The following is a 72,089-nucleotide window of genomic DNA, read 5'->3' as shown; positions in this document are numbered from 1 at the left end:
CCTCGCTCGAGCGAGACCTGTTTTGGAGAAGTGTTGCAGGCGCTCAAACTATATTTTTCGTTCAGAATTCTGAAACGTGGTAAACATAAAAGTTGTAGCCCCTGATCTTGGATTTCCAATAGCGATGACTTCACCTCAATTGGAGTTTTCAGTAAAATGTTATGCTCATTCTCCCAAGATGTGTCACTGATAAGTGCATTTTGTGCACTTAATTTGTATATGGTTTTACTTGACTTTTGGAATTTATTGGTAGATATTGCGTGAAATTGTTGTTGTTTTTGTGTTTGTAGGAAGTTATGGATTTTGATGTGTTCAAGTGGAAATAAGCTTACAAGATGGAATTCTACAAGGAAAAAAAGAGTTGGAAAAGTGAAGAAAAAAGGCTGAGTTCGAGCACGAGGCGCGCCCGCCCTATCCTTAGGCGCGCCCGCGCTGTTAATGAAGAGTTTAAGATATAGAGTCGAGCTAGAGGCGCGCCCGCGCTGACCCTAGGCGCGCCCGCGCCGTCGGGGAAATTTTTAAAGAATGTTTTTCGAGCTCAAGGCGCGCCCGCCCTGTTCAAGGCGCGCCGTCGTCTGATTGGAATTTTAGAGTCCGATTGTTTATGGAAACTTGGGGGATATCTTTGGTATTTTTTTGGACGATTGCTAGGTCATATTTAAGGGATTTTTCGGAGTCATAGTAGGGATCGATCAGCCACCAATACACACGATATTCGGGAGAGCACTTCTGTGAGTTTTTTGGAGTTGAAGAACTGAAGATTGCTTGGAACGAAGACGAAGACTTTTCGACCGGACACGGAAGAAAGACTACGGCTTTGTTTCTTATTTTTAGTTTCTTTTGATTGTTGAATTATGTTTGAGATATTAAACATGATTTGGTTTTTATTGAATTCGAGCATGAACTAAACTTTTTTAGTCTAGAGGTTGACGTAGCTTGGTTGAGACCTATTCATGAATCTTTGATTTTAATGAATTGAATTTCTATAGATTAATTGTGTTTCTAGAATTGAATGTCTTCTTAATTTATTGGCCATAAATTGAGTTGTTATATTTACTTAGAATCATTGCTCGGGAGAGGGGATTTTGAGTAGGATCAATAGGAACTACACTGTTAATTGTTTATATAGCTCGGGAGAGTATATAGCTTTAATAGAACCTTTAAGGAACATCATTTTACACATATCACTACATTTAGATTTTAAATAGGGATATTGAAATCGAATTGTAAGTTGATACACTCTATTTATTGCTCGGGAGAGGGAAATAGAATACTCTAAGTGTTTTTGGTTATTAATCGAAGGAAATTCATAAAATAGATTAATTAGGATTGAATATTGTCGAGACCAAGTGAAATCAAAACCTCTGGACTATTTTTCTCTGATTGATAATTCCTAAAAATTTGTGTGTGTGTGAGCTGAATAATTTCTATTTATTTATTTTAGTTATTCTGCAAAACTCTTGAAGTTTGATTTTCTAGATAAAATTAAGACTATTTTAATTACAAGTATTGAATCTTTTCATTTTACTCCCTGTGGGATCGACACTCTTTCTTTCACTATACTAAAACTTAACACTCGTACGCTTGCGAGGAAAATTCACAACAAGTTTTTGGCGCCGTTGCCGGGGAGTAATTTTGATTATTTTTAATCTTGTTACCAATTAGTCGAAGTTTTAATTTAGAGTTTTTCTTATTTTAGTTTAAGTACTAATAAATTGCTATTGTTCGTAATTGCAGTTTATGCGAAGATCTCAAAGTGCGAATTATTTGCTCTTTGATCCAGAGATTGAACGAACTGCAAGAGCTTTGAGAAAAGCTAGGAGAGAAGAACAATTAAACATGGCTGAAGAAGATGTCAATGAATTGCCTTTGGTGCCAATTAGAGATCATTTCAGGCCAACGATCCAGGCTCACTATTCTGGAATCGCTAGAGGGACAATAAATGCCAACAACTTCGAGTTGAAGCCGGCCTTAATCAACATGGTTCAGCAGAACCAATTTAATGGAACTGCCACAGCTGATCCTCATTTACACTTGCGCACTTTTCTAGAGATTACTGATACTGTTAAAATAAATGGTGTTTCTGAGGATACAATACGCTTACGTTTGTTTCCTTTTTCTCTTAGGGACAAAGCACGGAGTTGGCTGCAGGCATTGCCACTAGGACGCATAACAACTTGGGAGGGCATGGCTGTGAAATTCTTAGAGAAATTCTTTCCACCATCCAAGGCAACCCAGCTAAAGATTGAGATCAGTACCTTCCAACAGCATGATTCTGAACAGCTATATGAGGCATGGGAAAGGTACAAAGATTTGTTAAGGCGTTGTCCTAATCATAATATTGCAGATTGGGAAGAAATAGAGTTTTTCTACAATGGATTAAATACGCATACAAGAATGTCGGTGGACTCTGCTGCTGGAGGTACTATATTTGCCAAGGACCTAGTTCAAGCTTATGATATGCTGGAACAGATGACTATCAATAGTTATCAATGGCCATCTGAACGTACGGGAGTCAAGAGGGGAGTGTACAGTGTGGATCCTCTTACATCCATTACTGCACAGTTATCTGCGTTGAGTACACAAGTGGCTTCTCTGAACAAGGAAAATATCGCAGAACCTGCAGGTGTGTCGGTTTCCATAGATGAATCTCATCCACCTGAGGAAGCTCAATATATAAATCCCAGAGGCTATGGAAACTATCGAGGTAACCCTCCTCCTAATACTTATCATCCTGGTTTACGTAACCATGAAAACTTTTCTTATGCCAACAACAAGAATGTGTTGAACTCCCCTCCGGGATTCAATACAAATCAAGGGGAAGGTAAAGCATTGTTGGAGGATGTGGTGTCTACATTTGTTACTGAATCTAACAAGCGGATGTCAAGAACTGAAACTCGAATGGATAGCATGGAGACACACATGTGTAGTTTGGGAGCTATGATGAAATCCATGGAGACACAGATTGGACAGCTTGCAAATGCTTTGAAGGATCAAAACAGAGGACAGTTTCCCAGCAATACTGAAGTAAATCCAAAAGAGCAGTGCAAAGCAGTTGAGTTGAGAAGTGGGAAGAAGTTAGAAGAGAAAGAGCAGAGCAAAGCAAAAGAAAGTGAAGAACCAGTGACTGAAGAAATTGTGGTTGAAGAACCCAAGAAGGAAGCTGAATATAAACCGATGTACAAGCCACAACTTCCTTATCCACAGCGGTTTAAGAAGAAGGCACTTGATGAGCAATTTTCCAAGTTTCTAGATATCTTCAAGAAGATACACATCAATATTCCATTTGCAGATGCCTTGGAACAAATGCCTAATTATGCAAAATTCATCAAAGATGTAATGTCTAAGAAGAGGAGATTGCAGGACAACGAAGTGGTGAATTTGACAGAAGAATGTAGCGCAATCCTGCAGAAAAAATTGCCACAAAAGTTGAAGGATCCAGGGAGTTTTACTATCCCTTGTTTTATTGGTGGTTCTAAGGTAAATAGAGCTTTATGTGATTTAGGAGCAAGTATAAATTTAATGCCTTTTTCTGTTTACAGGACTTTGGAGCTTGGAGAAGTCAGGGCGACCACCATCACATTACAGCTGGCGGATCGGAGTATCACATACCCACGGGGTATTGTGGAGGATGTATTGGTAAAGGTCGATAAGTTCATATTTCCAGCAGATTTCGTGATTTTGGACATGGATGAAGATGAAGAAACTCCCTTAATTTTTGGGAGACCTTTTCTAGCTACTGCACGCGCATTGATCGATGTACACAAGGGAGAACTCACACTTCGATTTGGTGGTGAAGCGGTGATTTTTAATATTTATCACACCATGAGGGGCCCAAATGAGGTAAGTACATGTAAGAGCATTGAAATTATTGATTCTTATAACTCTTTTTCATGTGTAGAAAGTACGGATCCGCTCGAACGATGTTTGGTGGCAGACGAGATGGTTGAGAAGGAAGAGGATTGGGAGTTACATGAACAAAAAGTATTCCTAGACAGCGCTCTGAAAGAAAAAATGGTAAGGTCTAAGGAATCTGAAACTTTGGAAAATAGTGCACCAGAGGTATCTCCTGCAACTCATGATCTGAAAGCATTGCCTGCGCACTTATGTTATGAATTTCTTGGTGAAAATTCTACTTGTCCTGTTATTATATCTGCACATTTGTCTGCTGTAGAAAAAGATAAGCTGTTGAGAGTTCTGAGAAATTTTAAAACCGCTCTAGGATGGTCAATTTCTGACATTAAGGGTATTAGTCCAACAATTTGAATGCATAAAATTTTGATGGAAGAGTCGTATACTCCTTATGTTGATCATCAGAGAAGGTTGAATCCCACCATGAAAGAGGTAGTTAAGAAAGAGGTTTTAAAGCTGTTGAATGCAGGAGTGATTTATGTTATTTTTGACAGTAGTTGGGTATCTCCTGTTCAAGTGGTGCCTAAGAAGGGTGGGATTACTGTGGTTAAGAACGAGAATAATGAGTTAATCTCCACACGTACAGTAACTGGCTGGCGAGTTTGTATAGATTATAGGAAGTTGAATAAAGCTACTCGTAAAGATCATTTTCCACTTCCTTTTATTGATCAAATGCTTGATAGACTTGCTGGTTATTGCTATTACTGTTTCTTAGATGGTTATTCAGGCTATAATCAAATTGCTATAGCACCGGAAGATCAGGAGAAGACTACCTTTACGTGTCCCTATGGCACGTTTGCTTTCAGGAGGATGCCGTTTGGACTGTGTAATGCACCTGCAACTTTTCAGAGGTGTATGATGGCAATTTTTGCAGATATGGTGGAGGACGTGATGGAAGTGTTTATGGATGACTTTTCAGTATTTGGTTCCTCTTTTGATCATTGTTTTCATAATCTGTCTCTTGTTTTGCAGAGGTGCCAAGAAAAGAATTTAGTTTTTAACTGGGAAAAATGTCACTTCATGGTTCAAGAGGGCATTGTCCTTGGACATAAAGTGTCATCCAATGGATTAGAGGTGGATCGAGCCAAAGTGGTTGCAATAGAGAAGCTTCCACCTCCGAAGAATATCAAGGGCATCAGAAGTTTTTTAGGCCATGCAGGGTTTTATCGGCGTTTCATCAAGGATTTTTCTAAAATCACAAAACCTCTGTGTAATTTACTTGAAAAAGATTCTACATTCATTTTTGATGATGATTGTTTGCAGGCATTTGAAAAGATCAAGACGGCATTGACCACAGCACCCATCATGATTGTGCCAGAGTGGAAGGAGCCCTTTGAGCTTATGTGTGATGCTAGTGACTATGCAGTGGGTGCGGTATTAGGCCAAAGGAGAGATAAGATTTTCAGAGCTATATATTACGCCAGTGGCACCATGGATGCCGCACAGCAAAACTACACTACCACTGAAAAAGAGATGCTTGCAGTAGTCTTTGCTTTTGATAAATTTCGTCCATATTTAATTGGTACTAAAGTAGTTGTTTTTACTGACCATGCAGCAATTCGCTACTTGTTTGCAAAAAAGGATGCCAAGCCACGCTTGGTAAGGTGGATTCTACTTTTACAAGAGTTTGATTTTGAGATCAAGGACAAGAAGGGTAGTGAAAATCAAGTTGCTGATCACTTGTCAAGATTGGAGCTAGAAGACGTGAAGGAGGAGGAGAGCATAAAGGAATTGTTTTCGGATGAACAAATCTTTGAGGTAAGTTCCTTTATTCCATGGTTTGCTGATATTGCAAATTTCTTGTCTTGTGGTGCTATGCCTCCAGAGTTGAATAGACATCAAAAGAAGAAGTTTTTCCATGACATTAAGTTCTACTTGTGGGATGATCCCTATGTTTTCAAACGTTGTGCCGATCAAGTGATTCGGAGATGTGTGGCGGGACAAGAGGCAAATGAAATCTTGGAGCAATGCCATTCCTCCCCCTATGGAGGACATTTTGGACCCACCCGCACTGCTGCTAAGGTATTACAATCTGGTTTTTATTGGCCTACGTTGTTTAAAGATAGTTATACCTTGGTGAAATCATGTGATAAGTGTCAAAGAACGGAAAATATTTCAAGAAGGCATGAATTACCCCTCACAAATATTTTAGAAGTAGAATTATTTGATGTGTGGGGTATTGATTTTATGGGTCCCTTTCCCCCTTCTTTTGGGTACACTTATATTTTGTTAGCAGTTGATTACGTTTCGAAATGGGTGGAAGCCATTGCCACCTCGACTAATGACGCTCGTGTTGTAGTTAAATTTTTGCAAAAGAATATCTTCACGCGGTTTGGAACTCCACGAGCAATAATCAGTGATGAAGGTACGCATTTCTGCAATAAGATTTTTAATACCTTGCTCACGAAGTATGGTGTCAGGCATAAGGTGGCGTGCGCATACCATCCTCAAACCAATGGCCAGGCGGAGATCTCTAACCGGGAAATTAAGCAAATCTTGGAGAAAACGGTTAAGACAAATCGAAAAGATTGGGCAATCAAGCTAGATGACGCCATTTGGGCCTACCGCACTGCATTCAAAACCCCCATTGGGATGTCTCCCTTCAGGCTGGTTTTTGGTAAGGCATGTCATTTACCGTTGGAGTTAGAGCACAAGGCGTTTTGGGCTATCAAGAAGCTAAACATGGATCTCGAAGCATCCGGAGAGTTGCGGAAAATACAGTTGAATGAATTGGATGAATTCCGGAGTGAAGCATATGAGAATGCCAAGATCTACAAAGAGAAAACAAAGAAGTGGCATGATAAAGTTATTGTGCATAGGGAATTCGAAAAGGGTCAGAGAGTTTTGCTATTTAACTCTCGGTTGAAATTATTTCCAGGAAAGTTGAAATCGCGATGGTCAGGGACGTTTCTCGTTGAGACTGTGTATCCACATGGTGCCATTGAATTGCGATGTACAGATGGAAGAGTTTTCAAGGTCAATGGGCAGAGAGTCAAGCACTACTTTGGCAATGAAGTACCACCCGCATCCAGCGCATTGCTTAATGATCCCAACTAAAGAATGGTGCACGTCGGGCTGATGACTTTAAAACAAGCGCTTTTTGGGAGGCAACCCAAATTTTTTTTAGTTTTTTGTCTTTGCTTTCTCGTTTTAATTTTTGTTCTTTAGTTTTTACTGTTAATTTTTTTGTTTTGGAATTAATTTGTTTTTTTTTCTTTGATTTTTTCAAAATTTTGGATGCAAATCTCGAGGTGAAGGCGCGCCCGCGCCTCTCCTGCAATGATATTGTGATTTTTTCGAGCTCAAGGCGCGCCCGCCCCGTCTTCAGCGCGCCCGCGCCGTCTCTATACCCTATTTTAAAAAAAATTTCGAGACGTAGGCGCGCCCGCCCCGTCTTCAGCGCGCCCGCCCCGGCCCTGCTATTTCACGAACGAGCAAGAGGCGCGCCTGCCCGTACCTCTTGCGCGCCCGCCCCGTCACCGATCTCTTCTATCTAACCTACTATTTTCTTTCCTTTCTCCCAAATCTTTTCCCTAATTTCTTGTCCACTTTCCTCCTCACGAATTCTTCCCCTCTTTTCTTGTTATATCGGCTAGTGTCTCTCATCCTCTCCAAATTCCCCCCAATCTAATTTCTTTCTTCCTATCTTTGACGCAGGACGGTCGAACCACTTTTATCCGGGGAACGCCTATTTTAATGTTTGGAGGATTGGAGATTGGGGAAGCTTTTGATTATCTACTCTTCTTGAACTCATATGGAGTAAGTCATTCTTTTGGTACTTCTACAATTGTTTTGGGTGGTGAGTATTTCGCAAAATTCTACTCGTGCGATACGTGGGTCTTGAACTATTAATTGATTAATCGATCTTTGAAGTGTGAATTCTATTGGATTGTTGCGGAAGCGGTTGTTGTTGTGTGTGGATTGTGGAGTGGATTTAAGTTTGGGGAAGTTGTGATTGTGGTAATTTGGTTATTTGTGCGTGACGTGTGGTGCCTACTAAGTGTTTGATTCATGGCCCCAAAGAAGAAGCAAAAATCTGTTGCATCCTCTTCTCATGCTAATCCAGAGCATGAGCCGCAGCGTTTCTGGAATGAGAGTGCCGAACAGCATTATCAAAATTGTCTAGGCAAAACGATATTACCGGAGCGTGGGTTCGACACGACATTGGGGTTTGGGAACGATGAGTTTTTGCATACAATTGGTAGGGCTGTGAATGGGCGTCAATGATTAAATTTTGTTAAGCCACCGCAGGTTGCTGTCGTCCCAATCGTTTGTGAATTTTATGCAAACTTGAAAGTAAAGCACATGCAGTTGAAAGTGCTTGTCCGAGGCCAGCTGGTGCCTTTTGATGCTCACACTATTAACACCTTGTACAATCTTCCACCAGTATTTCACGATGAGTATGCGGAGTACCGAGCGAATGAAGTGGATTACACGGCGATTCTGAGCCGTATTTGTGTTCCGGGTGCGGAATGGCGCATGGGTCGTGATCATCAGCCTTCTAAGTTGAAGAAGACCGAGCTACTTCCTGATGATAAGCTATGGTACAACTTTGTGTGTGCTCGTCTTAAACCGACTGACCACGAGCATGAGGTGACACGAGAATGAGCGATTCTTGTTTATTGTATTTTGGAGGGCAAAGCAATCGACTTGGGACAGATTTGTCAAGCAACTATTCAGGGTGTGGCGGCAGGTAAGATAACTGGCGGGTTTGCTTTGCCCGCACTTATCACTGATCTTTGTGAAGCGGCTGGAGTTGAGTGGGGTCAAAATGAAGAATTGTTGAAAGCTACTGCTCCTATTGCTTGTCATACTCCTTTTCGCATGATACCAGCTTCTGAGCACCGAACTCGCGCTGAGAGGCGAGATTTTAATGAGCGAGCAGCTGCACGAAGCGGCCCTGCACCCCGACCTCAAGCACCCCCTGTTGCGCCCGATCGTGTTGCTATTCTGGAGGATGAATTGAGAGCACACCGTCAAGAGTTTCGGACATTTCAGCAGACTACTGGTGTCTTTATGGACTACATGATGGATTTTACAGATGCTTTGAGACATCAGTTTCCACAGGCTGCTAGTTCGGCTCATCCATTTCCTCTGTATCCACAGTGGCCACCCACTTTTGGCCCTTCTGATCCGTCCCCTGATGATGCTGCTGATGATGGCGACAACCATTGACGGTCGTCGTTTGTGGTACATGTCCTTTATGCTTTCTTGTTTTAATTCCTTGAGGACAACGAATGTACTAAGTTTGGGGGAGTTGTGTCAATTCTGACTTTTATTGTTTTTATTTAGTTGCTTTTGGTTTTGTTTTTTTTATTTTAGTTGTTTGGTTCTTAGGAGTTGTGTTGTGTTGGTGTGTGGCTGCATTTGAAAATTTTTTGAGAAATTTATGTAGTTGTGTTGATATGGATTGATGACCAATGATGTTAATTTTGTTTGTTTTGTAACTGAAGTCCATGACTACCTGCCTAGCTGACAAAATTTTGAAATAAATGGAACCAAGTGAACAATTGAACTCCTATATATTCTGTGATTTTGCTTGAATCTGAATCTTGAGACAGACAAACATAAAAAGGATTGAGGCATTGTTTGGATGTTTTTTTTTTTGGGCCTTGAATTTGATTGAATCAGTGCATCCTTAGTTGCCCATTTGAGCTTACACGCATATTTGTACTTAGAGGTACGATAATTCTGAAACTACTTGTGAAAATCATCGTTTACTGCTGATGATTATCCCTTTCTGCACTGATTGAGATTTGTATGATTTAATTGTGGATTGAGACTTGTCTAGAACTAGTTTGGACACCCCTTGAGGCGAAATACGGGCAAAACTGTGATTAGGAATGATTTAGGCGATTTTTCTGAATTCGTTTGAGCCTTTCAAGCTACCTATTATATATATGTTATCCCTAGTACCTTGTTTGAGTTTGATTGAAAATCGAATGGCATGCGTGTAAACGTGTGATTAAACCCACATTCGTCATTATTTCAAGGTCCTACATTGACTACCTGAATAGCCTAAACACTAATTCCTACCTTTAAGGGAGTAATTTGAATGCTAAAATGTTGTATGCTCCTAGCTTTATTTGTGAAAAAAAGGATTGGTGTGGTGGATGAATTGAAAAGATGAAAAGAGGTAGTAGAAAAAGAGTTGAAAAATGTGGTTGAAAAAGTTGTGAAAAAGAAGAGAACGTGAAAAAGTTGAAATTTTAATGAAGTGAATTGAAATAGAAGTGAATTGTGAAAGAAAAGGAGTTGAAATTAGAATTGAGTTTGAGCATAAATGTGAATTACTCCTTATTTGAATTCTTTTCCTTCATTTGTAGCCATGAGCCAGGCCTTGCATTATAAGCTTATTAAGTCCTATTGACCGAGTCACAGTTGCCCAATATACTAGTGGAGAGGGGTTGCGAGAATTTAGCTTATGGACTGTTGATTGAAACTTAAATGATTATGAATTCTTAATCGAAACACACACACACTATGTTCTTTGAATTAAACCAATTGAGTGTGGTTGTGATGGTATATCCTTGAATTTGATCCTGTTTTACCATGAAAGTCCTCATGATTTGTGAATGTTTGAATTGAGTTAAGAGAAGAGTATTTTGAAACGTGAGTTGCGGAGTTTATGAGTTTATGAGGTTGAATTACTTTTCTGAACATCTTACTTTTCAAGTGATAGTAGGGCAGAGATGATTGGATTTAAATTTTTTTGAAATTCCATACTGAGGTCATTAATCCATAGTCATTCTTGATGGTTATTGTTCTTGCAATTGAGTGGAGTTTGAGTTAGTTTTGCTCGAGACGAACAAAAGTTCAAGTTTGGGGGAATTTGATAAGTGCATTTTGTGCACTTAATTTGTATATGGTTTTACTTGACTTTTGGAATTTATTGGTAGATATTGCGTGAAATTGTTGTTGTTTTTGTGTTTGTAGGAAGTTATGGATTTTGATGTGTTCAAGTGGAAATAAGCTTACAAGATGGAATTCTACAAGGAAAAAAAGAGTTGGAAAAGTGAAGAAAAAAAGGCTGAGTTCGAGCACGAGGCGCGCCCGCCCTATCCTTAGGCGCGCCCGCGCTGTTAATGAAGAGTTTGAGATATAGAGTCGAGCTAGAGGCGCGCCCGCGCTGACCCTAGGCGCGCCCGCGTCGTCGAGGAAATTTTTAAAGAATGTTTTTCGAGCTAAAGGCGCGCCCGCGCCGTCGTCTGATTGGAATTTTAGAGTCCGATTGTTTATGGAAACTTGGGGGATATCTTTGGTATTTTTTTGGACGATTTCTAGGTCATATTTAAGGGATTTTTCGGAGTCATAGTAGGGATCGATCAGCCACCAATACACACAATATTCGGGAGAGCACTTCTGTGAGTTTTTTGGAGTTGAAGAACTGAAGATTGCTTGGAACGAAGACGAAGACTTTTTGACCGGACACGGAAGAAAGACTACGGCTTTGTTTCTTCTTTTTAGTTTCTTTTGATTGTTGAATTATGTTTGAGATATTAAACATGATTTGGTTTTTATTGAATTCGAGCATGAACTAAACTTTTTTAGTCTAGAGGTTGACGTAGCTTGGTTGAGACCTATTCATGAATCTTTGATTTTAATGAATTGAATTTCTATAGATTAATTGTGTTTCTAGAATTGAATGTCTTCTTAATTTATTGGCCATAAATTGAGTTGTTATATTTACTTAGAATCATTGCTCGGGAGAGGGGATTTTGAGTAGGATCAATAGGAACTACACTGTTAATTGTTTATATAGCTCGGGAGAGTATATAGCTTTAATAGAACCTTTAAGGAACATCATTTTACACATATCACTACATTTAGATTTTAAATAGGGATATTGAAATCGAATTGTAAGTTGATACACTCTATTTATTGCTCGGGAGAGGGAAATAGAATACTCTAAGTGTTTTTGGTTATTAATCGAAGGAAATTCATAAAATAGATTAATTAGGATTGAATATTGTCGAGACCAAGTGAAATCAAAACCTCTGGACTATTTTTCTCTGATTGATAATTCCTAAAAATTTGTGTGTGTGTGAGCTGAATAATTTCTATTTATTTATTTTAGTTATTCTGCAAAACTCTTGAAGTTTGATTTTCTAGATAAAATTAAGACTATTTTAATTACAAGTATTGAATCTTTTCATTTTACTCCCTGTGGGATCGACACTCTTTCTTTCACTATACTAAAACTTAACACTCGTACGCTTGCGAGGAAAATTCACAACAGTCACTACCAAAAATTCAAACCACTCGACACACTTCGGGGAGACTTTGGCCAATCCTCTAAAATGATTTTGACAAAACTCAAAACATGAAAGTTGTATATAAATAAGCTAGATTTACCATAAAATTGGCCTCATATCATTTGAATCAGTACACTAATTTTGATCTTCAAAATCGTAATGAGTATCGCTAATCTAGGACAATCCAGCACATGCAACATTTCAAAGCTTTAACTTAAACTAACTCAATACTTCAAAATATGATATTTCTACTACTCTAGCTATATAATTTAATTAAAACATATCTTATAACCTCATGAACTCATCAAAACTTTATAATAAACATGTATCTCTTGAATCAAACTTAATAACTTGACAAGAACGACTTATGCTTCACGATTTCATACCATCACATAACATTTTCTTCAAACCCTTAAAATCAAATTTTCATGATCTTGAAATTATTGAAAATCATGCATACATATCTCAACATACATCTTTTCATATCAAAATAATTATATTTTGAATGGTGGTTTCAAAACCTTTAAAATTATACTTGTCTTCGTTATTTGAAGAACGGAACTATCTTGGACTTTGGTAGAGATATAACCTTACTCAAATGGAATCAAGACATGCTCATCTCTATAGGAGTAGTATTATATATTGATTTCATTTTAATTGGATTTTTTTTACCGGTTGTATTCTTTCGGTCCAATATTTATTTGGTTTTCGTAGCTTATCTCTAATTATCGTTTATTGCATGCTTGTTTAAGATTAAATCTCTGATTAGTAGTGAATCCGGGTTAGGGTCACTACATCATCTAATACACAAATCGTCGAAGAAGGAGATGATGAGCAAAAAGTGAGCAAAATCACTAGGCCGGTGGAAAGGAAGGCCTTCAAAAAGGCAATGAGAGGAAAATGATCGAAAGATGCAAACATGGTGAAAATGTTGAAAATAATACATGAAGTAGAGAAAAAAAATAATGATGAGAGGAGTGCTTTGACAAAAGAGCATTATGCAACAATGACTCAAAATATTGAAAATAAGTTTCAAATGAGGACGATGGAGCACGAGATGAGGGTGAGGGAACAAGAAAGAATATGGATGGAGCAAGAAAGAATCATGGAAAAAGATGTTAACGATTCAAAGCTTACTGACATTCAACGTCAGTATTACATGAAGATGTAAGAACAAATTCTTTGAAAAAAATTCAATTAGTAATTTATTTCAGTGGTATTTCATTATATTTTATTCGGTTGTAATCTTTTAAATTTTGTGTGTTTTTTATTTTATTTCTTGTCTTTTTTTATTACATGTAATTTTTATTTTGTGTGTTTTTATATTTCAATTATGTTTTAAATTTTAATTATGTCTATTTTAAATTTATTATAGTTATGTGCAATTTTATTATCTTAAAAAAAATTAAATATAATAATAAAAATAATATTTCAACATCATCACTGCAATGTCACCACACACCATTGTAGAAACTTACAATTGTATACCATTGTATTATTATTACTAGCTACTATGGCACACGCTTTTGCGAGTGTAACGAAATGTGTGTGTGTGTGTGTGTGTGTATATATATATATATATATATGTATGTATATATATATATCACGTGCTGCATACTTATGTTTAATTTTTATTTTAAAATATTTAATTTTTTAAAATAAAATATATAAAATGAATGAGACATAAAATTTTAAAAATTATGAAACATGTGTATATAATAAAATTTTGAAAAGTGCAATACAAATTACCATTACTCAAAAGCATGTAGTGGTGGAGAAAGTGTGTCCAGTGGATACGTGAGTTTTCAAAAGTGAGGTAAATGAATTTCCATCCGGAAAGGCATACATAATTTATATTGTTAGAGGGGATAATTAAGTTCTAACACATAAAATACCAAATCAGTTATTCTAAGGGATGAAGATTTGTTGGGTCCATTGAAAAATAAAGTAAGATCCACATATATTGATAGATCTCAACCCTTGAATCTACATTGAGGCCTGTATAGGTAAAATGTCATTTACCAAAATATATAGAAAGATTTTTTTTTTTGATTGTCATAATATATAGAAAGATAGAAAGAAGAAAGATGATTATTATTATTGTATAAATATATTATTACTGTAGATGATTATCTTATTAAAGATATGTGATCAAGATAAATATGTCAAGATAATATTTGTAAAGATTTGTATCTAGTCATCTTTCCCTATAATAGGGGTGATTGAGTTCAATGAAAATTGCACCTGAGTATTGACTCATATGAATTTTCTCTTCTCTCATGAATTCTCTCTACTCATCTCTCTATTTATATTATGATTTATAACACGTTATCAGCACGATGCTGTAACCAACTAAGAATGAAAATAATTTTTATTTTATTGATGTTATTGGAATAGCACAACGTGTTGTCAATACTCAAATTTATGTGAGATATTCATTGGTTCTCTAGAAGTAGCACAATCAAAATAATTGATATATTGGTTCCCATGAAATATCATGAATATGTTGATGGCTATATAGCACAACATGATTTTACATTCGAAATTTAAAGAAATTCATGATCATTGTATAACATATTGAGAATTTTGAGAGGTTCATGATTACGATTTTGATATATGAAAAGAGATTCATGATTATGATATAATGTATAGAGAATCTTAGAGATTCATGATAAAATATATGATATATGATTTCATATATTGCGAAACTGAAGAAATCATGATTGATATCTGATATGATATCAAATATCTATAAATATCATTGAAGAAATAGATCTCATGTCAAAATATTTCAATATTGAAATATTGATAAAAAAAAAAAAAAGATGCAAGATTTGATAATATTCATGAAGAATATTAATATAAGATCCAAGATGCAGCAATATTCTTGAAAAATATTAATTTAAAGTGTCTTTGGTTGAATGATTTTTTGAGGATCTTATAAATAAAGAAATTCATCAAAATTTCTTAAAGAATATCGATGTGTGATTTAAAATTGTCAATATTCATAAGAAAAGTTTATTAAAGATATATGTGAGATATATATCAAAAGATATTGAATTGATATTGATTTAAATCATATATTCGTTCTTAATGCTCTAGAATAAGCATGATCTATTATTTGTCACTATTTTTATGAATAGCAACGTGATGTTTAATGATGATGTCAATGGGTTGATTTATGACTAATTTCAAGTCATTTTATTTTATTTATTGAACTAATTTATTTTTGGTAAATTTAGTTTGTATTTGTTTAAACTAAATTTTGAAAAACTCTAGCATGTGTTTTGTTTTGATTCACATAAATTATTTTGATGATATAACATAATATCTACAAAATTTGTAATTTTTTTCTATTGGTCAATATATTGCATGCGATATTTATTATGCAATTTGGTTATAATTTTTCTGATTTGAAAATTTTATATTTTAAGGATATATTGAGTTGTTAAATCTTTATTCCATAAAATTTGATTATGGATTTTAAATTCCACAATTTTGATTGTGGATATAAATTTTGAATTTTTCAAAGTCATTTGATTAAGCTATCACTTTTAAATGAATGATAAAATATTTTTATCACATGTTATCGTCTTACATGTAGGAACATAAATTTAATGTGAGATGACATTTGTGATAGATTGAATGTCATTGTTGAAAGTAAAATATCTACTTGGTGCATAAAAGAATTTAAATAGGTACGTCCGATTTCTCAATTTCAATTCTTTTAATATAATATCTTATTTATAGTATTTTGTTCAAGAAAAGACAATTATGAAAGTTGTCTAATTAATGTGGTCCATTCTAAGTGAATGTGACAGTGTCAATGGACACAGTTGATACATTGTTGTTGATTATTTCTTGAAAGAATAATATCTTATCTCATATGAAAAGAGATATGAATCATGAATGACACAAAATATTGATATATACGTCATATTCAAGTATTGTAAACGTACATCGGTATCTCGTATCACAATCGTACCTGGAGTACGTAAAAGATTTATTGATATATATCAAGTAAGATATAAAAATTTGTGGAGACTGTTGATGTCTACCTAAATCATATATTTCATCATATGTTGATTGAATGTCTAAAAGATCTTGAAGATCGTTTGATTGACGATGGAAAAAAATGATGTACTTGATATTATAGAATAGTGATACACAATATTGACGTATATGTATTTTTGAATCTAGTAGATATTGATTTTGTTTAAATAGTATATTACAAATCAATATTTTTAGAAGAGCTAAAGAGATCCAAAAGTATCATTGATACAAATACTTTCAGAGTTTGACATAATGGATTGAATTGAGCATTCAAATTATTTAAATAGTTGAAAAACTATTGATAGTGCACAAAGATATTAACGAATAAGCCAAAAGTTCTTGGATCGATAAATATGGATGTTTTTGATTAATTAATCAAAGATCCAGAAGATTTTATGAATTTTTATTGGCTTATCAAATTTGATATCACTATCATTAGCTCAAATTGGTAGAGAATCCCCATATTATCTAGAATGAATAAATAACGTGGGCCCACAAAACGCAACATAATGTTTGCAAAAATACGTATTGAGAAAAACTTCCAGAATATATAATCAAGATAAGCTTGATCAAAAAAGAGGATATGCATTTATGATTATAAATATTTTGGTTTAGTTGATTTCTTTTGTCCCCAATCAACTATTAAACCATGAGAATAAATGCGTCATATTTGGGGATATCTGAAATATATATTATAAATATTATGTCAAATGATTATGTACTGAAGGTTAATGTTTGTGCGAGAAATGTACTACATAAATTTCTCGAAAAGATTGTAAATATGTTGAAAATAAATTGGATCTTATGATCAATTATTTTGAACAATGAGATTTTATGACGCAAAATTCTCATTCGTTATTCGTGTGAAACAATGTTTCCAACAATGAGGAAAGAAAATAGAAGCTACAAGAATAATTTTTGAGATCGATCCCAATGAAATATAAAGTGAACATGGCGTTGAAAGTTTAAATATCAAAATTTATTATTTGATCTTGTATATGAGATCGTTTAGCTTCATTTATGTTCAAGTTGAAAAATTTATATAAATAATTTTTAGTGATGAAGAACCCATTTAAAGAAAATGAGTGAATATCTAAATGTGAAAAGAATAATGGAGGCTGGTCGTTGTGAAAAAAAATTAATGTCCTGCATGAACATATCTTATATTACTTGCAAGTAAATGAAAAAGACGCTAGAAGCGTGAACGACAAATTATTTCAATAAATCCAGTTTGGATTATGTTATTCCTGAAGAATAACAAATATATTAAAAGATTAGATTTCACAAATTATTTGGGATTGAAGTGATATAATCATTCGTGTGTTTTGCTATTATGAAAAATGATGATTATTTTGAATTACAGTTTGTTGAAATTTTCAATAACAATGATATGTGGTAATATGAGCAAATTTTAGCAAAGTTTGTCAAAATATTGCAAGCGGATTATGAGAAAATATTTGCACTTGACATGGATGTACTGATTTGATGGTGATACATATAGAACCATCCTCGAAGGATTCGATGCTCAAAATATTTTTTTGCCAACTTGAAGAAGAAGAAAAGATATTTGGTCTTGAAGTACCATATATATGGCAAAATCAGCATCTGGATCAATTTTTGGCAAATATGTGCACAAGATTGGAATAAGACGAGTTAATAATTTCAAGTGATGCTTGCAAGAGGGGGAGCAATCAAAGTTGTAATCTTTTTCCCTTGTCTATGATTTTTCCCACGTGGTTTTTCACAACAAGGTTTTTAATGAGGCAATTAACAAGTATCGCGAGATGTCGTACTCTCAACCACTGCACCATGGTAGTAAGGCGCTGCGTATTTTTGTTATGAATATTTTGATAACATCGAGTCCTGATGCTCGGTGTTGGGAGGTACGCGTCCCTTGTTCTTTTTCTTGTTTTTAATCATTAGGAACAATGATCGTACTAAGTTTGGGGGGATGTATCATTTGGTCAATGATTTAGTTAGTTGCTTGGTTGATGATTTGAATTGTTGAAAGTTGATTAGTTGAGTTTTATTGTGTGCTTCATAGTTAAAATTTTTGTTTGACTTTATTTGTTGTTTAAGTGAGTAGTTTTGAACTGAGTCAAGAAATAATTGGAATGCATGGCCAATGATGAAAAATTGAAATTTTTTTATTTTTGTGTTATAACTGAAATCCATGACTGTCTACCTATTTAACCAAATTCTGAATTTTGAAAAATGGAACCAATTGGATGAATAATTTCCTATATACTCTGCGATTAATGCTTGAATCTGATTTTTTAAACATACAGACATAGATATGATTGAGGCATTGTTTGAATTTTTGGGCCTAATTTTTATTGAATAATTTTATCCTTAGTTTCTCATTTGACTCTACACGTATATCAGTACATTGAGGTACAAAAATCTGAATTTGTTGTGAAAATCATCGTTTACTGCTGATGATTGTTCTTTCTGCACTGATTGAAATTCGTATGATTTAATTGTGGATTGAGATTTGTCTAGAACTAGTTCGGACACTCTTTGAGGCGAAATAAGGGCATAACTATGATTAGGAATGATTTAGGCAAATTTTTCTGATATTCGTTTGAGCCTTTTAAGCTACCCATTAATATATGTTATCCCTAGTACCTTGTTTGAGCTTTATTGAAAATCGAATGACATGCGTGTAAACGTGTGATAAACCCCATTCGTCATTGTTTCAAGGTCCTATATTAACTACCTATGAATAACTTAAACACTATTTCCTACCTTTAAGGGAGTAATTTGAATGTTAAAATGTTATATGCTCCTAGTTTTTATTTGTGACTATGGAATGGTGTGGTGGATGAATTGAAAAGAAAAAGATAGTAGTGAAAAAGGAAAAAAAAATGGGGTTTGAAAAAAAAAGTTGTGAAAAAGTTGAAAAATCAATGGGAAGAAAAAGTGTGAAGTGTAAATGAAAAGGAGTGGAAATTAGAGTTTAAGCATAAATTACTCCTTCTTTTTGAATTTTTATTCCTTCGTTTGTAGCCATGAGCCATGCCTTACATTATAAGCTGATTAAGTCCTATTGACCGAGTCTCAGTTGCCCAATATACTAGTGGAGAAGAGTTGCGAGAATTTAGCCTATGGACTGTTGATTGATACTTTTAATGATTATGAATTTTTGATCAAAACACGCACACACTATTATTCTTTGCATTTACCTGAATGTGAGTGTTTTTTATATCCCTATATTTGATCCCTTGTTACCTTGAAAAGTCCTCATGATCTATGAATGTGTGAATTGAACTTGGATAAGAGTGTTTTGAAATGTGAGGTGCGGAGATTGTATGTTTATGCAGTTATTTAGTTATGATTGAAATTTTCAAGTGTTAGAAGGTAGGATGAGATTGGATTTGAATTTTTAAAATTATTGCGGAGGTCATTGCTCCATAATATTTCTTGACTATCATTGTTGATGTTTGGTTGTTAGTTTGGTGATTTGAGTGAGTTTTTGCTCGAGACTAGCAAAAGTCTAAGTTTGGGGATATTTGATAAGTGTATTTTATACACTTAATTTATATATGATTTTAATTATTAACTATTGGTTTCGAGCAGATTTATGTGTGGGTTTTGTTGTTTTTGTGATTGAAAGAAATTAGTAAGTATTGTGGAAAAGAGAAGAAAAATAAGAATTTGAGAAGAGAAAAGAATAAAATGGAGAAAAGAAAATTGAAGCAGTAAAGAAGAGAAAAAGAAAAGAAAAGAACAGAGTAACAGGAAAATGAGAAGAGGATATTTGGGCTTTCATATTGGGCTTAAGAAGGAAAATTGTTAGCGCTTCTCTTTAGCGCATCATGAGGAGCAAACACGCATATACTTTTGTGAAGTGAGAAATCAAGACCGAGACATGTGCGCGCCCGCCTAGGATTTCTGGAGCGCCCGCTCCATCGCGCGATCTCAAATTTTAATTATTTCGGCAAATATTTTGTTGGCTTTTTGTTGGGATTTTGGATGACGGTATATAAAAGGATTTGAAGTCAGACAATTGAGAGGGGGGGGTGCTACAACTTAAATTGTAATTCACCCAAGTGTAGGTTGTCTGCAAGTAATATACTCGTGAGTACGAGATCGATCCACGGAGAGGATGTTGTAAGTTTAATTTTAGCAATAATATATTATAGATGAAAATATTATTATAAAACTTCAAATACACAAATTATAAAATTGTCAAGGTTTCAAAGGTTCATTGTTGGTTTATTTAAGATTGTTTAATAAAAATAAATAAAAGAAACTAAAATAAAAATAAACATAAAAGAACAATGAAATATTTAAACAAGTATATCATATAATATAGTTCCCACTATATTAATATCAGATTAACCGATATTTAATACATGGTACCCATAATATATATATAGATGAATAAATATAAACATAAAAAGAACAATTAAATATTTAAACAAGTATATCATATAATATAGTTCCCACTATATTAATATCAACCGATATTTAATACATGGTACCCATAATATATATATAAATGCATAAATATAAATTGACATAAAAATAAATGTTAGATCAAATCACAATATTTTATTTAGAACAACCGGCAGAGCCACGCTATCGTCTAAATAAAATATATGACTTTATGTTAGATGCGATAAAGTAAATGTTAGTTGCGGAAAAGTAAAAGTTAGATGCGAGAAAGTAAATGTTAGTTGCGGAAAAATAAATGTTAGTTGCGATAAAGTAAAAGTTAGATGCGAAAAAGTAAATGTTAGTTCAAATCACAATATATTATTTAGAACAACCGACAGTGTCACGCTATCGTCTAAATAATATATATGATTTTATTATAAATAGATACATATATTTATAGTATATAATTATTGTAGTATTTATTGTATCATATTTGACAACAAATCAAGGTAACCACATTCAAGGTACCAAGCATTTGATGTAAATAGATAACAACAAATCATCCAAAATTATACCTACAAATAAAGATCAATTAGTAAAAATAAAAATAGAAAAGAAAAGAATATACAAAATATAGACAATCTTACTTGACCAACAATGAAACCTTTTCACCTTGACATAAAAAGATTTAGCTTTCCATGAACATGAAACTCAAGAATAAAGATAAAAGAAATTTCATACTTGAACTTGAGAAACTTGCACACTCAAACTTTTATTCTCACACACACAATATTTATTTTACAAATGAAGAATTCTCTACACTTTTGCACACTACAAAGCTTATACAACACATCTATTTATAGGCCAAATGAGAGCAAGAGTCCAAGGCTCATTAAATGTGAAATAGTAAAGTTGGTGGGTGCTTGTCTCCTTGAATGTCAATACCATGACCCAACTTTAATTGGCATGTTTGATACCTTAGACCACCGATTCAGCCTTTTTTTTCAACATAGAACACGTAGGATATTTTGTGTAGATGTGTTTGGACAACTCATTCACCCCTTTTGGATAAAATATGAAATACTTATGATATTTTTACTCCAAGCTGGTCATAGTAAAAGTAAATCTATCTCCATTTTGATGTTTGATTATTTTGATCATCTTAATGAAGTTTTTGGAATTTCTTGTCTTCTACAAAGTTGAAGATGCCTCTTTTGTGATTCTACAGGTTTTGAGGTTACTCCATTATGACCTCTGTAGCTTGAGTAATTTTATTTTTACCAAACCTGCGCAAACCGTAAAATACAACATTTTAGTAAAACATTTAAATATAAACACATAACACTAAAATAATACAACTTCATAATTTTAATTAAACTTAAAATTTAAAACACACTTTTTAACATATAAATAATTACAAATTTTAAGTTTCATCACACCCCAAACCGGCTAATTACTAGTCCCTTAGTAATAAAATATCATAAAATATCATAAAATCACAAGTTAGATTTTTATTCCTTAATATATATATTCAAATTTGCAAACTTTGAAATTTTAAAAACACACTTGTGAGGAGATCATATGTTTATTTATAAATCTCATTATCAACCAATACATCAATATGTAATTGGATGGGCTATACATATATATTTCACACAATATCAAAATATTAAATATATAATTTTTTTTTTTTTTTTACATAAATATTTTCTAAAAACTTTGAGAATAATATAATTAAAAGGATAATAGAAATCATTTTCATAACATGTATATCATCAAGAATATTAATGTAAAAGTCTCAACTCCATATTCTCTCGGGTTAAAGTATTTCATATATAGCTGTTTTTCACTCATGGAGTTGGAAGAAATTATACACTCTTTGAAAATGGCTAGTAAAGCAGACAATCAAATAACCTAATATTGAAAATAAGATAGGATGATTTACAAAGAATAAACCCATTTTTTTTTTTTGTTTTTTTTTTTTTTTTGTTTTTTTGTTTTTTTGTTTTTTTGTTTTTTTTTTTGTTTTTTTTGTTTTTTTGCTTGGCTGCAAAATTGTTTTTACATAATCAAATACCTCCAATAAACTTTGAAAATGTAACATTTTTTTTTCAAAGTTTATTTATTTTTTTTATTTTTTATGAGGTAAATCTATTACATTAATAATTATAGTAGAGATATTAATACTCTACAACTTTACAATCAGACTTCAAACAACTTTGCAGCCAATTTTCATTTTTCTTTTTTTTTCTTTTTTTTTTTCAAAATGGGTTTAATCTAGTAATCAACCATTTCTTAATAATCAATAAAAGCTTATAAGTTGTTTTCTCAATTCTTACCCCTCACTCACAAAATTTATGTGAGTAACTATTGAACTTTTACAAATTAATTCCCTCAATTATACATGTTATTATTTATTCAATCAATATCACTTTAATTATATACTCATAAAAGTTTTAGAAAATATGTATTTGAAAACACACAATTATATATTATTTATAACTTATATCCCATCAATTATATATTTTCTATTAAATTGATAAAAAGAAGAATAAATAAACATCTATACAAAAAGACTTCATTTTCTTAGTAGTTTGCAATTTAAATATATACGGAATATTAAAATCTAATCTATTGTGATAAGATGATAAATAAAAACTAATGCGTGTCAGGAGTTTTTGACTCCTTACTCTGCCATTGAAAAAAAAAATAAATATTATTATAGAAATATATTTTTTTAAAAATTTTAAATTTTTTTTTTTTTTTTTAAGAAAAATAAAGAGTACATGATGAAAGAGATATCACCTGGAATTATTGAAGATGAGGAACAAACACAAACCATTTCATGACATGTTGAATCAATGATCCAGTTTTCTTTTCTTACTGGTTGGTTGAGACCAATTGATCTTTGTTATAGCTGAATCAGGTTGATGAACAAAAGCTTGGAGATCATCAATTAATTGGTCTTCATTCGAAGCAGAGATGAGCATCCTTCGTGAATTTTCTGAAATAAAATTTTGTTCCACGGCTACATCGAGAAAAGTCAACAAACCATCATAATATTTATTGATATTCAACAAGCCAACAGGTTTATTATGGATATTAAGTTGTGCCCAAGAAACAACATGAAAAATTTCTTCTAAAGTACCAAAACCACCAGGCAAGGCAATAAAAGCATCAGAATTTTCTATCATTTTAGTTATTCTCTCGTACATTGATGAAACTTTCAACTCTTCCCCAACCGTAACACCTGTAATATTTCCTTCAGCTAAAGCTGTAGGAATAATACCCAAAACCTGACTACCTCCAAGATGAGCTGCTGTTGAAATAGATCCCATTAACCCAATATTGCCTCCTCCGTAAACCAAGTGAATTTTTCTCTCTGCTAAATTTTTTCCAAGATTAATTGCTGCATCAACAAATATTTCATTCTTTCCAGTATTAGAACCACAAAAGACACAAATATTTTTCAATTTTTGTGAAGAAGATCCTGTCATGTTTTTTTCTTTTCTTTTAAAAAATATAGAGAGAGTTGAGTGATTTTATAAGGAAAACAAGGAATAAGACAGAAATAGGAATACAGATGTGAACAAAATGATGAAAATAGTAAAAAAAAATAATATATAATAATAACATGCATGCGTATAAACAGTGATGTGATTGTGGCTCACAGTGTTCCTTCAATATTTATGAGTCGAGGGTTGGCTTACCATCCAATTTTCTTATAAATTGGCAAATAGGGTCTTTTTTAGTCAGATTCCCAAGACCATCACCATGACGCTGCGCTTGGAATAGTTTCCATAAATGGAGAAGTTGACCTTGTACATCTCCACTAGAATGCGTCTCAAGAGTCAATGAGATATCATCCAATGACTCTTTACTCAGCCCATTCTTAATGAAATCAATTTTATCTCTTCTCTATTTGTGGAAACATATCCCAAAGATCTGCATTGTCTATTACAAGTCCATCTGGCACAATTATGACAAACATCTAACCTTTTAGCCCTTCTTTTCTTCGCATAGGTACTTTTTCCTAGTCCAGACATATTTCGAACAAGTAAGAATTTTGGAACTTCACCACCTAATCGAACCTTGGCTTCAATTATAAGACGAATATCCTCCGGGATTCCTTTTTGCATAAGCATTCTCAATCTTTCACATCTGCCTTCATAAATCATTCTCAGAACTTTTTTAGAAACAGATGGAAAATATTTACCAAGTTTTTTGATATCTTCATCCATAATATATATTTATATATATATATATTCAATTATTTTGGGAAATTGAAATAAAACCGACTGAAAGTAGTCACGGAGTACCGTTATCCGCCACTTAACCGGGAAGTGAACTCAATTCTGCAAAAATAAAATAAAAATATAAGTAACAATTAAGTTGGATCATATAAAGGCATAAACTCTTCATTAAGAACTTCATTTTCTATAAACGGTTTAAGTCTTTGCCCATTAACTTTAAATACATTATTATTTTTAGGATTTTCAACATCAACAGCACCATGAGGATAGACAAATTTAACAATAAATGGTCCAGACCATCGCGATCTAAGTTTTCCTGGAAACAAATGCAAGCGAGAATTATAAAGTAAAACTTTTTTTCCGATTTCAAAAGATTTTCTCATAATATTTTTATCATGAAATGCTTTTGTTTTATCTTTATAAATCTTTGCATTTTCATATGCATCATTTCTTAATTCTTCTAGTTCATTTAATTGCAATTTTCTTGATTTAGATGCATCATCTAAATTAGTATTAAATGCTTTAATTGCCCAATAAGCTTTATGTTCAATTTCAACAGGTAAATGACAATGCTTTCCAAAAACTAATCTATATGGTGACATCCCCAATGATGTTTTAAATGCAGTTCTATATGCCCATAATGCATCACTTAATCTTAAAGACCAATCTTTTCGATTTGGATTGACTGTTTTTTCCAAAATTTGTTTTATTTCTTTATTTGCAAGTTCAACCTGACCATTCGTTTGAGGGTGATATGGAGTAGAAACTTTATGTGTAATACCATATTTTCTTAACAACGAAGAAAATGATTTATTTATAAAATGACTTCCCCCATCACTTATTATAGCTCTAGGTATTCCAAATCGACTAAAAATATTTTCTTTCAAAAATTTTATCACAACTTTATGATCATTAGTTCTACATGCAATTGCTTCAATCCATTTTGAAACATAATCGACAGCTACTAAAATATAAGTGAATCCAAAAGATAATGGAAATGGACCCATAAAATCTATTCCCCAACTGTCAAATATTTCAATAATCATGATTGGATTTAAAGGCATCATGTTTCGTTTTGAAATTGAACCCATTTTCTGACAATTTTCACAAGATTTGCAAAATGAATGTGTATCTTTGAATAAAGAAGGCCAATAAAATCCACATTGAAAGATTTTTGCAGCTGTTTTCTTTGACGAAAAATGACCTCCACATGCCTCAGAATGACAAAATTTAATGACACTACTTACCTCATTGTCGGGTATGCATCGTCGAAAAATTTGATCAGGACAATACTTAAACAAATAAGGATCATCCCAATAAAATTTTTTGACCTCTTTCAAGAATTTATTTTTATCTTGTGAACTCCAATGAGAAGGCATTTTATTTGTCACAAGAAAATTTACAATATTAGCAAACCAAGGCATAGTAGTAGCATAAAATAGTTGATCATCCGGAAAATTTTCATTTATTGGTATTTCATTTTGAGATGATTCAGAAATTATTCTTGATAAATGATCGGCTACTACATTTTCTTTTCCTTTTTTATCTTTTATTACAAGATCAAATTCTTGTAACAACAAAATCCATCTTATTAATCTCGGCTTAGCATCTTGTTTATTTGATAAATATTTTATGGCAGAATGATCAGTGTAAACAATAGTAGTAGAACCAATTAAATAGGATCGAAATTTATCTAATGCAAACACTACTGAAAGTAATTCTTTTTCAGTTGTTGAATAATTGATTTGAGCACTATTTAAGGTTCTACTTGCATAATAGATCACATAAGGTTTACCTTCTTTTCTTTGTCCTAACACGGCTCCTACAGCATAATCACTTGCATCACACATTAATTCAAATGGTAAAGACCAATCAGGAGGTTGTAAAATAGGTGATGTAGTTAAAAGATTAATTATTTTTTAAAAGCAGTTTCACATTCTTGAGTCCATTCAAATTGTGCATCTTTTGTTAAAAGATTTGAAATTGGTTTCGATATTATGCTAAAATTTTTTATAAATCTTCTATAAAATCCCGCATGACCCAAAAATGATCGAATTTCTTTGATCGTGTTTGGTGATGGTAGATTAGCAATAACATCAACCTTAGCTTTATCAACTTCAATTCCTTTTTCAGATATGACATGCCCTAACACAATTCCGGATTTAACCATGTAGTGACATTTTTCCCAATTTAAAACAAGATTTTTTTCTTCACATCTTTTTAAAACTTCTTCCAAATTTTTAAGACAGTTTTCAAATGAGTTTCCAAAAACAGTTATATCATCCATAAAAACTTCCACAAATTCTTCAATCATGTCACTAAAAATACTTAGCATGCATCTTTGAAAAGTAGCCGGGGCATTACATAAACCAAATGGCATTCTTTTAAAAGCAAAAGTTCCGAACGGACAAGTGAAAGTAGTTTTTTCTTGATCTTCTAATGATATTGGTATTTGATAATACCCCGAATACCCATCAAGAAAACAATAATAAGGATTACCTGCCACTTTCTCTAAAATTTGATCTAAAAATGGTAACGGAAAGTGATCTTTTCTAGTTGCATCATTTAATTTTCTATAATCAATGCACATACGCCAACTAGATGGAATCCTAGCTTGTAATAATTCTCCCTTTTCATTTTTTATAACAGTGATGCCTGATTTTTTTGGTACTACTTGTGTTGGACTTACCCATTTACTATCCGAGATTGGATAAATAATTCCGGCATCTAATAGTTTTAAAACTTCATTTTTAACAACTTCTTTCATGTGTGGATTTAATCTTCTTTGTGGTTGTTGATATGTTTTAGCATTTTCTTCCAAGTGAATTCTATGTGTGCAGATTAAAGGATTTATACCTTTTATATCTTGCAAAGTCCATCCAATTGCATTTTTGTGTTTTTTAAGTAGTGTTATTACATCTTCTTCTTGTTTTGGTAAGAGGGTAGAAGATATTACAATAGGATATGTTTGATTTTCACCAAGAAAAGCATATTTTAGTTCTATTGGCAAGGGTTTTAATTCAAGTTTTGGACGATCATTTTCTTTTACTTCTTCAAGTTCATTAATTTCTTCAAATAACTTTGATTTAAAAACATTTTTTGAATCAAAACTTTCCACTAAACAAACTTCAGATTGTTGATTTAAGTTTTCTTGGTGTATATTTTCTTCCACAATTGTTTCTATTGCATTATCATCTTCATCTTCATTAATACTTGGTTGTTTACATAAATTGAACACATTAAGTTCTAAAGTCATATTTCCAAAAGACAATTTCATTATTCCATTTCGACAATTAATTAAAGCATTTGAAGTTGCTAGAAATGGACGTCCCAATATTACTGGAATTTCGTTATGTACTTCTATTGGTTGTGTATCCAAGACAATAAAATCCACAGGATATATGAATTTATCGACTTGAACTAACACATCTTCTACGATACCTCTAGGTATTTTGATTGACCTATCGGCTAGTAAAAGAGTAACAGATGTAGGTTTTAAATCTCCCAACTTAAGCTTTTCATAAACTGAATAAGGAATTAAATTCACACTTGCTCCCAAATCTAACAAAGCTTTTTTAATTTTATTTTTTCCAATAATACATGAAATTGTTGGACAACCGGGATCTTTATATTTCAAGGTAGAATTATTTTGAATAATAGAGCTTACTTGCTCCGTTAAGAATGCTTTCTTCTTTACATGCAATTGTCTTTTCACAGTACATAAATCTTTTAAAAACTTTGCATAAGAAGGCACTTGTTTAATAGCATCTAATAATGGAATATTTATTTTTACTTGTTTAAAAACTTCATAAATATCAGAATCATTTTTTTGTTTTTTATTATTTACTAATGCATGAGGAAAAGGAACATGTTTATTTATTTTATCATCAATTTTCTTATTTTTAGGACTCAAAGCATCATCTTTCTCAAAAGTATCAAGATTTGAATCCTTACTCTTTGAGTTTAATTGATCTTTGTTTTCATCACTATATGGATCATTAACTATTTTACCACTTCTAAGAGTAATAACAGATTTTACTTGATCAAATTTTTCTTGATTTTGATTTTTAGGATTAGGTTGTGGTTGAGATGGAAATTTTCCTTTTTCATGAATATTAAGTGCAGATGCAAATTTTGCAAGAGTTTCTTTCAAATCATTCATAGATTGAATGTTTTGAATATTGATAGACTCTTGCTTTTGAATGTATGCATGAATTTCATCTTCAAAATTTTTTCTTGGAGGTGGGATATAAGGAGCATAACCTTGATGATTTTGGTTATTTTGAAGAGGTTGTTGTGAAGGTTGTGCATTATTATCGTTCCTCCAACTAAAATTGGGATGATTTCTCCAACCAGGATTGTATGTTTGTGAAAAAGGATCTAATGTTGGTTTTTTAAAATTGTTAACATAATTGGCTTGTTCATGGAGACATTCTTTAAATGAAGGCAAAGTAGGACAATTTTTTGTAAGATGATCATGTGTGTCACATATATGACAAACAATTTCTTGAACACTTTTTAATTGATCACTCTTTTTCATTTCTAATGACTCGATTTTTCTTGCTAAAGATGCAAGTTTAGCTTGAACATCTACATCATCTTTAAGATGATAAATACCACCCCCATTTGTTGAATTATTGGTTTTACTTGGTGGTTCAATTGAGCCTATATTATCCCAATTTTGAGCATTTTCTGCTAATGACTCCAAATATTCCATAGCTTCATTTGGGTTTTTATCTTCAAAAGTTCCATTACACATGAATTCTATCATTTGCCTATCTTTAGGTATTAAACCTTCATAAAAGTGAGAAACTATTCTCCATATTTCAAAACCATGATGTGGGCATGTATTAAGTAACTCTTTATATCTATCCCAACATTGATAAAATGTTTCCCCTTGTTTTTGAGAAAAAGTTGTAATTTGTCTTTTAAAAGAGTTTGTTCTATGGGAAGGAAAAAACTTTTTTAGAAATTGTTGTTGCATTTCTTCCCATGATCTTATTGAACTTGATCTCAAATTTTGCAACCATGTTTTAGCTTTATCTTTTAAGGAAAAAGGAAAAAGCTTTAATCGAACAGTATCCATGCTACAATTTTGATCATTATAAGTGTTGCAAACCTCCTCAAATTCTCTTAAATGCAAATATGGATTTTCAGAATCTAAGCCATGAAAATTTGGTAAAAGTTGAATGACTTGTGGCTTAAAATTGAAATTAGATGCATCAGGAGGAAAAACTAAACAAGATGGTGTACTAGTTCTTATTGGATTCATATGGTGCTTAAGTGTTCTTGGTTGTTCATGTTCTTGATGATTATTATTATTATTATTATCATCTTGATTATTAGAATTATCGTCCATGTTTAAAATATTTTCAGTTACTCGAACAAGTCTACCACTTTGTTTACGACTCCAAACAATCATACAATAAAAACAACATACTATTTACATAATAACAAAATTAAACTTAATTTATACCTCCCCGGCAACGGCGCCAAAAACTTGCTACAACTTAAATTGTAATTCACCCAAGTGTAGGTTGTCTGCAAGTAATATACTCGTGAGTACGAGATCGATCCACGGAGAGGATGTTGTAAGTTTAATTTTAGCAATAATATATTATAGATGAAAATATTATTATAAAACTTCAAATACACAAATTATAAAATTGTCAAGGTTTCAAAGGTTCATTGTTGGTTTATTTAAGATTGTTTAATAAAAATAAATAAAAGAAACTAAAATAAAAATAAACATAAAAGAACAATGAAATATTTAAACAAGTATATCATATAATATAGTTCCCACTATATTAATATCAGATTAACCGATATTTAATACATGGTACCCATAATATATATATAGATGAATAAATATAAACATAAAAAGAACAATTAAATATTTAAACAAGTATATCATATAATATAGTTCCCACTATATTAATATCAACCGATATTTAATACATGGTACCCATAATATATATATAAATGCATAAATATAAATTGACATAAAAATAAATGTTAGATCAAATCACAATATTTTATTTAGAACAACCGGCAGAGCCACGCTATCGTCTAAATAAAATATATGACTTTATGTTAGATGCGATAAAGTAAATGTTAGTTGCGGAAAAGTAAAAGTTAGATGCGAGAAAGTAAATGTTAGTTGCGGAAAAATAAATGTTAGTTGCGATAAAGTAAAAGTTAGATGCGAAAAAGTAAATGTTAGTTCAAATCACAATATATTATTTAGAACAACCGACAGTGTCACGCTATCGTCTAAATAATATATATGATTTTATTATAAATAGATACATATATTTATAGTATATAATTATTGTAGTATTTATTGTATCATATTTGACAACAAATCAAGGTAACCACATTCAAGGTACCAAGCATTTGATGTAAATAGATAACAACAAATCATCCAAAATTATACCTACAAATAAAGATCAATTAGTAAAAATAAAAATAGAAAAGAAAAGAATATACAAAATATAGACAATCTTACTTGACCAACAATGAAACCTTTTCACCTTGACATAAAAAGATTTAGCTTTCCATGAACATGAAACTCAAGAATAAAGATAAAAGAAATTTCATACTTGAACTTGAGAAACTTGCACACTCAAACTTTTATTCTCACACACACAATATTTATTTTACAAATGAAGAATTCTCTACACTTTTGCACACTACAAAGCTTATACAACACATCTATTTATAGGCCAAATGAGAGCAAGAGTCCAAGGCTCATTAAATGTGAAATAGTAAAGTTGGTGGGTGCTTGTCTCCTTGAATGTCAATACCATGACCCAACTTTAATTGGCATGTTTGATACCTTAGACCACCGATTCAGCCTTTTTTTTCAACATAGAACACGTAGGATATTTTGTGTAGATGTGTTTGGACAACTCATTCACCCCTTTTGGATAAAATATGAAATACTTATGATATTTTTACTCCAAGCTGGTCATAGTAAAAGTAAATCTATCTCCATTTTGATGTTTATTTTTGATCATCTTAATGAAGTTTTTGGAATTTCTTGTCTTCTACAAAGTTGAAGATGCCTCTTTTGTGATTCTACAGGTTTTGAGGTTACTCCATTATGACCTCTGTAGCTTGAGTAATTTTATTTTTACCAAACCTGCGCAAACCGTAAAATACAACATTTTAGTAAAACATTTAAATATAAACACATAACACTAAAATAATACAACTTCATAATTTTAATTAAACTTAAAATTTAAAACACACTTTTTAACATATAAATAATTACAAATTTTAAGTTTCATCACACCCCCAAACCGGCTAATTACTAGTCCCTTAGTAATAAAATATCATAAAATATCATAAAATCACAAGTTAGATTTTTATTCCTTAATATATATATTCAAATTTGCAAACTTTGAAATTTTAAAAACACACTTGTGAGGAGATCATATGTTTATTTATAAATCTCATTATCAACCAATACATCAATATGTAATTGGATGGGCTATACATATATATTTCACACAATATCAAAATATTAAATATATATAATTTTTTTTTTTTTTACATAAATATTTTCTAAAAACTTTGAGAATAATATAATTAAAAGGATAATAGAAATCATTTTCATAACATGTATATCATCAAGAATATTAATGTAAAAGTCTCAACTCCATATTCTCTCGGGTTAAAGTATTTCATATATAGCTGTTTTTCACTCATGGAGTTGGAAGAAATTATACACTCTTTGAAAATGGCTAGTAAAGCAGACAATCAAATAACCTAATATTGAAAATAAGATAGGATGATTTACAAAGAATAAACCCATTTTTTTTTTTTGTTTTTTTTTTTTTTTTGGGTTTTTGGTTTTTTGTTTGTTTGTTTTTTTTTTTGTTTTTTTTGTTTTTTTGCTTGGCTGCAAAATTGTTTTTACATAATCAAATACCTCCAATAAACTTTGAAAATGTAACATTTTTTTTTCAAAGTTTATTTATTTTTTTTATTTTTTATGAGGTAAATCTATTACATTAATAATTATAGTAGAGATATTAATACTCTACAACTTTACAATCAAACTTCAAACAACTTTGCAGCCAATTTTCATTTTTCTTTTTTTTTCTTTTTTTTTTTCAAAATGGGTTTAATCTAGTAATCAACCATTTCTTAATAATCAATAAAAGCTTATAAGTTGTTTTCTCAATTCTTACCCCTCACTCACAAAATTTATGTGAGTAACTATTGAACTTTTACAAATTAATTCCCTCAATTATACATGTTATTATTTATTCAATCAATATCACTTTAATTATATACTCATAAAAGTTTTAGAAAATATGTATTTGAAAACACACAATTATATATTATTTATAACTTATATCCCATCAATTATATATTTTCTATTAAATTGATAAAAAGAAGAATAAATAAACATCTATACAAAAAGACTTCATTTTCTTAGTAGTTTGCAATTTAAATATATACGGAATATTAAAATCTAATCTATTGTGATAAGATGATAAATAAAAACTAATGCGTGTCAGGAGTTTTTGACTCCTTACTCTGCCATTGAAAAAAAAAATAAATATTATTATAGAAATATATTTTTTTAAATTTTAAATTTTTTTTTTTTTTTTTTTTTAAGAAAAATAAAGAGTACATGATGAAAGAGATATCACCTGGAATTATTGAAGATGAGGAACAAACACAAACCATTTCATGACATGTTGAATCAATGATCCAGTTTTCTTTTCTTACTGGTTGGTTGAGACCAATTGATCTTTGTTATAGCTGAATCAGGTTGATGAACAAAAGCTTGGAGATCATCAATTAATTGGTCTTCATTCGAAGCAGAGATGAGCATCCTTCGTGAATTTTCTGAAATAAAATTTTGTTCCACGGCTACATCGAGAAAAGTCAACAAACCATCATAATATTTATTGATATTCAACAAGCCAACAGGTTTATTATGTATATTAAGTTGTGCCCAAGAAACAACATGAAAAATTTCTTCTAAAGTACCAAAACCACCAGGCAAGGCAATAAAAGCATCAGAATTTTCTATCATTTTAGTTATTCTCTCGTACATTGATGAAACTTTCAACTCTTCCCCAACCGTAACACCTGTAATATTTCCTTCAGCTAAAGCTGTAGGAATAATACCCAAAACCTGACTACCTCCAAGATGAGCTGCTGTTGAAATAGATCCCATTAACCCAATATTGCCTCCTCCGTAAACCAAGTGAATTTTTCTCTCTGCTAAATTTTTTCCAAGATTAATTGCTGCATCAACAAATATTTCATTCTTTCCAGTATTAGAACCACAAAAGACACAAATATTTTTCAATTTTTGTGAAGAAGATCCTGTCATGTTTTTTTCTTTTCTTTTAAAAAATATAGAGAGAGTTGAGTGATTTTATAAGGAAAACAAGGAATAAGACAGAAATAGGAATACAGATGTGAACAAAATGATGAAAATAGTAAAAAAAAATAATATATAATAATAACATGCATGCGTATAAACAGTGATGTGATTGTGGCTCACAGTGTTCCTTCAATATTTATGAGTCGAGGGTTGGCTTACCATCCAATTTTCTTATAAATTGGCAAATAGGGTCTTTTTTAGTCAGATTCCCAAGACCATCACCATGACGCTGCGCTTGGAATAGTTTCCATAAATGGAGAAGTTGACCTTGTACATCTCCACTAGAATGCGTCTCAAGAGTCAATGAGATATCATCCAATGACTCTTTACTCAGCCCATTCTTAATGAAATCAATTTTATCTTCTCTATTTGTGGAAACATATCCCAAAGATCTGCATTGTCTATTACAAGTCCATCTGGCACAATTATGACAAACATCTAACATTTTAGCCCTTCTTTTCTTCGCATAGGTACTTTTTCCTAGTCCAGACATATTTCGAACAAGTAAGAATTTTGGAACTTCACCACCTAATCGAACCTTGGCTTCAATTATAAGACGAATATCCTCCGGGATTCCTTTTTGCATAAGCATTCTCAATCTTTCACATCTGCCTTCATAAATCATTCTCAGAACTTTTTTAGAAACAGATGGAAAATATTTACCAAGTTTTTGATATCTTCATCCATAATATATATTTATATATATATATATTCAATTATTTTGGGAAATTGAAATAAAACCGACTGAAAGTAGTCACGGAGTACCGTTATCCGCCACTTAACCGGGAAGTGAACTCAATTCTGCAAAAATAAAATAAAAATATAAGTAACAATTAAGTTGGATCATATAAAGGCATAAACTCTTCATTAAGAACTTCATTTTCTATAAACGGTTTAAGTCTTTGCCCATTAACTTTAAATACATTATTATTTTTAGGATTTTCAACATCAACAGCACCATGAGGATAGACAAATTTAACAATAAATGGTCCAGACCATCGCGATCTAAGTTTTCCTGGAAACAAATGCAAGCGAGAATTATAAAGTAAAACTTTTTTTCCGATTTCAAAAGATTTTCTCATAATATTTTTATCATGAAATGCTTTTGTTTTATCTTTATAAATCTTTGCATTTTCATATGCATCATTTCTTAATTCTTCTAGTTCATTTAATTGCAATTTTCTTGATTTAGATGCATCATCTAAATTAGTATTAAATGCTTTAATTGCCCAATAAGCTTTATGTTCAATTTCAACAGGTAAATGACAATGCTTTCCAAAAACTAATCTATATGGTGACATCCCCAATGATGTTTTAAATGCAGTTCTATATGCCCATAATGCATCACTTAATCTTAAAGACCAATCTTTTCGATTTGGATTGACTGTTTTTTCCAAAATTTGTTTTATTTCTTTATTTGCAAGTTCAACCTGACCATTCGTTTGAGGGTGATATGGAGTAGAAACTTTATGTGTAATACCATATTTTCTTAACAACGAAGAAAATGATTTATTTATAAAATGACTTCCCCCATCACTTATTATAGCTCTAGGTATTCCAAATCGACTAAAAATATTTTCTTTCAAAAATTTTATCACAACTTTATGATCATTAGTTCTACATGCAATTGCTTCAATCCATTTTGAAACATAATCGACAGCTACTAAAATATAAGTGAATCCAAAAGATAATGGAAATGGACCCATAAAATCTATTCCCCAACTGTCAAATATTTCAATAATCATGATTGGATTTAAAGGCATCATGTTTCGTTTTGAAATTGAACCCATTTTCTGACAATTTTCACAAGATTTGCAAAATGAATGTGTATCTTTGAATAAAGAAGGCCAATAAAATCCACATTGAAAGATTTTTGCAGCTGTTTTCTTTGACGAAAAATGACCTCCACATGCCTCAGAATGACAAAATTTAATGACACTACTTACCTCATTGTCGGGTATGCATCGTCGAAAAATTTGATCAGGACAATACTTAAACAAATAAGGATCATCCCAATAAAATTTTTTGACCTCTTTCAAGAATTTATTTTTATCTTGTGAACTCCAATGAGAAGGCATTTTATTTGTCACAAGAAAATTTACAATATTAGCAAACCAAGGCATAGTAGTAGCATAAAATAGTTGATCATCCGGAAAATTTTCATTTATTGGTATTTCATTTTGAGATGATTCAGAAATTATTCTTGATAAATGATCGGCTACTACATTTTCTTTTCCTTTTTTATCTTTTATTACAAGATCAAATTCTTGTAACAACAAAATCCATCTTATTAATCTCGGCTTAGCATCTTGTTTATTTGATAAATATTTTATGGCAGAATGATCAGTGTAAACAATAGTAGTAGAACCAATTAAATAGGATCGAAATTTATCTAATGCAAACACTACTGAAAGTAATTCTTTTTCAGTTGTTGAATAATTGATTTGAGCACTATTTAAGGTTCTACTTGCATAATAGATCACATAAGGTTTACCTTCTTTTCTTTGTCCTAACACGGCTCCTACAGCATAATCACTTGCATCACACATTAATTCAAATGGTAAAGACCAATCAGGAGGTTGTAAAATAGGTGATGTAGTTAAAAGATTAATTATTTTTTTAAAAGCAGTTTCACATTCTTGAGTCCATTCAAATTGTGCATCTTTTGTTAAAAGATTTGAAATTGGTTTCGATATTATGCTAAAATTTTTTATAAATCTTCTATAAAATCCCGCATGACCCAAAAATGATCGAATTTCTTTGATCGTGTTTGGTGATGGTAGATTAGCAATAACATCAACCTTAGCTTTATCAACTTCAATTCCTTTTTCAGATATGACATGCCCTAACACAATTCCGGATTTAACCATGTAGTGACATTTTTCCCAATTTAAAACAAGATTTTTTTCTTCACATCTTTTTAAAACTTCTTCCAAATTTTTAAGACAGTTTTCAAATGAGTTTCCAAAAACAGTTATATCATCCATAAAAACTTCCACAAATTCTTCAATCATGTCACTAAAAATACTTAGCATGCATCTTTGAAAAGTAGCCGGGGCATTACATAAACCAAATGGCATTCTTTTAAAAGCAAAAGTTCCGAACGGACAAGTGAAAGTAGTTTTTTCTTGATCTTCTAATGATATTGGTATTTGATAATACCCCGAATACCCATCAAGAAAACAATAATAAGGATTACCTGCCACTTTCTCTAAAATTTGATCTAAAAATGGTAACGGAAAGTGATCTTTTCTAGTTGCATCATTTAATTTTCTATAATCAATGCACATACGCCAACTAGATGGAATCCTAGCTTGTAATAATTCTCCCTTTTCATTTTTTATAACAGTGATGCCTGATTTTTTTGGTACTACTTGTGTTGGACTTACCCATTTACTATCCGAGATTGGATAAATAATTCCGGCATCTAATAGTTTTAAAACTTCATTTTTAACAACTTCTTTCATGTGTGGATTTAATCTTCTTTGTGGTTGTTGATATGTTTTAGCATTTTCTTCCAAGTGAATTCTATGTGTGCAGATTAAAGGATTTATACCTTTTATATCTTGCAAAGTCCATCCAATTGCATTTTTGTGTTTTTTAAGTAGTGTTATTACATCTTCTTCTTGTTTTGGTAAGAGGGTAGAAGATATTACAATAGGATATGTTTGATTTTCACCAAGAAAAGCATATTTTAGTTCTATTGGCAAGGGTTTTAATTCAAGTTTTGGACGATCATTTTCTTTTACTTCTTCAAGTTCATTAATTTCTTCAAATAACTTTGATTTAAAAACATTTTTTGAATCAAAACTTTCCACTAAACAAACTTCAGATTGTTGATTTAAGTTTTCTTGGTGTATATTTTCTTCCACAATTGTTTCTATTGCATTATCATCTTCATCTTCATTAATACTTGGTTGTTTACATAAATTGAACACATTAAGTTCTAAAGTCATATTTCCAAAAGACAATTTCATTATTCCATTTCGACAATTAATTAAAGCATTTGAAGTTGCTAGAAATGGACGTCCCAATATTACTGGAATTTCGTTATGTACTTCTATTGGTTGTGTATCCAAGACAATAAAATCCACAGGATATATGAATTTATCGACTTGAACTAACACATCTTCTACGATACCTCTAGGTATTTTGATTGACCTATCGGCTAGTAAAAGAGTAACAGATGTAGGTTTTAAATCTCCCAACTTAAGCTTTTCATAAACTGAATAAGGAATTAAATTCACACTTGCTCCCAAATCTAACAAAGCTTTTTTAATTTTATTTTTTCCAATAATACATGAAATTGTTGGACAACCGGGATCTTTATATTTCAAGGTAGAATTATTTTGAATAATAGAGCTTACTTGCTCCGTTAAGAATGCTTTCTTCTTTACATGCAATTGTCTTTTCACAGTACATAAATCTTTTAAAAACTTTGCATAAGAAGGCACTTGTTTAATAGCATCTAATAATGGAATATTTATTTTTACTTGTTTAAAAACTTCATAAATATCAGAATCATTTTTTTGTTTTTTATTATTTACTAATGCATGAGGAAAAGGAACATGTTTATTTATTTTATCATCAATTTTCTTATTTTTAGGACTCAAAGCATCATCTTTCTCAAAAGTATCAAGATTTGAATCCTTACTCTTTGAGTTTAATTGATCTTTGTTTTCATCACTATATGGATCATTAACTATTTTACCACTTCTAAGAGTAATAACAGATTTTACTTGATCAAATTTTTCTTGATTTTGATTTTTAGGATTAGGTTGTGGTTGAGATGGAAATTTTCCTTTTTCATGAATATTAAGTGCAGATGCAAATTTTGCAAGAGTTTCTTTCAAATCATTCATAGATTGAATGTTTTGAATATTGATAGACTCTTGCTTTTGAATGTATGCATGAATTTCATCTTCAAAATTTTTTCTTGGAGGTGGGATATAAGGAGCATAACCTTGATGATTTTGGTTATTTTGAAGAGGTTGTTGTGAAGGTTGTGCATTATTATCGTTCCTCCAACTAAAATTGGGATGATTTCTCCAACCAGGATTGTATGTTTGTGAAAAAGGATCTAATGTTGGTTTTTTAAAATTGTTAACATAATTGGCTTGTTCATGGAGACATTCTTTAAATGAAGGCAAAGTAGGACAATTTTTTGTAAGATGATCATGTGTGTCACATATATGACAAACAATTTCTTGAACACTTTTTAATTGATCACTCTTTTTCATTTCTAATGACTCGATTTTTCTTGCTAAAGATGCAAGTTTAGCTTGAACATCTACATCATCTTTAAGATGATAAATACCACCCCCATTTGTTGAATTATTGGTTTTACTTGGTGGTTCAATTGAGCCTATATTATCCCAATTTTGAGCATTTTCTGCTAATGACTCCAAATATTCCATAGCTTCATTTGGGTTTTTATCTTCAAAAGTTCCATTACACATGAATTCTATCATTTGCCTATCTTTAGGTATTAAACCTTCATAAAAGTGAGAAACTATTCTCCATATTTCAAAACCATGATGTGGGCATGTATTAAGTAACTCTTTATATCTATCCCAACATTGATAAAATGTTTCCCCTTGTTTTTGAGAAAAAGTTGTAATTTGTCTTTTAAAAGAGTTTGTTCTATGGGAAGGAAAAAACTTTTTTAGAAATTGTTGTTGCATTTCTTCCCATGATCTTATTGAACTTGATCTCAAATTTTGCAACCATGTTTTAGCTTTATCTTTTAAGGAAAAAGGAAAAAGCTTTAATCGAACAGTATCCATGCTACAATTTTGATCATTATAAGTGTTGCAAACCTCCTCAAATTCTCTTAAATGCAAATATGGATTTTCAGAATCTAAGCCATGAAAATTTGGTAAAAGTTGAATGACTTGTGGCTTAAAATTGAAATTAGATGCATCAGGAGGAAAAACTAAACAAGATGGTGTACTAGTTCTTATTGGATTCATATGGTGCTTAAGTGTTCTTGGTTGTTCATGTTCTTGATGATTATTATTATTATTATTATCATCTTGATTATTAGAATTATCGTCCATGTTTAAAATATTTTCAGTTACTCGAACAAGTCTACCACTTTGTTTACGACTCCAAACAATCATACAATAAAAACAACATACTATTTACATAATAACAAAATTAAACTTAATTTATACCTCCCCGGCAACGGCGCCAAAAACTTGCTACAACTTAAATTGTAATTCACCCAAGTGTAGGTTGTCTGCAAGTAATATACTCGTGAGTACGAGATCGATCCACGGAGAGGATGTTGTAAGTTTAATTTTAGCAATAATATATTATAGATGAAAATATTATTATAAAACTTCAAATACACAAATTATAAAATTGTCAAGGTTTCAAAGGTTCATTGTTGGTTTATTTAAGATTGTTTAATAAAAATAAATAAAAGAAACTAAAATAAAAATAAACATAAAAGAACAATGAAATATTTAAACAAGTATATCATATAATATAGTTCCCACTATATTAATATCAGATTAACCGATATTTAATACATGGTACCCATAATATATATATAGATGAATAAATATAAACATAAAAAGAACAATTAAATATTTAAACAAGTATATCATATAATATAGTTCCCACTATATTAATATCAACCGATATTTAATACATGGTACCCATAATATATATATAAATGCATAAATATAAATTGACATAAAAATAAATGTTAGATCAAATCACAATATTTTATTTAGAACAACCGGCAGAGCCACGCTATCGTCTAAATAAAATATATGACTTTATGTTAGATGCGATAAAGTAAATGTTAGTTGCGGAAAAGTAAAAGTTAGATGCGAGAAAGTAAATGTTAGTTGCGGAAAAATAAATGTTAGTTGCGATAAAGTAAAAGTTAGATGCGAAAAAGTAAATGTTAGTTCAAATCACAATATATTATTTAGAACAACCGACAGTGTCACGCTATCGTCTAAATAATATATATGATTTTATTATAAATAGATACATATATTTATAGTATATAATTATTGTAGTATTTATTGTATCATATTTGACAACAAATCAAGGTAACCACATTCAAGGTACCAAGCATTTGATGTAAATAGATAACAACAAATCATCCAAAATTATACCTACAAATAAAGATCAATTAGTAAAAATAAAAATAGAAAATAAAAGAATATACAAAATATAGACAATCTTACTTGACCAACAATGAAACCTTTTCACCTTGACATAAAAAGATTTAGCTTTCCATGAACATGAAACTCAAGAATAAAGATAAAAGAAATTTCATACTTGAACTTGAGAAACTTGCACACTCAAACTTTTATTCTCACACACACAATATTTATTTTACAAATGAAGAATTCTCTACACTTTTGCACACTACAAAGCTTATACAACACATCTATTTATAGGCCAAATGAGAGCAAGAGTCCAAGGCTCATTAAATGTGAAATAGTAAAGTTGGTGGGTGCTTGTCTCCTTGAATGTCAATACCATGACCCAACTTTAATTGGCATGTTTGATACCTTAGACCACCGATTCAGCCTTTTTTTTCAACATAGAACACGTAGGATATTTTGTGTAGATGTGTTTGGACAACTCATTCACCCCTTTTGGATAAAATATGAAATACTTATGATATTTTTACTCCAAGCTGGTCATAGTAAAAGTAAATCTATCTCCATTTTGATGTTTGATTATTTTGATCATCTTAATGAAGTTTTTGGAATTTCTTGTCTTCTACAAAGTTGAAGATGCCTCTTTTGTGATTCTACAGGTTTTGAGGTTACTCCATTATGACCTCTGTAGCTTGAGTAATTTTATTTTTACCAAACCTGCGCAAACCGTAAAATACAACATTTTAGTAAAACATTTAAATATAAACACATAACACTAAAATAATACAACTTCATAATTTTAATTAAACTTAAAATTTAAAACACACTTTTTAACATATAAATAATTACAAATTTTAAGTTTCATCAGGGGGGGTCCGCCACAACAGGAGCGTACATCAGAGAAATATCAGAGAGCTTGAATGTGTGATTTTCTGGAATTTTAGGCATACTTGAAGAACAAAGACGGAGATCGAGAGTGCGAACACGACGTTGACGACGGATTTGTTTTCTACTTTTTATTTAATTCTGAATATGTTTGGATTTTTGAACATGATTTGTTTTATTCAGAATTTTATTATGAACTAATTTTTTAGAGTCTAGAGGTTGGATGGAACCTGGTGTAAACACTTTCATGAATTTTTGATTTTATTGAATTGAGTTTCTTCTAGATTAATTATTTTTCTAGAATTGATTGTCTTTTCAATTACCTGATCAATAATTGAATTGTAATATTTATTTGAAATATGGCACTCGGGAGAGGAGTTTTTGAATAGGACCAATAGAAAATACACTGTTAATTTTTTATATAACTCGGGAGAGTGTATAATTTTAACAGAGCTTTAAAAAGAACATTGTTCTGTGATAAATCACTGCAAGTAGATTCTTAATAGAGATATTGGAATTGAATTGTAGTTGATAAATATTATTTGTTGCTCGGGAGAGGAAAATAATAAACTTAAGTGTTCTTGGTTATTAATTGACTGGAATTCATGAAACTAAATTAATTAGGATTGATTGTTGTTGAAACTAGGTGAAATCTAAACCTCTAGACCATTTTTTCTCTAATTGATTTTTATCTGAAAGTTGTGTGTGTGCTATCAAAAACTCTTTGATTATTTTATTTTTCTGCAAAATTCTTGATCATTGATTTTCTAGATAAAATTAGGACTATTTTAATTACAAAAACTGATTATTTTCATTTTACTCTCTGTGGGAACGATACTTGATTATCACTTTATTAAAACTTGACACTCGTACGCTTTCGAGCATTTTTCACAACAATAGTACCTTAAAATATTTGAAATAATGGTTCTTCAAAAAGATTTTCATGGTCCAAAAATAATTCACAACGATTAACAACTATCTTCAATCCGATTCGAAGCAGATCTGCAATACTGCGATCGGTGGATTAGTCGTTTACGATTGATGGATAAATTTGTGGAGAATTTCAACAAAAATGAGGGAAAGAAACTCATACTGTATGTTGTCTTACAAGTAATTTTTATTTTATTTTAAAAGAGTAAGGGGTATTGTTGGGTTTCAAAAGAAAGTGGGGGCATTTTCGTATTTATTGCTCAAATAGGGAGTTGAAAAAAATGCCAAAACTTTGTCGGAAAGTGGGAATAACTATTTGCTGGCATGGGGACTGAAGGCAAAGATAAGTTTGCTTATAGGATTTATTGATCATTTTCACTTATAACAATTATTATTATTATTATTATTATTATTATTATTATTATCAATACTATTATATAAAACTTAGACACCTTTTAATAACTATTTTTGATGTGTCAAGATGACACCAATTTTCTTCTCCCTTTTACCCAACTTTCATAATTGTAATTTCATTTCACGTCTTTCTCACGTAATTCTCAAACACACGTTCTTTCTCTCAAATAAAAAACAAATTTTATTAAAAAAATACTCTAAAAGACGCGGTGTGCTTCTGATCACTAGTTATTTTAATAATTTCATCTTTTTCTGATTCTGCATAGTGAGTACAATTCCAACAATATATCCCTCTACCTCTCCAGCTTTTACCGCCGCCATTGCCACCTCCCTCTGCTCCCTCCGGCGGTGGCAGACGTGGTCTCGTTTTTACTTTATACATTGCTCGTGCTAGGATCCTGAAGGATGGAACTTTACGATTCGTGAGTTTGTGGTGGCGTAAGTTTTTAATTTGAACGTGATGATTCAAGCGGAAAATCTTGCCAAATCGACTACATCGAAGCGTGGGATATCCACCTGTTCTTGTGTATTTGCAAGGGTCAAGCAAACAGGTGAAATTTCGTCCTCAGAATTTGACTTTGGAATCTAGGATTTTTTGCATTTTGTTCTCGTTGGTTACTGTAATTTTAGAGAGAAACTTGTCAGGTGTCTTGAAATAAGTTTGTGTGCGTCATATAGCTTTTAAAAGGTGACGACTTTTGCTTGCATCTATGCAGAAAATGAAATAGTTCAAATGTTTCAGCCGGGACGACTAAAAGATGATAATCCAAAATATGAACAACTTTTCGAGAAACGAAAGAACAGTTCTTCGAGGACTCTTGATGAGAGGTTTGTTAGGATTTTGAAGATATTTAAATGGGGCCCTGATGCCGAAAAGGCTCTGGATGTTCTTAAATTAAAGGTTGATCATAGATTAGTTCGTGAGGTTTTGCAAGTAGATGTTGACATCAATGTAAAAATACAGTTTTTCAAATGGGCTGGGAAAAGAAGGAACTTTGAGCACGATTCAAGCACATACATGACTTTAATTCGCTGCCTCGAGGAAGCGGAGATGGTTGGCGGGCTATGTAGGATGATTCAAGATATGGTAAAGAGCTCATGTGCCATTAGCCCAGCTGAGCTGTCGGAAATTGTAAGGATTTTGGGCAGTATGAAGATGCTTGATAAAGCTCTTGCAATCTTTTACCAGATGAAAAATCGCAAGTGCAAACCATCCTCGAGCACATATAATTCTATAATCTTGATGTTGATGAGAGAGGGCCGTCTTGAAAAAGTTCAAGAGCTATATAATGAGATGTGCTGTGACGGTGACTGTTTTCCGGATACGCTAACGTACAGTGCTCTAATATCAGCATTCTCGAAACTAGGCCGTGATGATTTTGCCATTAGGTTGTTTGATGAAATGAAAGCGAATGGATTAGATCCTAATCCAAAAATCTATACCACTTTGTTAGGTGTTTACTTTAAATTGGGTAAGGTTGAAACAGCTTTAGGATTAGTGAAAGAGATGAAAGATAAGGGTTGTGCACCGACCGTATATACATATACAGAGTTGATTAGAGGGCTTGGTGCTTTTAGGAGGGTTGAAGAAGCTTACTCTATATTCTTGAATATGCTCAACGAAGGTTGTAAGCCAGATGTGGTGCTCATAAATAATGTCATAAATCTCCTGGGAAGGGCAGAACGTCTGGCTGATGCTATTAAGATTTTCGAAAGGATGGAGTCGTTGGACTGTAAACCAAATGTGGTGACTTATAATACAATTATTAAATCTTTGTTTGATTCGAAATACCCATTATCTGAGATCATGTCATGGTATGAGAAAATGAAAACAAGTGGTGTCAGTCCTAGTTCTTTTACTTATTCAATTCTTATAGATGGATTTTGCAAGAAAAATCATTTGGAAAAAGGTCTATTGATGCTTGAGGAAATGGATGAAAAGGGCTTTCCCCCATGTCCAGCTGCATACTGCAGCTTGATCAACAGTCTTGGCCGAACAAAACGTTATGATGCTGCTCATGAGCTATTTCAGGAACTGAAGGAAACCTGTGGATCTTCAAGTGCTCGTGTGTATGCCGTGATGATAAAGCATTTTGGAAAGTGTGGACGTTTGACAGAGGCCGTCGATCTCTTCAGTGAGATGAAAAGACTTGGTTGCATTCCGGATGTCTATGCTTATAATGCACTCATGTCAGGGATGGTAAGGTCTGGCATGACGGATGAGGCTCAGTTTTTGCTTCGAACCATGGAAGAAAATGGGTGCACACCTGATCTTAATTCATACAACATTATTCTGAATGGATTGGCAAAAACCGGTGGTCCTCAAATTGCAATGGATATGCTTAAAAAGATGAAGAATTCCAAGATGAAGCCTGATGCTATATCTTACAACACGGTTCTTGGTTGTCTTAGCCGTTCTGGTATGTTTGAAGAGGCTGCAAATTTGATGAGAGAGATGCGCTCGAATGGCTTGCAATATGATCTCATAACATACTCGTCAATGCTGGAGGCTGTTGGCCAAGTCGATGAAGATGGCAAGCTTGTGGCAGCGTAAAATCCTGTTAAGACTACGCATAACATAATAATTGCTTTTGGATCAGAGTGCAATGCTGGCCTTTCCCCATCTTGTCAGCTAGAAGAAAAATGCAGCTTTCTCATGTTCCTTTCACTTGCAGATTGTAAATTTTCTGAAATGTCATTTAGCAACTGACCAAGTGCAGTACACAATTTCACAAATAGCAGCAAACGGATGCGTTATGTATGTTTCACTGTTTCAAGAACGTCGAACTTCGGACTCTTTCTAAAGAAAATTTAAACTCTACTTCTCAGAGGAGGTCACAAACATGATGTTAAGAGCAGCTGTCCAACAAATGAACTGTTGGCTGTGAGATTTTTTGGTCATCTTAATGTAAATTTTTTTATTTAATTTAAATATATTTATTTCCTAAAAGCTGTATTACCACCATGCAAGCACATAGATAAAGATTAAGATTGGTTCTCTTTGGTACGAGTACACAATTAGAGTGGCTGTTATGCACTGTAGTTTGCACGATGATTCTGTCATCGTGGTAAGTTTGTCTTCTAGTTGGGGATTATGACAAGATAATATGTACATGCACATTAATCACAATGGGAATGCTATAAATAAACTCATGACAAATAAACAAGAGGATTTTAGCTATAAATATATTATATATTTATAACAATAAAGGAATTTTTAATGTATCAACTTTTTAGAAGGGGTTTCAACTGCAAATTTATCCGTTCAAGATTTTTTAGCTAATCAAGGGGGTTTTTACCAAATAAACAATAAAAAAAAAAACCAATAATGATTTATGACAAATTTAACCTTAATAATCATAAGGGTGATCCATGATTTGTAAATTCGTGAAGTTAAAATTAACTCCAGTATTGCTTGTAGGCAATGTTTTCAATATCGTCCAGAAAATGTAATGATAAAACAACGCAATTGTTCCTGCCGATTTATAAATGACTACAAGATTTCACAATCAACGTGGATGAAGAAAGCGTTGTTTAACTAATATCTGTCTCTGTCTCCTTTCTCCTCCGATAAACTTTTTTATTTGATTTACCCCCAGCTTCATGGTTTTGCTGGTTCTGATTATTCTCTGCAGTTTTCGATGCATTTATTCCACTCTTTAGCTGTAGTATTTCTCCCTTTGCATAAGCCAATTCCTGTTGTAGTTTCTTCCCTCTTTTTTCTAAACTTTCCAGTTCTTTTCCCAGTTCCATCACCACATTGGTGGCATATTCCAAATTTTTCCGCGCTTCATGATTCGCCTGTTTTTGCTCATCAAGAGACTTGTGGAGTGCATTATTTTCATCTTCTAAACTGAAAATTGTAGAGTTAGCAGACTCGAGATTCCTCAAAAGAGTTGATTCATTCAGAGTCTTCTCACCAAGTGATCTTGTAGTTGCTTCTAAATCAGCTTCAAGAATTTTGTGGGCTTCTTTGTTTCTTGAAATTTCCGTCTCGAGAACCAGTAACTCATAGTTCAAAGAAGATACAATTTTCCTTTCTTCCATAAGAGCCTCAGCAGCTGCTTCTGCTTTCCTGCTGGCATCAATGAGTTCTTTCTCTAAGCTATCACACTTTTGCTCTGCAGCTGCCATTTCTTGGGACGTCATTCGCAGTTTTTCATTCATTTCGCCCAAAAGTTCCTTTACCGACAATAGTTCTCCTGCTAAGGATTCCTCGCCTTCTTTTGATTCATCAATTTCCCTCTGCAATGCTTCCCATGCTTTTGTAAACTCAGCCTTAACCTTGGAGACCTCAGCTTCAAGTTCCAAGCACAAGCTTCTGGACTTCTGCAGTTGCTTTGACAGATCAGAGGCCTCGTTTCTTGATTTCTCTAACATTTCTAGTGCAATCTTGAGTTCTTGTTCAAGAATCTTCACACTTTTCAGTTCAGCTTCCAACTTCTCACTTAAATCCTGGTTCTCTTGAGTCAAATTAGAAATCAAGACCCCATCTTTTTTCACTTCATCCAATGCGACGATAAGTCGTTCCTCAATCTCGTGAAACTGCTTTTCCCTTTCACCCAATTGCTCCTCATGAAAAGCCATCTTCTTTTCTGCAGAAAATTTAAACTCATCAAACTCCTTTAAAATTTCATCAAGCTCTTTGCTCGATTCATCTCTCTCAGTAATTAAAGAAGTTAATTGTTCATTCAAATTCTTCAATGTCGAATTCTTCCTTTCCAACTCCATTTCATTCTTCGATACTGTAACTTTCAGTTCTTGGAATTTGGAATCCAACCGTGTCAGTTCATCTCGGGATTTCTGGTATGCAGATCTCAGTTCATGAGATTCTTGCTCCTTTTCAGCAACTTTTGCGTTGAGATTTTGAAGATCATCTTCCTTGACCGTGATCTCTGAAGAAAGCATTTTGATCTTTTCTTGCAAGGAGGCTATAGAATCTAGCTTCTCCTGCAGCTGTATTTGCAGTTCCCTTTTCTCGTTTTGAGACTTACTGAGGTTTCTTTCCAGATTCTCAATCTGTATACCTAGATTTTGGTTTAATCTTTTCTCATTTTGCACCTCCTTTCCCAGGTTTGTTAACGTACCATTTGCAGTGTTCAATCGATTGATCAAAGATTGTTGCATCTCATTTGCTCTTGCAAAGTCCTTATTCCGAGCTTCTTCATTTTTTAGCATTTTAGACTCAAATTTTTTTTCCAGAGAAGTGATCGCAGCTTCCTTTTCCTTCAGTTTAGTTTTCACCTGAGCGCCCAATAAAACAAGAAGTAAATAATAATTTAGAAAGAAAACCAACAAACTCCAAAAAAATCCTAATTCCTGAATTTTACACAGAGAACAGGGGGTTAAAGAGCAAAGCTCAAGCCATGTATAGCAAAATTTTCTGGTAGAACCTCAAGCTCAAGTAGAAAAATTTTATTGAGCTTGACCTGAGCTTGTGTATAAATAATTCTTTATATCATAAAATTATAAATTGTGTTATTACATTATTTATTTCTATTCACGAAAACAAACATTAGAGAACTCCGTGCAAAAAAAATTGATTTATGATTGTTTCATTTTGCTCTAATAGTAAAAACTTGAATGATAATCAACTAATAAGTTCTTGAACAAAATATCACGAAGGTCGAACTCGAGTTTCTACTCAGTTTGCACCAGACAAGAAGACATATTGACATCAAATGCAATCAAATAAAAGAGAAGTAGATGAGTTTATATAACATCTTGATCAGTGGTTTCAAGGCTACATGTCGATGCCGATTTCACAAATACAACAAAGAAATAAAAAATAATCCATTCCAACACCAGAGAAGAAGGCATATCGATATCAAATGCAATCAAATCAAAGAATAATAAAGAAGTTTTTTTCTTATTACATATGATCAGTGGTTTCAAGGCTACTTGTTGATGACAACTTCACAAATATAACAAAGATAATATAAACTCCGTTAAAATGGCTTACCGATTCTATGGTTGCATCAGAAGTGGCCTTTTCCTTCATTGTTGATGAATAGAGAGCAGCAAGAACACCAGACGACAATACCCCAATTGAATTTATAACTGAAAAGGTCGGGTTTGAGGATGTGGATGTGGATGGGGATGGAGTTTCCGTAACTGTTTGCTGGGCACAAGAAACTTAATCTTTAGGCAAATGCTGGAAAATTATATACAAACTATCAACCTTACAACCGAAAACCAGTAGCTAAATAATGTTTCTACACCATGCTAAATAAAGCAGAGATGCAGACCTCTGCATTTTGAATCCTGTATTGTGTTTCCAATTCAGTGCTTTCTTGTGTTTCCGACTCGGTATTTTCTTGCATTCTCGGTTCAGTATTTTCTTGTGTTCTCGTATCAGTATTTTCTGAAACGCAAAAAAACCCAGGAAGATAGTTGTTAGCAGTAGTTTACCGTAAAAAAATATCGATATTTGGCAAGATTGGTATGAATTTGCTTTCAAGTAGTCAAGTTATACACATAATAGCAATTGCCAAAATTCAAAAACCGTAAGTCACTGATTCATCCATCATCTAAAATATAGCTTCCCACAGCCTTGGAAATGCCAGCTAAATGAATTGAATAGCATTCAACTATCTTATAAACACAGGAAGAATATAATTCACTTGGTACTTCTTCAAACAATTCTTTAATTGTGCGGAAAAGTTTAGGTCTATATAATTCAGCATGAATAGCAAGTTCACAGAACATGGTTGGAGAGAGAACATATTTTGTGAAAGTAAAGCTATTGTTTCAACCACCTCCCACGAGTTTGTGTTTTTGGAGAAAAGTGGTTATCAACATTGTATTAGAGTGAGAGTGAAAGGTTCAAAACCTTGGTGCATGAAAATCCTACGTATTTCATTTAGTTGGTCATTTGATACCTAATATTCAATCAATGTGCATGTGTACGCCGCCTTACATTAATTATTCCCCGTATCTGATTTACATGCAAGTGAACATTATAAAGTATTGTAGAAAGAGGAAAGAAAAAAATTTAGTTAGTATCAAAATAGTTCATTGATATTTATTCCTTACGGTTTGTCTATTAATTAAGGTTAGACTGTGAATATAATATAGAAATAAGTTCGTATATATGTTGTAGGGTTGTATTTTGATTATTCATTCAGAAAAGAATATGTTTTTACCACACATATGGCTGGCTCTATCGTTCTTGTTCATCTTCATTCTATCAGAGACTAGTCTCTGTATAACCGCTACATGTTTGACACGAAAAAGAGGCTAGCATGTAAAACCAACGAAGACCAGATTAAAATGTCCCGATAGGTGCTAAAGCACCGAACATATATCCTATGAATTTTACTGGGTTCAAAGGCTCCATTCAATTGATCATCCATAAGTTGAATGGCAAAAATTATTTGGAGTGGGCTCAGTCAATCAAACTTGTCATTGACGGAAAAGGGCGTCTATGTTACCTGACGGGAGAAATCACAGAGCCTGCCCAAGACGGTCCAAAGTGGACGGGCTAGAAATCTGAAAACTCCATGGTAATCGCGTTAACTCAATGGAACCTTCAACTGGAAGGACGTATTTATTTCTACCCACCACAAAAGAGGTTTGGGAGGCTGTTCGGGAGACTTACTCTGATTTGGAGAATTCATCCCAGATATTTGGCTTGAAGACTAGACTATGGCAGTCTAGACAAGGAGGAAAAATTGTCATCGAACACTATAATGAAAAGAAAGGATTGTGGCAGGAACTGGATCTATGCTATAATGATAAATGGGAGCTACTACTAAACAGACTAATAAGCATTCATAATTAAACTAAACAACATCAAATAAACAGCGGAAACAACTTAAGTACTTTTACAACGCCAAACAAAAACAAACGATAATCCAGTCTTAAACATTAATATAACCATAACAGTAATCACAATCCTGCATGAGAATACAAGAAACCAAATAAACTTCAACCGGATCACCACCGAAAACTCAACTGCTCTTGCCGCTACCCTACCCGTCTGATCCGTCCAACCTAAGACCTGCCCCGTGGAATGGGTGTCCAAGATGAAAACAAGGACGTGAACGAAAATCGCCAATACGAGAATGCATGAGTATACAAACCGATACGATGCATGCAAATGCAATATGCTCAAATAACAAGGATCAAGTTTAGAATCTCATGCTCAGTCTAGAGACGTCTGAGTGTGTAGTCTCTAATCTGCCATAGGCATGTTTTGGCTCCCATACTCATCAACAAAACGTGGACTTACAATGTCCAGGGTCATCAGAGCCCGCGGGTCCCGTTGGACACTGTAGCTCTCATACCCAACTGTCCACAATACATAACAGTGCTGAGCGGCCCTAACAAACGAGGTATATTTCAAAGATATCAGGTCCAACATGATGTCATGCATAATATGCTAAAGCAGTAAATCAGGGATGATGCAACATATAAGAATGCAGCATATAAGTGTGTATACTACGCTTAGATATCTCAGTCAGTACATCATGTACCTCACTAAAAAATTTGACAAAAGTTTACTCGTCTGAACCTAAACAAAACCAACATACTGAAATTACTATAACACCAGATCCAGAATTACTAAACATGCTTCTTAACTCGCTACTGAAGGTTTTAGGGTTATACCTGCAGTCTCAGGGATATCACGTTGGTGAACTCGAAGCTGATGATATCCAAAACGTAAATCAATCTTCGAGTACACTGAAGTTCCTTGCAGTTGATCAAACGAGTCATCCATCCATGGTAATGGATATTTATTTTTGACTGTTACTCGGATCAACTGCCGATAATCTATGCAAAGCCGCATAGACCCGTCCTTAACAACACTGGTGTTTCCCAAAGAGACACACTCACTAGCTCTATTGTACCCCTTGTCAAGAAGATCTTGTAACTGTTGCACTAGGTCTATTGTACCCCTTGTCAAGAAGATCTTGTAACTGTTGCTTTAATTCTTTCATCTCTGATGGTACCAACCTAGAAGGCGCAATGGAGATGGGTGCAATTCTAGGTGCCAATTCTATCTCAAATTCCAATTCCCTCTCTGGAGGAAATCCAGGAATTTCATCGGGAAAAACATCAGGAAATTCATCGACAACCTGAATGTTCTTCATGTCGATTACATCCTTCAATACGTCTACAGCATAGATGAGATATCCTTCCCCTCCTTCAGCCAAAGCCTGATGTGCATTTAAAGTAGACACGACTGGCATTGGAGGTCGAGCTCCCTCAACGTAGAAGAATCAATTCTCGTCTCCTTTTGAACGAAACTGAACGAGACGATGATAACAATCTAAAGTCACTCTATACTTGGTCAGTAGGTCGATTCCCATAATATAATCGGAATCTTCCATGGCCAATATCATCAAATTGGCAGACAAGTATTTTCCTTCAAACTCTATAAACAGCGTACTACTAATCGCTTGGCTAAAACCTCTTGTTCCATAGGTGTAGACACTGACATCAAAACATCTAATGACACGTAGGGTAGTTTATACTTCTTAACAAATCTTGATGCTATGAATAAATGTGATGCCCCAGTGTCAATCAATACATATGCAGGAATACCACATCATAAAAGGAAATTACCTGCAATGACTCCCTCGTTTTCCTCAATAGTTTGCTCTTGGTTTAAGGCAAACACTTGCCACTGGACTTGTGTGCGTTGCTGAAATCCTTGTGATGTCCCTCCACGACGGGAACTCTGAGCAAGAAAACTTTTCTGCTTCACAGTGGCCTCCGATGGCTTTCCACTTCAAGACCCTGCCATTGAGCCTCCGCGGCTCCACTCTGATCCTCCAAGTTAGGGCAATTCTTTTTCATGTGACCAAAACCACCACAAAGGAAACAAGCACCTATCACCCTGCGACATTTCTCTGTCTGGTGATTGCCTCCGCAATGGCCACACTGTTGTTTTTTCCGACCAAAACTGTACACTCCTCATGAATATGAAGAGAAGAAGATGCAGACTTCTAAGACTGGTCTCTTGGTCCCAACGAACTAGAACTCTTACTAGCTTGTATAGCTTTCCTCCTAGCAATACCGATCTCGGCTTCACGACAACGGTTGACCAACCCTTCATAGGAGGTCGGATCGTTACAATCAGAAACTCGATAAAAAATTTCTGGGTTCAATACATTCAGAAAATGAGAATACTTCGCCGTAGAGAACTTAACCTCTTTAGCCATCGCCTGGCCATCCGATCCGTCCAACCTAAGACATGCCTCGTGGAATAGGGTATCCAAGATGAAAATGAGGACGTGGGCGAAAATCGCTCAATACGAGAATGTACGAGTATACAAACCGATATGATGCATGCAAATGCAATATGCTCGGATATCAACGATTAAGTCTAGAATCTCTTGCTCAGTCTAGAGGTGCCTGCATATGTAGTCTCTGATCTGTCCTAGGCATGGTTTGGCTCTCAGACTCATCAACAAGACGTGGACCTACAATGTCCAGGGTCATCAGAGCCCAGGGGTCCCGTCGGACACTGTAGCCCTCGATACCCAACCATTCACAATACAGAAAAGGGCTGAGCGGCCCAAACAAATGAGGTATATCTCAAAGATATCAGGTCCAACGTGATATGTCATGCATAATATGCCGAAACAGTAAATCAGGTATAATGCAACAGATAAGATTGCAACATATAAGTGTGTATATTACGCTTGGATATCTCAGTCAGTACATCACGTATTTCACTAAACAATCTGACAAAAGTCAACTCGTCTGAACCTAAACAATACCAACATACTGAAATTACTATCATACCAAATACAAAATTACTAAATATGCTTCTTAACTCACTACTGAAGGTTTTAGGGTTATACCTGCGTCCGTCGTCAGCCCGCTGATGATGTCTCGATCTGATGGTGACTCCTCCTCAAGAAGACACTAACTTCGAAGCTTTCCCAACACTGAACTGTCACTAGAAAACTAAGGTATATGGCTAGAACTCGAGGGAGAAGCTGAGGGAAATCGGTGAAGGAAACCAATGAAATCGACTCCTATTTATAGGTTGTATCCGGACTAGTTCAGAATATCCGAACTTTATCTTATCTAACACGTGGCACAATCTCATTCGTCTAGTTGGATTACTTGGGATAAGATAATCTGAATTAGAATGGTCGGTGGATCCCAACATGCTGATCCACAATTAATCGATTCATTAAACAAAGCTTATAATAACTCTTTAATCATGTCTTGAATTGTACTTTATTAAAATAAGGATTTGAGTTTATTACAAGACGGCTGAAGGAAAATCATGTTGAGCGAGAAGATATCATTAGTTTCAGAAACTTCAGACCTGGCATACTGCAGAAACATGTTGGGACTTACATGACAAACCACCTAACTGGAAACCAAAGTCTTTCAAACAAGAAGACAGTGGGCGTTCAAGGGCTTATCAATCTGGACAGGAGGAACCAAAATGCTGAAAAATATTCGGGGGCTGCCTCTTTCAGTAAGGAACAATTAGAGCAACTATATAAGTTTTTTCAATTCACTTCTTTTTCACAATCTACACCAGCATCTTGTTCCAAAGAACATAAAGGTACTGAGTTGCAATCTATTGTTTTAATGTTTCCACCCTATCCATATGTCCTTGGATAATAGATTCAGGTGCTTCTAGTCACATGACGGGATCCTCCAGATTGTTTCAATCCTATATCCCAAGTGCAGGAAATCCGAAAATTAAAAAAGCATATAGTTCTTTATCTGCTATTGCTGGGAAAAGGGTCTATTGTCATCTCAAAAAATTTGACTCTTCAAAATGTTTTGCACGTCCCTAATCTTTCTTGTGATTTGCTTTCTGTTTGCAAATTAATTCATGATTTAAAGTGTTGTGCTAAGTTGTCCTCAAATTTTTGTGTATTTCAGGATCTGGACTCGGGGGCGGAGATTGGCAGTGCTAAGGACCTTGGAGGCCTTTACTACTTTGAGGAAAAAAGTCTCTCGTGTGGACAAGCCTAACAATCTAGTATCATGCCAAACTCTAGTTCTAGTAGCGATGCGATAATGCTCTGGCACCGTAGATTAGGACACCCGAATTTTCATCATTTGAAGCTTTGTTTCCAAAGTCTGGGGACCATTTAAAACAGCAACTTCTTCAAAATAACGATGGTCTATCACCTTTATAGATGATCACAAACGTTTGAGTTTGGTTTACTTGTTGATAAATCAAAAGTTGAACAAATTTTCAAAAGTTTTCTATGCAATGGTTGAAACACAATTTTATGAAAAAATTCAAGTGTTCAGATGTGATAATGGGAAAAAATATTTCAATAAAATTTTGGCTCAATTTTTCAACAAAAGGGTATAATTTATTATAGTTCTTGCACTCAAACCCCACAACAAAATGATGTGGAAAAAATGAAGGGTAGACACCTTCTAAAAGTAGCTAGGTCACTCATGTTTACCATTAATGCTAAATACTATGGGAAAACTATTCTCACTGCTACATATTTAATTAATAGAATGCCCTCAAGAGTGCTGAACTTTGATTCACCTTTATTTGTTTTCAAAAATTCCTTTCTCATGTCTCGCTTATATTCTGATTTACCTCTCAAAGTGTTTGGTTGTGTGGCTTTTGTTCATGTACATCATCGTACTCGTGATAAACTAGACCCTCGTGTTGTAAAATGTGTGTTTCTAGGATATATGTTCTCCAACCCAGAAAGGGTATAAATGTTTTTAACCTTGAACAAAAACATTTTTTGTTTCTATTGATGTCACATTTTTTTAATCTAAATTTTTTTTACAACTCCTTTTTGGGGGGAGAGTAAGTTGGACTCGATATTTGATTTAAACTTAGAGAATGTACACAGAACTGAATTGTTGGTTATAGATACACCTCGTGTAGTGTTAGAGCATAATTCTGATACTAGAACAAGAGTTGATGATGATAAGTTGAAGGCTCCAAAGTAAGCAAGACTTCACAACTCCACACGACCAAGTGTCTAAACCAAGGACAGAACCTTAAATCCAGATTCATTCGAACCCAAATTCAGATAATGTACCCAAATCCACCTCTAACGTACTAGACTCCTCTATGCCGTTGTAACTTCCCATTGCACTTTGGAAAGGTGTTAGAACTTGTACTCAACACACAATCTCAAATCACACGTCTTGGAAAATTTATCTATACCCTATTCGAGTTTTATATCTCAGTTCCAAAGTGTGGATGTTCCTAAGACTATACAGGAGGTTTAAGTGTTCCAGAATGGAGGAAAGCTGTCCTTGAGGAGATGAATGCACTTAACAAAACTGAAACATCGGAAATAATGCACCTGCCTGACGGAAAACAATCAGTGGGATGCAAATGGGTATTTACTGTGAAACTTAATTCAAATGGATCGTTGGAACGTTATAAAGCAAGACTCGTCGCTAAGGATTTTACACAGACATATGGGATTGACTACCAAGAGACCTTTGCACCAATCGCAAAAATGAACACTGTCAGAATATTTTCCTCTTTGGCGGCAAATCTTAACTGGCCCCTATATCGGATGGATATAAAAAAATGTCTTCCTAAATGGAGAATTGGAGGAGGAAGTGTTCATGGATGCTCCACCAGGCTTCGAAAAACAATTTGGTGGAAAAATATGCAAATTAAAGAAGTTTTTGTATGGATTGAAATAGTCACCACAGGTTTGGTTTGAGAAATTTTCGAAATCAGTAAACCATACCAGAGAAGGCAAGATGGCAATCTTAAACATATATGTCGATGACATAATTTCACAGGAGATGACGAAGAGGAAATAATCCGTTTAAAAGATTGTCTCGCGTTGGAATTTGAGATAAAAGATTTTGAACCCTTGAGATATTTTCTAGGGATAGAAGATGCTAGATCAAGAAAGAGAATCTATGTATCCCAAAGAAAATATGTTCTAACCTACTCAAGGAGATAAGCTACTATGTTGCCTAGATCGGACTGAGGAACTCCTGTCTAGAGTGGAGCAGTCACTCTCTCACCGCTAATGGAGATATTGATAGAACAAAAATTTATGAACCATTCTGATGTTGATGTCAATGTTGGAGTTGCTTCTTGCATCAGTAAGATTGTTAGAATCAATGCACCTGATGATCCATATGATGATAACAAAATGAAAGAGTTTTTTCATTTGATCATATCTTCTTTTGAGGATTTATCTGACACGATTAGCATATCTTATAATCAGAGGGCTTCTATTCCCGAGATGATGGCTAAGGTCAGATACTATGTTATCTTGCTGGATTTGGAATGTGACTAGCTTGTTATTGAAATGTTCCAGCACTTTCTCAGTGCTATGAGGGTTGATCAATTAGAAATTATTTTTGAATCTATGGAGACAGTAATGACTCAGGTTTTGGACGAAAGTGAGGACATAAATTTAGCATTCCTTACTCCTTTTATGGTTGCCGTGAAAAGCGACAAAGAGGAGGTTCCAAATGCAAAGAAATTGGTTGAGAAGGTTATTCAGAATTGTGGCGAGAAGCGTAGCCCATATTTAATACAAGTATTAAGAACTTCCGGGGAAAAAGAGGTTAAGGAAAGATCAATAGTGTGTTCATACTTCTTGACAATTAGAAAGAGAGAGACTAGATTGAACAAACATCTAGGGGTGGAAATTACTCGGAAAATGGCGCCATGGAATTATTAGGACCCCACAATGAAAGGAAGACAGAGAAACCTAGTGGATTGGTTGCTGTGAAGCTACAGGGGGAGAGGGCGGTAGAGTTTGTCGCTTCTGTGAGGAAGCCGTTGATGTTAGGGCTTCACGATGCAGCAGCGCTGAGTATTGGACAAAATGAAGGTGGGCTTCGGCTGATGAACCAGGCATGGATTATTTTTATTCATGGGACCCATGAAGAGAAAGGGGTGAAAGAAGCCCTAGGCCCAATTAACAATTTTTAAGCTTTCAAAAACAAGGAAATTCATCATTTTGGGATGGCATCTTACTTTCCACCATTATCTTGGATGTTCCGAATGAAGGTGAGTTTTGATGCCGAGAAAGGGCTTGCATATCTTAGCAGCCCTGAAACCCTGGTTATATATCAAGGTTCCATGAATCCCACAAACATATTTCTTCTTCTGAACTTTTGCAGAGAGTGGGTTGGGCTCTGCTTGGCCATTCCTTAACCAGCCCAGTAACTGGAAAACTAATTGGACTCCAATATTTAATAACCGGCTTCTATATCAGAGCGATGGATGCCAAACTCTTCGTCCACTGTGTTGGGGACAACACTGTTGGGAACAACACGCCTTTCAAATGGGAAGCCATACTGGTCGCATAATGTTGTACTTAGCTCACCCATCACCACTTTAGTCTCTTCCTTTTCTGGTTCGAACAACACAATCTGTTTCTAGCACAAGAAATGGAGCCAGGACTTCTTCTCCAAGGGGGAGAGGGGGCACTGAAAATTTAAAACTGTTGGGAGGCAGCACGCCGCTTCTAGTCCCGTCCCCTTGCCACTGATCGACTCTAGATGAAGTCCTACACACCCCACCCTTGTCTCCTTTTTCTTAGTTGTTTCCATCCTTCAGCACATTTGAGATTAAAGTTATGTTTCAAGACTTGGACTACGAGGGAGTACATATTCCATATCTTCAACTAAACTATGCAAGTTCTTTTGATCTGAACAAGTTTAAATTTCGTCGACTGATAGAAGTTAGAAACCTATTTTTAAATCATTTCCAATCGTTTATACCGAACCTCACCTTTAATTGAAACACATCGTAGTTACTAATGTAACTTTAAATAAAGACGCGCACTGTCGATGACCTACAAAAATGGAAACAAAAAATGCAGGCAGGCAGGCAGGCAGGCAGGCCATATGAAACACTAAATCATTGCTACACAAGTACTGATTGTGCTATTTTTTTAAAAGGAGATTCTGTTACCATCTTCAGTGACTAACCATAACAAAACTAATGGGCACCTTCCAAGAAATCAACTTCCGTTGTTGAAAATATCAATCTTGATTTACGATTATTAACAATGTCACAATGTATAAGGTGGAAGGTAGAATTAGAAATAAACGAGCAAGTAAAAGTTGATGTTACTTTCAATCGAGAGTCGATTCCTTGCCCGCCCTCGCCGGTTCCATCCTGATAGCAAACCAGGAATGCATAAAACATTCCTTCTCCCGTTAAGTAAACAAGAACAGAATAACTTCACCAAGCACCAAATTGTAACAATACAACCACAAAACAAATGCCAGCTGACCTACAACGTAGCCATCAACAGCATCAGCCCTCGTCCCAAGAAACTGAACTAAACCAAAACCCACGAACAGAATCGCTCTCCTCGTACAATTACAAATATTGCCGTTTTTTGAATTTTCCTGCAGACATGCCATGGTGGCTTTATTCTTTCTCCGACACACCGCATTTCTTGGGTAATAAAATGGGAGCCGAGAGGACTCGGAGACGAGGAAATGGCAGAGGGGAGAATGCACAAAGCAAGAATTCCCTATCACAGATCCAACCATGGCTGATAATTTTTTCTACATTTTTCTGATTTTTTGTTGATAAGCAATACAGTGTGCCATCAAAGGCTCGAATCTTACTCTGATTTAAATTTCGGGATAATTAGGTAGCACTTTACTAATCTATATTTCAAAAACTAACCCCACTTATTACAATTCCCACTTTTGTCTTTACAAATTAGATAAATAACCTCGACTTCCCAAATATTGAAAATAGGCCGTTTTCATTGATATTAAAAATTAAAAAAAAAAGTGAGAATGGAAATAAAAAAACAAGACTAATCCAAATAGTATTTATATTAAAATTCAAATAAAAATAAAAGAGCATAAACCATATCATATGCATGTTTATGTTGATACATGAGCAAGTATATATCTAGCAAGTAAACACATACTTCCAGATCATTATTGGAAGAAATACGAGAAAGGATTAAAAGTTCGAATAGAAGACAGATCAATTATTATGCTTTATAAAGTAGCAGAAAAATTAAAAATATTTATATAGAAGAAACAAAATTTATAATACCAATAGAATCAGGAATTGATATTATAATAGAAATAACTTTTTAAGACAATACCTTACTTTTACACAATTTGAAAATCATATAACTTTAAACAAGAGATCATCAATGATTCACATTCTCAAAATACGAACGACATTTCGTGTAGGAAATGAATGATTTACAAAGAATTATCATAAACGAAATACAAATCCAATAGAATTAAAAATAGAGAATATTTTAACTATTAATCCGGAAAAAAAATTATGAAGAAATTTCATGATATTTGTTCTGAAAATCCTCAGGACAAAATTAAAAAAAAAAAAAACAATTTATTGCTTCAATAAAACTTAAAGATCTTAATATCACAATCCGTGAAGCACCAAGAAGATGTAACATGGATGATGTAAAAATATTCGAAAAAGAGGTCCAAGAATTACTCAAACTCAGGATAATCATTCCAAGAAAAGTCCACACTTTTCACCAGCCTTTTATGTCAGTGAGAAAGACACTGACAAAAAAAGAATGGTAATTGATTATCGAAAAATGAATAATGCAACAATTATGGATGGATACTACATCCCAAACAAAAATGATCTACTATCTTATATAGGAGGAATGAAATATTTCTCCAGTTTAGACTGTAAATCAGGATTTTGGCAAATACATTTAGATCCACAAACACAATTACTTACAGCATTCAGTTATCCAAAAGGACAATATCAATGGACAATATTATCTTTCGGGCTCAAACAAGCACCAGGTATTTTCCAAAGATATATGGATGAATCATTTAAATAATATGTAGATTTTTTTGTGTCTATATAGATGATATATTAATTTACTCAAAAATATTAGAGCAACATTATAAAGACCTCATGACAGTACTAGATATTTGTCATAAAGATGGAATTATACTTTCTGAAAAGAAAGCACAATTGTTTAAACCAAAATAAATTATCTAGGATTATAAATTGAAGACGGAAAACATTGTTTATAACAGCATATACTTAAGAAAATTCATGATTTTCCTAGTGAAATCAAAGATAAAGACCAACTAAAAAGATTTCTAGGATTACTAACATATTCTGAAAGTTACATTAAGAAACTAGCAGAGATTAAAAAAAAAAACCACTACAAAAAAAACTTAAACATGACTATAAATAGAAATGGCCAAAAAAAGATACTAATTACATCGATACAATTAAGAGAAAAATAATTATTAATCTCCCTGAATTATATTTTCCACCAAATAAAGATATAATAATAATTGAAAATGATGCTTCTAATGAATATTGGGGAGCATGTTTAAAAGCATATACAGGAGAAAAAAATTTAGAAGAACTTACTAAAACAACTACCAGGAATAATGAAAAATTATGTAATTATACATCAATAACTTTCCAAGGCGCACAACTAAATTATCAATCAAATGAAAAAGAATTACTAGCTTTAATTTTTACAATTAGAACTTATGAAATTTATCTTATCTCTAAATCATTTTTAGTTCGAACAAATAATATGAATTTAACATATTTCAAATCAAGAAAAATATCAAAAAATGCAGGAATAAATGCAACACGGCTAATTAGATGGCAATTAGAATTGAACCACTATCAGTTAGAGATTCAGCATATCAAAGGAACAGATAATTCATTATCCGATGCATTAACCAGATAACTTCACCCAAATTATACTATCCGTAGTAACGAAATAACAAAAGAGATCCTGAAAATAACTTCGAGTCATCCGAACATACCTTAGAAAGTATGAAAAATATAAATTGATGAAAAGATATTATATTCAGAAACATGAATTATTTTATAACTTTAAGTCATCTGAACATGCCTCAGAAAGCATGAAGAATATAAATTGATGAAAATATATTTATATTCAAAAACATAAATTACTCTATGAGTAAAATAATCAATCTCATTTATGAATATTGGTTCGATTCTTGTAAAAGGATCCATAAATGCAATGATATGCATAATAAAACTATCCAAATTACTCACGAAAAGAGTTAAATTATTAACAATTTTATATATATGTATAAATATGTTTTCTTGTGCAGGATATATTCAAGATGAACAATTAAGTCAATTGAAAGAACAACTGACTGACTTACAGGAAGAAATTCGAATTCTTCAACAAAAGGAAAAGAATTTAATTAGAAAAATCCAAAGGGCAAAAGAGAAAATGACAACCTCGTCATCAACCTCGCCAAGAACATCCATCAAAATGGCAAATCCATTTGACAAAATAATGGTGATGAAAGAAAAACAGTCAGTGGTCATAGCCAAAACTGACAACAAAGAAAAAGAAAAAGAAAATGGAAAAGAACCGGTGGTCACAGCCAGCATCGAGAAAAATGAAAAAGAAAAAGAAAGGACGCTCAAAAACGCCCTTGAAAAAAGAGATAGAAAGATGGTCAATCTACGACTACAAAAACAAATTTTTGAAAAAACAAATTTTACAGAAAAATTCAAGACTGAGTTCTTTGAAACATTAAACTATTTGAGAACAGTCAAAACATCTGCAGAATTTTGGCTACAAACTTGTGACACACAAAACATATCCAGAGCAAGAACATTACAAGGAGCACCAACACATGAAGTCGCAAGATTTTTCTCAAACGGATTATTAAGTGAATTAGAAGTCAGTCCAAACAACCACGAGATAGAACTATTTTCCTATCAACTGAGAAATAGTATTATCCAATTCAAGAAAGCAGTCTTCAAGGACGATCCAGTATTAACATTGAACATTTATTCAACTCTTCCAGATTGGGATAATGACAAATTCTACCAACCAATGGTATACATTCAATGTCGAAGGAATAAAGAAAAGTCTTATTCGAAGGATCAAATGAAGAGAAACCAGTCATGGACATCTCAAAATTTCTGGAGATAAGAATAAAAACATTAATTGACATTATCTCGAAAACAGGAAAGATTGATGAAAATTTAAAGATTAAAATACGAATGTATATAAAATCTAGAAATAGGATCACCGTTAGGAGAAGGATTCAAAGAAACACGAATGTATATAAAATCTAAAAATAGGATCCAAGAACAAAAGTATTGGATGAATAAAGGATGTACATCAGTACGATCAAATTATAAACTTAGCATATTTAACTTAGCAACTAAGAACATCAGTTTCAGAAAAAATATGACTAAAGATCTGCTAAAGACTCATATAAGAGCACTAAAACACTCTTCTATTCCTGAAGAAAATGATATAATAATTCAAGATAGAGCACATATTGAACAAAAACTTACATATTTTGAAAATAAAAGGTCTTCACTCATTTACTAATGACATATCTAGAAATAGAAGAGATTGAGAATAATAAAGAATATTATTTAAATATCACATTCAACTAATAGAAGTTCTTAGAAATTAAGAAACTCAAAAATGACAGTTCTTCGCAACAATTTCTAATTAGTCTAGGTATTTTTAATAAAATATCTCAAACATTACATCCAAGAAATAATCATATATTTTATTCTTTAAAAACAAAAAAAAATCCTTACGAATAAATCTTGAACATAAAAATGAAATACTTCTATTAAAAGCAATATAAGTAGAATCAATTATGAGACGAGAAAAAGAATCAGAAAGAAATAAACTAAAATATATCTATATTGGAGGACTTGAAATAATAGTCTCAACTCATTTTAGGAAAGGAATTGATTCATCAATTGAAATTATTATACGAGACAAACAAATAAATAACTATGACGACTCTATACTTGGAATAATTATAGGTAATCTATGTTATTCAAAACTTAAATTTTACTTATATCCAAAATTCTCAGTATCTATACAAGATAAATATATTAACATTAGAATATCATTTTAAAAGAAAAGATCTAATGAGGTCAGGAAATGCACCAATCAACATATATTATGTTGTTGGATTAACATTATCAAACAGTGTGCATTCGCACAGTTCACAATCTAAGGAAATGATCGAGATTCCAACGATATTTCAAGACATCACAAGGGTTGAAACACCCAAGAAAGTTTTCATTGAAGAAATAAATTCTAACAAACAATGAAGTTCGGATGATCTTCAATTAACGAAACATTCATCTTCATTACTGAGAAGATAACTATCATTTGCTAGAAATGATGAAGATATCCTCGAGAAAATTGGAACAATGAACCAAAATACTCTTAAAATTAAACAAGCTATTGTTAACGAATCAACTTCATCATAATGACATCTTTAATAAAATTAGAAAAAAAATCTAGAAGAATTATAAAACAAAATTAACAATATTAATCTAACAATACAAGAATTAGAGAAAAAAATTCAAAGAATACATTGATTTAGCTACGACTAGATTATTAATAAAACAAGAAAGACATAGTAAGAAAATATTAAGCTATCTTAAGGAAATTTTCCAAAGGACAAAGGAAAAGGAAAACTAGAAGAAGAACCTCCATTCAAAATTGAATCATGGTATAGAAACCCTCTCATTTATGGAAACACTAAGTATGGAGATGTTTAGTGAAACAAATCAATCAATTTATGACCAAATAAGAATAAATATAGAAGAATTATATCATTCTCATCAAAAATCAGAACAATATAGAGATATGGATATCTCAGAATCAGAATCATAAGATAATTCTAGACCGCAATTAACATTTCAAATGAATGAAGAAAGTAGTGGAGTCAAGAATGAATTCGATTATAACAAAGATCATTACTCTGGAACATATAAATATGTTAGAGATATTCTTAGAGAATCAAAAACATCAGGATTTGTAAAACAAAATATTTTAGATTTAGGATGTTCAACGGCTAAAGAAAGAAAATCAAGTATAGATCATTGGGCAAATGAACTATCAGTACAAATTCAATTAACCCCATTATTGGATAAAATTGAGAATGTCCAAGTATTAACTCATGGGATGATAAAAATGACATTGGTAGGAGCAGTAAGAACTTGAGCTGAAAACCTAGTGATTACTAATCTACCACAAGGAATGACAGGACATCGATATTTTGATTTTTTGATGCCTTGTATCAAGAATTTTAGAATTATCAAATAATGATGCTAATTTAGTAGCTAAAAATATAGAGCAAAATAGTGAAATTTTTATTCTGAACAATATCAAACTATGCAATTTATGTTATCGAGAAGAATTTATTTGTGATTATGAAACAAACTATTATCAGTTAATAGACATTGATAAAAATGAACATTATAAATTAAGTATCTTTAATAATATACCCGATATACCAATAAACAGTAAAGATGAATTTATAACTACTTCTTATGCCAAAACGTTAAGAGGAGCTGTTAAATTTATCAAAGATATAATAACAAAGAAATGTCATGAAGTAACTCTAAATAAAAGGACAATGCTAGCATGTTATTATATGTCATTCAAGATATGAATGTGTTTATATGCTTGGTATGATATTACCATAGATGAATAGTTATGCTTTAAGAATTTAAGAATTGATTATGCTTCCATGATTTACATGTTATTACATGTTTTGTGATTTAAGATTATTATGTCATATAGATTTAATATGCTTAAATGATGTATATGCATGTGTTCACACTGAGATTTATTCTCACTGGAGTTATCCGATTGTTGCTTTGTTTGTATGTGTGCATTGCATCAGGTTGGGGCATGAGAGAGTTAGACATGGTCTGGATAGCTCGAGATTGAAAGATTAGAAGTGGTGACTCGGGTATAGCAGATGTCTTGTTCCATATATGTTGATCAAACATGTTAGAAGTCAAGAGTTGTTGTTTATGTTTGAGAATACATATTGAACACTTTGTATGCTCTAGCTTTTTCATGTATTTGGACTACTAGATGACGTAAGGAATACATGTATTTATGCGTGTCACTTAATATATATATATATATTTGTGTAGCTTTTAGATGAAATTAGCATGATATGTTTGATCTAGTGCTTGGGAATTTTGGAACAAAAACTGCATTTTTCAGGGTTAGGGGCTAGGGCGCACACGGGCGGTTAGAAATTGCAGACCGAGCGCAACCCTGTGCCTAAGTTTTTGCCCGGAACAATTTTGAAGGAGCGCCCGAGCGGTAGTTTTTGATCGCTCGAGCGCACCACATTTTTTTAAAAAAAACTTTGATCTTTTTTCTTAATTGTTTAATTAAGGATGCTTATTTATTAATTGTCCCATAAGATTAAATTAGCAACCGAGTTACCCACAACAGGTGGTATCAGAGCGGAAAGTTCTTGGAATAATATAGAAGTTGAGCAAGGTAGATTGAGTCGCATGCATTTATAGTATTGCATGATTATGCTTTACTTGAATTGATAAATTGTATGAGAACATGATTTATTGATTGAACGCTGCTTGCTTTACTAATATGAGAATTACATGCTTATATGTCAATATGCATGCACGATTTATTGAATTTATAAGAGTAAGTGAATTCATTGCAAGATTGTATTCTTTGAAAAACAAAAGAACTTGCAAGCATATGTTATATTCAGAAGCATGAGATTATATGTATGTTATACTGAATTGTATTTTATAATCTCTGCATTATATATTGCTTCTGTTATAGAATAAGACAGATTTTGCAGACAGAATGAGAACCTCAGACAGAACAGAGCAGTGTTGTGGTAAGTTTTGAACCGATAGATACAATGATTGCACTAAGGAGGATGTTAGATGAACAAATTTAGAGTTATTAATCACCAACTCAGCAAGATACAGAATATGCTATGCTAGAAGAGGTTGAATTGAAGAGCTGGATTAATTGTTCAAGTGAAGAATATTCAGATGAACATAAAACTAGCATGATTGTATATCAACTCCATGGCTTAGCAAGCAGTTGGTGAATTGTGAAGAAGAGATTTTTGAAGAGCAGAGGTACTGAAATTGTTTGGCAGGTATGTAAACAAAATTATTATCAGAAATTTCTTTCTGTATTTGATAGAGAAGATAAAATAGCAGAATTTTCCAAACTAAAATAATGGCAATTCGAATGAGTTTATTGAAGCCATTGACATAACAAAAAAACCACGAATCATTTGTACGAGGCAGAATAGGATTTTATTCACGCCTCCGTAGTTGAGAAAAATATGATCATCACCATCACTATAGATTTCATAGCAGTACAGCTATGAAGCAAGAGGTAGTGACAACAGCAGCAAAGATCGATTAAGTTTAAGAGTCAGTATTTCAAGAAAGATGAGAATATCATCCTTAGCTGAAGCAGATCAAGAGGAAATTCGAATAGAGAATAATCTCACAGGCAATAAGCAAGTACAGATTGGGCTCAAAATGCATCAGATAATAATATTGCAGGTAATTGAGTTAATTCTTATTAACCTGCTTATATATTGATTGCATTGTATACATTCATAGATCAGTGATTTGTTATGCTACAATTTTGTCTGGTGAGCCTTTATTAATTGTATTTTTTGAGTTTTTGCCTTTGAGTAGATGGAAACATTTGCAAGAGTAGTCAGAAAAGATGAAATACAGATTTGAGGAAATAAGATTGAACTCGATAATATAAGACTTGAGTGTATTAAGTTAGGATGCATTAAAGATATTAATGCAATAACTGAGTATCCGTTAACAGCTGATTGAATCCGGGCAATGATTAAGTTAGATCAGCAATAGAAATGACTAGAGATTTATGATATGAGTTTCAGAACTAAAATTCCTTTTATGTCGGTACTGAGTATATCAAGATTAAAGTAGAAGAATGTCGGAAGAATTTTAGTCGTTGTACTAGATCAGTAGAGAACTAACCTAAAATTGACAGATATGTCAGTGGTTAGAATGTTCAGAAATATTCAGATGAAATATTCCAACCTTTCTACGAAATGAAAGGAGTTCTATATAGAGTGGTGTCTAGTACGAAGGTCTTATGACAACTCATATATAAGAGCACTACATGAACTAAAGAACTCCGGAAATAGCTAGAATATTGATTAAAGAAGAATTATCCTAGTACCGAAGTGGTTATTAATTCTACGACAATAATTTAAGTTGAAAATATGATATTCGACTATTGTCAAAAGAGAATTAATAGATAAACTCATATCAAGAGAGAATAAAAAAAATCAGTTACAGTTGAGCCTTCTCTTCAATTTTGCTGAAGCTATTACATCATAGAATCATGATTCTTGAATCTTTTGATATCGATTCTGAGGTTTTTGTTATTCGACCTCGGTCGATCTTGATTGACTCTTATTTCTTTGTTGGAGTCTGATTTGATTCATTCTTTTTGAGTTTTATGATGCAAGTGAGTTGTTTTCACTTAGCAGATTTTGTCATTCAGAATATGTGATTTTGGATGACCTTGATTTGAGCGTGTTCCTTTGAGTCAAGATTCAAGAATTTTTGATCGTTTAATGTATATATTCAGTATAGTTTGAATTTTTTGGCTCGTAACTGATAGAAATTTTGATATAGAGTATCAGCAAGATTTATGTGTTGATTGCATGATTTGCCATTCATTAGGAAATAGAAAGAAGAAATTAGATGACTACATGATCGAGTGATTGCATATTTGTACTTTTGTGCTTGAGTTTCTAGACAGATACTCAAATAATCAGACTTGTTGCAATCCAAGCTAAGATAGATTAGTTTGGAAAGATTAATGCAACATCGATATTAGATCAAGCAGTAGAAATTCGATTGAGAATGCTAGATCAGGATATGAGACAAGACAACAGATCAGAACAGATGAATTTTGCGATGAATAATCATTTGAGTATGCTAGATGTTCTAGTACTAGGACATCAGATTCTGAAAGAGGCATATTACAACAGATTTCATATCCATCAAGTTGTTTGAAAATGTATGAATTACATATATGAATTACTTGTAAAGTAGTATTGGTGAAAGAAAATAAAAGCAGATACGACAAAATTGAAATTGCCGATACTAAATTTCCAGTAAAAGAAGCAGAAAAGAAGAGATCCAATGATCGATGTAATAGTTTAGTTACTTAAGAGTCAAAATAAGATTAACTTTTTGAATAATTTTAGTTTGAAACTACTCAAATCGTCATGATTTTGCGATTTAGATTGTGGTAGATTTCAACAGATTCAAGAATATGTTGTATTAGATGCGATAAAGATATAATGAGATAGCTGTTAAGAAATGAGTAATGTTATGAGATTACAGGAATCATTGAAATCTATTGTCGAGATAGAGACTTTAGATTTATTTGATAGATTGTGGCATTGATTATCAGATGTTCTGAGTGTATGGTTGTATGAGATTTCATTATACCATCCTCCGATTAGCGGACTATCAAATGTGATTATCCAGATTTCCGAGGATATATTCAGAACTATAGTACTATATTTGGTACTAGCTGATTGACATTTGCCACTTGATTATTGTAATTCCTATGATAGCTATCTAATAGATATAAAGATAGTGTTTTTGATTACTAGATGATTAGAAAAGCATAATTGTCTCTATGTTGAGACAGTATTTTAGAAATATCAGCTATTAGACCAGATATGAGTCGAGAAAAGATAGAGAATATGAAGATTGATCCGAACAGAATAAGAACAAAGCAGAATCAACAGAGTTAGCAGAAAAATAACAGATACAAATTTTGATGTGTGAACATAATGATCAGCAAAAAATTTCTTTTCAGAGCATTATCCAATTCAGAAAGTGATTCCAGAAAATGATTCAATAATTGATCCTTATTTCGATCAAGTGAAACAGAAGCCGATAAGATTTTGAGCTAAGCAAAATAATCGATGCAGTTTTTGATCAAGAGGAAGAGCAGCTTAGATGTAAGATGAATCAATGACTACAGAGCAATGAAATAGACATGATTGAAGAAGCAATCAGATAGAAGAATAAGAGAAGATATCAGAACAGATATCTAAACCTCACAGAAATGAAGTAAGTATTACTTTAATCAACTATACAGTTTATGAAATTCAGTAATAAGATCGAATGCGATTTCGAGGACGAAATCATTTCTTAGAGAGGAGGAATTGTAAGGCCCGAAAATATTTAATAATTAATTACGAGATTTGAGATTTAAATTTTGAATACGAGAAAATATTAATTTGAGAATTTACGGAAGTAGAGATTTAATTTTTGAGTCGAAAACATTTAATTTGAGGATTTACGAATTTTAAGATTTTAATATCCGGAATTATTAAATTAAAATATTAGAATATTTGAATTGATTATTTATGGGATTTAAGATTTAAATGTTGAGTTTGAAATTAAAAAGGATTTAATTGGAAGGTGAAAATGGCGCATGGACCGAATTGCAAATATTGAGAAGTTTAGGGACCAAAGTGCAATTTGGTCAAGTCAAGTGGATGACACATGTTACATAAATACATGGAAACGTGTATAGGCATGGAATTCATCAGATTTTCATTGTAGGAACCGAAAGCCATGAGGAAAAAATCAGATTTCAACCGATTCTTTCACTTCCAAATTTGGTATAAATCAATCCGCCCGGTAGAATTTTAAATTGATCGTATATTTGCAATCACGGCTTCGAGTGCTATATTTTGACGTAAGTTTTAAGAATTTTTTTTTTATCATGTTTGAATTTTAGGATGTTGTTAGAATTAAGATTTGATTGTATAAACATGTTCTATTATATACGACGATAGCATATATAAGACGGATTGAAAAAAGATCGTCGTTTGAGCTAGGGATGGCAGCGGGGCGGGTTTGGGCAAACCTGAGACCCGCCCCGCCCCGTGGACCCAGCGGGTCCAATCCGGGTTAGATCCGTTGGACCCGCCAAATTAAATATAATTTAAATTATATTAAATAAAATTTTAAATAAGTTAAAAAATTAACAAATCATTATTAAATTTATTTTTAAAATTTATATTAATAATATTTAATGTAAAAAAATATTTTTACAAGTTAAAATATATCATTTTAATTTAAATAATAATTAATAACTAAGGAAAAATCATAATAATATATTTTTATATTAAAAATATCATAATATATTAAAATTATTTAAATCCAAAAATATTATAAAATTAAATTAAAGATAAAGTATTGATTATGTAATATAAATAATATAATTATATATACATATATAATTTATATTTATATTTAATATATATATTTTTTGGCAGGGCGGGTCCGGCCAAACCCGGGACCCAACTCGAACCCGCATCTGGACCCGCTTGGCCGGGTCTTAACCCGTCCCGCCGGGCCGGGTTCAATGCGGGGTCGGGTCCATTGCCATCCCTAGTTTGAGCATGTTTATGAATTTTTGAAAATTTTTGCAATTCTGAATTTTTGGGGCTGATGATTTTGAAATTTAGCTGCTAATTGGTGATGATAATGAGTTTAGATGATTGATAAGATAATGTTTATGCTTTTGGAATTTCCATTTCGGAACCGTTACGCCGCCGGTTTGAATTCCGGTCATTCAATCAAGTTTTGAGATTGTTAAGCATTGAATAAGATTGGAAGCTGATTGTGAATTGTACAATACTTTCTTTCAAACTTAAGTTGAAAATC

At 32.8% G+C, this 72,089-nt stretch overlaps 4 protein-coding genes and 3 non-coding genes across 11 annotated transcripts; 3 read left to right on the top strand and 4 right to left on the bottom strand.

The window, feature by feature from the left end:
* Nucleotides 1-2,236: 2,236 nt before the first annotated feature.
* Nucleotides 2,237-2,342, bottom strand: LOC140885889 (small nucleolar RNA R71). Its single transcript, XR_012151301.1, has one exon. It is a non-coding gene; the product is annotated as a small nucleolar RNA R71 (small nucleolar RNA).
* Nucleotides 2,343-17,461: 15,119 nt separating this feature from the next.
* On the bottom strand, nucleotides 17,462-29,627 carry LOC140877601 (uncharacterized). The gene is made up of 7 exons (XM_073281135.1): nucleotides 29,451-29,627; nucleotides 29,175-29,236; nucleotides 28,841-28,965; nucleotides 28,006-28,225; nucleotides 26,104-26,272; nucleotides 25,588-26,070; nucleotides 17,462-17,467 (listed from the first exon to the last, which is right to left on the bottom strand). The coding sequence occupies exons 1-7, from the start codon at nucleotides 29,625-29,627 to the stop codon at nucleotides 17,462-17,464; spliced, it is 1,242 nt and encodes a 413-aa protein (XP_073137236.1).
* Nucleotides 29,628-29,685: 58 nt separating this feature from the next.
* LOC140885776 (small nucleolar RNA R71) lies at nucleotides 29,686-29,796 on the top strand. Its single transcript, XR_012151192.1, has one exon. It is a non-coding gene; the product is annotated as a small nucleolar RNA R71 (small nucleolar RNA).
* Nucleotides 29,797-34,927: 5,131 nt separating this feature from the next.
* On the bottom strand, nucleotides 34,928-39,739 carry LOC140877600 (uncharacterized). Its single transcript, XM_073281134.1, has 7 exons — nucleotides 39,563-39,739; nucleotides 39,287-39,348; nucleotides 38,953-39,077; nucleotides 38,118-38,337; nucleotides 36,215-36,383; nucleotides 35,699-36,181; nucleotides 34,928-34,945 (listed from the first exon to the last, which is right to left on the bottom strand). The coding sequence occupies exons 1-7, from the start codon at nucleotides 39,737-39,739 to the stop codon at nucleotides 34,928-34,930; spliced, it is 1,254 nt and encodes a 417-aa protein (XP_073137235.1).
* A 58-nt stretch (nucleotides 39,740-39,797) lies between these two features.
* On the top strand, nucleotides 39,798-39,908 carry LOC140885775 (small nucleolar RNA R71). The gene has a single exon (XR_012151191.1). It is a non-coding gene; the product is annotated as a small nucleolar RNA R71 (small nucleolar RNA).
* Nucleotides 39,909-43,903: 3,995 nt separating this feature from the next.
* Nucleotides 43,904-46,625, top strand: LOC140882301 (pentatricopeptide repeat-containing protein At3g16010). The gene is made up of 2 exons (XM_073288234.1): nucleotides 43,904-44,178; nucleotides 44,344-46,625. The coding sequence occupies exons 1-2, from the start codon at nucleotides 44,088-44,090 to the stop codon at nucleotides 46,179-46,181; spliced, it is 1,929 nt and encodes a 642-aa protein (XP_073144335.1). The 5' UTR covers nucleotides 43,904-44,087; the 3' UTR covers nucleotides 46,182-46,625.
* A 384-nt stretch (nucleotides 46,626-47,009) lies between these two features.
* LOC140878562 (MAR-binding filament-like protein 1-1) lies at nucleotides 47,010-60,171 on the bottom strand. 5 transcript variants are annotated; one of them, XM_073282171.1, is made up of 6 exons: nucleotides 59,818-60,171; nucleotides 59,655-59,699; nucleotides 49,876-49,991; nucleotides 49,590-49,748; nucleotides 48,715-48,871; nucleotides 47,010-48,222 (listed from the first exon to the last, which is right to left on the bottom strand). In XM_073282171.1, the coding sequence occupies exons 1-6, from the start codon at nucleotides 60,080-60,082 to the stop codon at nucleotides 47,162-47,164; spliced, it is 1,803 nt and encodes a 600-aa protein (XP_073138272.1). In that variant the 5' UTR covers nucleotides 60,083-60,171; the 3' UTR covers nucleotides 47,010-47,161. The 5 variants fall into 5 exon arrangements, with proteins under 5 accessions (XP_073138272.1, XP_073138270.1, XP_073138268.1 ...); XM_073282169.1 differs by adding an exon at nucleotides 51,061-51,951 and having other exon boundaries at nucleotides 47,010-48,871; nucleotides 59,818-59,903; XM_073282167.1 differs by having other exon boundaries at nucleotides 47,010-48,871.
* Nucleotides 60,172-72,089: the final 11,918 nt, after the last annotated feature.

The sequence above is a fragment of the Henckelia pumila genome, chromosome 2 (assembly GCF_033568475.1).
Source record: "Henckelia pumila isolate YLH828 chromosome 2, ASM3356847v2, whole genome shotgun sequence".
Classification (NCBI taxonomy): domain Eukaryota; kingdom Viridiplantae; phylum Streptophyta; class Magnoliopsida; order Lamiales; family Gesneriaceae; genus Henckelia; species Henckelia pumila.
This window is presented reverse-complemented; position numbering and strand designations above follow the sequence as displayed.

What these genes read in the sequence shown, in the direction of transcription:
- LOC140882301 (XM_073288234.1), top strand. Translation starts at nt 44,088, where the DNA reads ATGATTCAAGCGGAAAATCTTGCCAAATCGACTACATCGAAGCGTGGG. An exon ending in TGCAAGGGTCAAGCAAACAG is followed by an intron (nt 44,179 to 44,343) that starts GTGAAATTTCGT and finishes GCATCTATGCAG; the next exon opens with AAAATGAAATAGTTCAAATG.
- LOC140877600 (XM_073281134.1), bottom strand. Translation starts at nt 39,739, where the DNA reads ATGATAGAATTCATGTGTAATGGAACTTTTGAAGATAAAAACCCAAAT. An exon ending in AGTTAATGATCCATATAGTG is followed by an intron (nt 38,338 to 38,952) that starts ATGAAAACAAAG and finishes TCTTGGATACAC; the next exon opens with AACCAATAGAAGTACATAAC. An exon ending in GAAGAAAATATACACCAAGA is followed by an intron (nt 36,384 to 38,117) that starts AAACTTAAATCA and finishes TACTATGCCTTG; the next exon opens with GTTTGCTAATATTGTAAATT.
- LOC140877601 (XM_073281135.1), bottom strand. Translation starts at nt 29,627, where the DNA reads ATGATAGAATTCATGTGTAATGGAACTTTTGAAGATAAAAACCCAAAT. An exon ending in CCAATTTTAGTTGGAGGAAC is followed by an intron (nt 28,966 to 29,174) that starts GATAATAATGCA and finishes ACTTAATATTCA; the next exon opens with TGAAAAAGGAAAATTTCCAT. An exon ending in GATGCATACCCGACAATGAG is followed by an intron (nt 26,071 to 26,103) that starts GTAAGTAGTGTC and finishes TGTCATTCTGAG; the next exon opens with GCATGTGGAGGTCATTTTTC.
- LOC140878562 (XM_073282167.1), bottom strand. Translation starts at nt 60,082, where the DNA reads ATGGTTGGATCTGTGATAGGGAATTCTTGCTTTGTGCATTCTCCCCTC. An exon ending in GAATCGACTCTCGATTGAAA is followed by an intron (nt 49,992 to 59,654) that starts GTAACATCAACT and finishes TTTGCGTTTCAG; the next exon opens with AAAATACTGATACGAGAACA. An exon ending in ACAGGATTCAAAATGCAGAG is followed by an intron (nt 49,749 to 49,875) that starts GTCTGCATCTCT and finishes TCTTGTGCCCAG; the next exon opens with CAAACAGTTACGGAAACTCC.